Below are 72,089 nucleotides of genomic sequence, written 5' to 3'. Positions count from 1 at the left end.
CTGAAACAAAATTTTTTGTGGTTAGGAAGTTAGAAGGGTTCAAAGTTCATCAGCAATTTTACATTTTTTCAACAAAATTCACAAAACCATTTTTTTAGAGACCACATCACATTTGAAGTGACTTTGAGAGGCCTAGGTGACAAAAAATACCCTAAAGTGACACCATTCTAAAAACTGCACCCCTCAAGGTACTCAAAACCACATCCAAGAAGTTTATTAACCCTTCAGGTGCTACACAGGAACTAAAGCAATGTGGAATGAAAAAAAGCAAAAAATAAAATGTTACCTAAAATGTTGCTCTACCCCAAATTTATTCACTTTTAGAAGAAATAACACAACAAAATGGACCCCAAAACTTGTTACCCACTTTCTTATGAACGCGTTAATACCCCACATGTGGTCAGAAACCTCCGTTTGGACAAATGGGAGGGCTTGGAACGAAAGTAGCAATATTTGAATTTTGGAAAGCAAATTTGGTTGAAATAGATTGCGAGCACCATGTTGCATTTAGATGTCCGCTAAGGTACCTAAACAGCAGAAACCCCTCACAAGTGATACCATTTTGGAAACTAGACCCCTTAAGGCTCCTATCTAGGGGTATAGTGAGCATTTTGGACCCACAGGTACTTCACAGATTTTGCTAACGTTACATTGTCATATTGAAAATTTTCATTTTTTTCACAAAAATGTTGATTTAGCATCAAATTTCTCACTTTTTCAAGAGGCAACAACAAAACATGGATCCCACAGGTTGTTATCCAATTTCTTGTGAGAGCAGGGATACCCCACATGTGGCCAAAAACCTCTGTTTGGATAAATGGGAGGGCTTGGAATGGAAGGAACACCATTTGAATTTTGGAAAAGTTGAAATAAATTGCGCACACCATGTCACATTAGCAGGGCCCCTTGGGTGCCTATACATCAGAAACCCCCCACAAGTGACCCCATTTTGGAAACTGGACCCCTCAAGGATTTTATTCAGGAGTATAGTAAGCATTTTGATTCCACAGGTACTTCACAAAAATGTTGCTGTAGCAACAAATTTCTCACTGTTAGGCTATGTGGCCATGATCCAGCGACACGTCGTCTAGTTCACAGTGTCAGCCTTCCTGCAGAGATGTGTGTTGTCCACGGGAGAACGCAGCTGCCCATGCCCACGATTTGGGTTCAGGCTGCTGTGGACTTTAGTTCTATTCTACGTGCAGAGAACACTCTCGTCTCCGCAGCATAAATTGACATGCTGAGGCTCGGGAAGCTGCACCACAGGTCAATGTATGCTGCGGAGAAAAGAAGCACATTGGGAATGGGATTTCTAAAAATCCTTCCACTGTGCTTCTACTGCACAATGCAGCGTTATGGACGCAGGAAAAACACTCTGCACCCAAAACGCTGCAAACCCTGATTGTGGGCACACAGCCTAAAATGCTACAATGGATGAATGGATAGATGACAAACATTTATAACATCCCACCCCCCTGCATATTCTAAGCTGGCGCTCTTCAGTGACTTTCATGTGGCACTAAAGGGTGCCTAGCCTTGTATTTAGCCCAAAAAGAAAAAAAAATAATTAAAATAAATGATGTGGGGTCCCCCCTATTTTTGATAGCCAGCTAGGGTAAAGCAGACAGCTGTAGCCTGCAAACCACAGCTGACAGCTTCACCTTGGCTGGTGATCAATTTGGAGGGCTCCCCAAGCTGTTTTTTTAAAAAAATTTTTTAGAATAATTAAAAAACAAACGTGGGGTCCCCCCAAATTAGATCACCAGCCAAGGTGAAGCTGACAGCTGGGGTCTGGTATTCTCAGGGTGGGAAGAGCCATGGTTATTGGACTCTTCCCAGCCTAAAAATAGCAGGCCGCAGCCGCCCCAGAAGTGGCGCATCCATTAGATGCGCCAATCCTGGCGCTTCGCCCCAGCTCATCCCGCGCCCTGGTGCGGTAGCAGACGGGGTAATAAATGGGGTTGATACCAGATGTGTAATGTCACCTGGCATCAAGCCCAGCAATTAGTGATGTCACGGCGTCTATTTGATACCAGACATAACTAATTGACAGTATTACAAAAAAAATTGACAACAAAAAAAAATTTATTTGAAAAAACACTCCCCAACCATCCCTCTTTGACCAATTTATTGAAAAGAAAAAAAAAATCTCCTGTAAGCCATTTTGGAAGTCCCACGATCTTCTAGAATATGGGGGGCACGTTCAGGGAACGTGTCCCCCATTTTCTAGGAGTGCAGACCTTCCATTTGAGGAGAGTGGGTGCAAAGAATCTGCACCCACCCTCCCCGGGTCACAGCTGCAGACTCTGTGCAGCAGCAGCAGCCAGCGTCTGAGTCAGACACAGGAAGCTGTCAGCCGCGCTCTGCACATGTGACCGGCACTGCTGTGAAGGAGCCGGAGGAGGGGGCCGCGGGGGATCAGCACTCCCACAGGTACGGGGGACACCGGGGAACACCGGGGTGGGAGTAGGGGGTGACCTGGCAGGGCCTGGGGAGCAGTATTCTGTCGCATGTGTGATGGCACATGCGACAGAATTCAAAGGAACTGGGGAAATGCGGGCGGTGTGCTGCTGTGCGCGCCGCCATTTTGGATTTTCGGGGGGGTTGGGGGTCGGCACTTCGGCGACCCCGGGGGACCGGGGGAGCAGATTTATCTCCCAGCTGACATGTTTGATCATGCCAGATGGGAGATAAATCATTGTTTACCGGCGCTGTGATTTACTATTACATGATCACCGGTATACGGTGTATACCGGTGATCATGTGAGCGGGGACCGGAAAAACCGGCCCGAATCATGATCTCCAGGGTCTCAGCTACCCCCGGTAGCTGAAACCCCGGAGATTTTCTGACGCTGGGGGGCGCTATTTACCTTTTTCTGACCGCTGTTTATAGACGGCGGATCAGAATAAGGACCTGATTCTGCCGCCGTTTATCTCCGTAAGGCGGTCGTAATGGGGTTAAAACCTTACAATAAACACTGTATCCATAAAGAAAAGAAAAACCTTTAATAGTAGAAACAACTGAGACATGATTAAATGACAGCTGTGACTGGGCGACTAACCTGCAAAAATATATAAATTGTTTAGAAATAATCGTAAAAACAGAAAAGGTGATAGTCACAAAATAAAAATATATTGTTCGAATAAATCGCCATTAAAAACAAAACAACACAAATTAAATCGCACATCCCATGAAATTTAATATTCCCTATTCAGGTATAAACAGCAAACTAAAAATGGGAAATCCTGAACTCCAAGGGTTAAACCAAACTTACGTCACTATTGGGGAAAGATACATTCCATTCTTATCTCTGATTTTATCAATTCAGTAAAAATTTCTCCTTACTTATCTTTGACTTGCATGTATTGGATAGCTGAGTAAACAAATATACTATTTATACTTATTCAAATGTGTTAGTCATTTATACCACAGAACACCTCCCACCGGGGATGGGTGGAGAGCTTTGAACAAAGAGCCATTGCGAGGGGTGTGGCTTATGAGGTGTACTGCCATCAGTGGGTGTAGCAAGACGGCTGCCACAGGAAGTTCCAGGCACCTGACTTCCAGGTGTAGCATCCATGTTGTGACTCCCTGGGTGTATTGGGAGTGGCTGGAACTACGTAGTAAACCAGGGATACTTTTAGTGCCTGTAAACCAATTTGCATTCCAACATAAAAAGAGATACTTGATTAATACCAGATATAATGACTTCTAAAGGAAAACAATGAGGCACAGCTAGAGAAAAACATTTAGTGATTCTACAAACAGCAACACACAGTGAATAGGATCTTTTTCCTCCAGTATACTCTCACTGGAGATTAATCTGAACTTCAGTACATGGGTTGCAGCCTGCCATCTAGTGGTAGTCCAACGATTTTACACAAGTTTTTGCAATCTTTTATATTTTTTCCCGCTTTTTTTTGTAACTAGGGCGACAGCGTTCTCAGCTCCTACTGAAAACAACATATTTACTTTTTGAACAGAGTATACAGTGCTCTAATTGGACCGGCCGTTCCAACGGAGTTCTTTCTCGCCTCGTCCGCGTTTGTAATGCACAGACAGTGACTCGCGTCTAATACGCAGGAGAATCCGCTAACTCCAACACCCTTAACTTAACTAAAGTGAGATCCTTTCCCGCCTCGTTATGAAGACCTACCCCCTCATAACAGTGGCTCACGTTTAAAACGCAGGGGAATACGCTAATTCCACTTTAAGTTAACAGAACCCTTCCCGCCTCGTTTATTATCTATCCAACATTTAATATTTAATATTTAACAAACAGTGGCTGTGTCATCCGCAACACAGGGGAATCGCTAGTTCTCATACTTCTGTTCAAAAACAAACAATTTAAAAATACTGAAAAACGCATGAACCCGTTAGTTTTTGTTCCAATCCAAACCAAACAACACTTGTCTTTCTTACAGATCACTACATCTCCACCGTTTGCTTTACTATACAAAGGCTACAGCGACCTCCTGTATATTAGCCCACTGACCCCTCCTTTTTCCTCACTCCAAAGAGCTGCGCTGTCTTGACCCCCGGTCTCTGCCTGTTCACTCCTTGACCCCCCCTTGCTTCTCAGCTAAAAGACGGCAGAGACGTAGCTGTGTAATTTGATCTCCGCTCTGTTTCAAGCAGCCAGTGGACATATGGCCCCCACCTTTTTGCTTCCTCTGAGTGTAAAGCTGGGTTTACACACTGAGACTTTCTAGCGATCCAACCTGCGATCTCAACCTAGCCGGGATCGCTACAAAGTCTCTGGTGAGCTGCCAAACAGGCAGACCTGGCCAACGACCTAACAGCGATCCGGACCTGCAGAGCGACTAGCTGGTCGTTGGGGACGTGTCAAAAAAGCAGGTGAACTTCACCCGACTTCATTTAATGTCGCGCGGCTCTGTCTGTGTGCCGTGTAAATAAATAAATAATTAAAAAATCCGCCGTGCGGTCCCCCCCTATTTTAATACCAGCCAGATAAAGCCATACGGCTGCAGGCTGGTATTCTCAGGATGGGGAGCCCCCCAGCCTAACAATATCAGTCAGCAGCCGCCCAGAATTGCCGCATTCATTATATGCGACAGTTCTGGGACTGTACCCGGCTCTTCCCGATTTGCCCTGGTGCGTTGGCAAATCGGGGTAGTAAGGAGTTATTGGCAGTCCATAGGTGCCAATAAGTCCTAGATTAATCATGTCAGGCGTCTCCCCGAGATTCCTTCCATGATTAATCTGTAAATTACAGTAAATAAACACACACACCCGAAAAATCCTTTATTAGAAATTAAAAACACAAACACATTCCCTCATTACCAATTTATTACCCACAACAAAGCCCTCCATGTCCAGCGTAATCCACGGTCCTCAAGCGTCGCATCCAGCTCTGCTGCATGCAGGTGACAGGAGCAGCCGAAGACACAGCCGCTCCTGTCACCTCCACGCAGCTAATGAAGAGAGCCGTGTGATCGGCTGAGCTGTCACTGAGGTTACCTGGATCCAGCGGTGGATGCAGCGGTGGCCGCGATTGACCTCAGTGACAGCTCAGCCGATCACATGGCTCTCTTCATTAGCTGCGTGGAGGTGACAGGAGCGGCTGTGTCTTCTGCTGCTCCTGTCACCTGCATGCAGCAGAGCTGGATGCGACGTTGGAGGACCGTGGATTACGCCGGACATGGAGGGCTTTGTTGTGGGTAATAAATTGGTAATGAGGGAATTTGTTAGTGTTTTTTATTTCTAATAAACGATTTTTCGGGTGTGTGTTTTTTAACTGTAATTTACAGATTAATCATGGAAGGTATCTTGGGGTGACGCCTGAAATGATTAATCTAGGACTTATTGTCAGCTATGGGCTGCCAATAACTCCTTATTACCCCGATTTGCCAACGCACTAGGGCAAATCGGGAAGAGCCGGGTACAGTCCCAGAACTGTCGCATCTAATGTATGCGGCAATTCTGGGCGGCTGCTGACTGATATTGTTAGGCTGGGGGGCTCCCCATAACGTGGAGCTCCCCATCCTGAGAATACCAGCCTGCAGCCGTATGGCTTTATCTCGCTGGTATTAAAATAGGGGGGACCGCACGCCGGATTTTTTAATTATTTATTTATTTTACTGCACAGTATAGACACGCCCACCGGCTGCTGTGATTGGGTGCAGTGACACAGCTGTCACTCAGCGTGTGGGCGTGTCTCACTGCAACCAATCATATTTGCCGGTGGGCGGGGAAAAGCAGGGAATACGAGATTGTTTAATGAGCGGCCGGCTTTTTCAAAAAAGGAAAAGCCGCTGGAGCAGTGTGAACGCCGTGCAGCGCCGGTGATCGGGGATCGGGGAGTATGAGAGAGGGGGGGACACTTCAGTCACTCGGGGGATTAGCGGTTACCGGTGAATCCTTCACAGGTGACCGCTAATCAGGACGCTACACAGACAGAGCCGCGGAGTCGCTGTAAAGTCCCCTTTACACACTGAGACTTTCTAGCGATCATGCTGCACAGCGGGAAACAAAAGACCAAAGAATGGTCCTGAACGATTTGTAGCGATCACAACTTCACAGCAGGGGCCAGGTCGCTGATGTGTTTCAGACTAGGGAGGACAAAGAGCACCGCATATACGTAAGGGGCACACCAACCACAATATAAATAGTAATATACAAAAAAGCTTTATTCAACACATGGAATTTAAAAACACTAAAAAAACATGAAGAACAACACACTCAGAGCCGGGCTAAGCCCAAGTGTAACCATGGCCATGGTGAACAGTGGACAAGATCACAGTGATCATATTAAACATATATGATAATATATACATCAAAGAATGAAAACCTGTGGAAAACCACAATAGGTAGAAACTATCTATTGTGGTTTTCCACAGGTTTTTATTCTTTGATGTATATATTATCATATATGTTTAATATGATCACTGTGATCTTGTCCACTGTTCACCATGGCCATGGTTACACTTGGGCTTAGCCCGGCTCTGAGTGTGTTGTTCTTCATGTTTTTTTAGTGTTTTTAAATTCCATGTGTTGAATAAAGCTTTTTTGTATATTACTATTTATATTGTGGTTGGTGTGCCCCTTACGTATATGCGGTGCTCTTTCTCCTCCCTAGTCTTCTGCTCTGTACATCGCATTAGGGTGCACCCACTCTCATTTTGATCGGTGGTGCGCTCCTAAAACATATTACTATTGGCTGATGTGTTTCACACACTGCAATGTCGCTGGGGAGGTCGCTGTAACGTCACAAAACCGGTGACGTTACAGCGATGTTGTTTGCGATGTTGCAGTGTGTAAAGCCACCTTAAGAATGTAAGGATGTAGCTGCTTCTGCTCCCCCCTCTCGCTTTCTTTGTTCTCAATAGAAAGACTGTCATGGATGTCCCTGGGCTCTACCAGACCCCCGCAGTCTGCCTCTTCGCTCTCAGTGAAGAAGAAAAAAACTGCAGGCAGTGGGTGATTGTTAACTTCCCCCCCTGCTTTCTTTATGTAAGAGACTGCAGGCACAGCGCGTAATACAACTCCCGCTCTCTGTCCCATGTAAGCAGCCAGTGAGGGACTGCCCCCCCTTCTTTTTCACAGAACAAAGACAGCAGCTGCATCCCTAGCCTCCGTGAACAATAACAGACAATTAACTCTCCGAGAACCAGAGTAATCACAAGCCTGATTAACCATACACTATATACAAATCAACAGCTATTTAAAAAGCCCCCCATAAATACAGACAGTCAGATCCTTTAACACCTACGCCTAGCCCCTATGGGGACTGGGTCCTTCTAGATCACCGGCGAGTGACAGTCACACCGTTAGGTCTCCGGTGCACTACCATTCTCCGGACTAGTGACCACCCCCTTTCACCAGGTGTCTCTCGAACCACAGGTAAAACAGCACACACAATGTATATGATGCTCACCGCGCAACAGAGGGTGATCAAGTATTCGATATCGAGCAACACCTGGATACTTGTGGAGTAGCCCCCAGACGTCCGGAAAATGGAAGATCTGACTCACCCTTCTCGGTGGCCCCACGTTGGGCGCCAACTGTCAAGGTTAAAAATGACGATGATGATGAGACTCAAAGGATCTCTCGGGATCTGGCTGCTGTTTCTAATTAAAATGTCATGAGTGCACTTCGAGACTAAATAACTGGACAGCAAGTCAGTTACATCTATCTCCATGACTGGCTCTCACCAAGGTGATCTTTATTATTTGAAAAAACTCTAGACCGAGCAGTAAAGGGGTGTAAACAAACGTTTTAGTCCAATCAAGTATGGCAGGGCAGGGCTTCATGACGTAGAGAGATCTACACATCCTCCTTGGATTGGTCAGTTCAGACTCCAGGAATTTCCTTTGTCCATCTGTCTTGGGTGCAAAACAGGAAATGGCAGCCATCTTCAAACTATATATACTGTGTCTAAGGAAAATACACTGAATATGCAATATACATACAGTTAGGTCCAGAAATATTTGGACAGTGACACAATTTTCGCGAGTTGGGCTCTGCATGCCACCACATTGGATTTGAAATGAAACCTCTACAACAGAATTCAAGTGCAGATTGTAACGTTTAATTTGAAGGTTTGAACAAAAATATCTGATAGAAATTGTAGGAATTGTACACATTTCTTTACAAACACTCCACATTTTAGGAGGTCAAAAGTAATTGGACAAATAAACCAAACCCCAAAAAAATATTTTTATTTTCAATATTTTGTTGCGAATCCTTTGGAGGCAATCACTGCCTTAAGTCTGGAACCCATAGACATCACCAAACGCTGGGTTTCCTCCTTCTTAATGCTTTGCCAGGCCTTTACAGCCGCAGCCTTCAGGTCTTGCTTGTTTGTGGGTCTTTCCGTCTTAAGTCTGGATTTGAGCAAGTGAAATGCATGCTCAAATGGGTTAAGATCTGGTGATTGACTTGGCCATTGCAGAATGTTCCACTTTTTTGCACTCATGAACTCCTGGGTAGCTTTGGCTGTATGCTTGGGGTCATTGTCCATCTGTACTATGAAGCGCCGTCCGATCAACTTTGCGGCATTTGGCTGAATTTGGGCTGAAAGTATATCCCGGTACACTTCAGAATTCATCCGGCTACTCTTGTCTGCTGTTATGTCATCAATAAACACAAGTGACCCAGTGCCATTGAAAGCCATGCATGCCCATGCCATCACGTTGCCTCCTCCATGTTTTACAGAGGATGTGGTGTGCCTTGGATCATGTGCCGTTCCCTTTCTTCTCCAAACTTTTTTCTTCCCATCATTCTGGTACAGGTTGATCTTGGTCTCATCTGTCCATAGAATACTTTTCCAGAACTGAGCTGGCTTCATGAGGTGTTTTTCAGCAAATTTAACTCTGGCCTGTCTATTTTTGGAATTGATGAATGGTTTGCATCTAGATGTGAACCCTTTGTATTTACTTTCATGGAGTCTTCTCTTTACTGTTGACTTAGAGACAGATACACCTACTTCACTGAGAGTGTTCTGGACTTCAGTTGATGTTGTGAACAGGTTCTTCTTCACCAAAGAAAGTATGCGGCGATCATCCACCACTGTTGTCATCCGTGGACGCCCAGGCCTTTTTGAGTTCCCAAGCTCACCAGTCAATTCCTTTTTTCTCAGAATGTACCCGACTGTTGATTTTGCTACTCCAAGCATGTCTGCTATCTCTCTGATGGATTTTTTCTTTTTTTTCAGCCTCAGGATGTTCTGCTTCACCTCAATTGAGAGTTCCTTAGACCGCATGTTGTCTGGTCACAGCAACAGCTTCCAAATGCAAAACCACACACCTGTAATCAACCCCAGACCTTTTAACTACTTCATTGATTACAGGTTAACGAGGGAGACGCCTTCAGAGTTAATTGCAGCCCTTAGAGTCCCTTGTCCAATTTCTTTTGGTCCCTTGAAAAAGAGGAGGCTATGCATTACAGAGCTATGATTCCTAAACCCTTTCTCCGATTTGGATGTGAAAACTCTCATATTGCAGCTGGGAGTGGGCACTTTCAGCCCATATTATATATATAATTGTATTTCTGAACATGTTTTTGTAAACAGCTAAAATAACAAAACTTGTGTCACTGTCCAAATATTTCTGGACCTAACTGTATATACATGTTAGTAAGAAACAAAAGCATTCACAAATATGTGTGTTAGTTCACATCTACTGAACTATATAACTGAGTCTATGAAATGGCTGAATTAAGTATTTTTGGATACTCAATTCTTTATCCTCAACACCTGCATGTGCGGTGATGATGCGTGCGGTAGTGCCTGCATGTGCGGTGATGATGCGTGCGGTAGTGCGTGCGGTAGTGCCTGCGTGTGCGGTGATGATGGGGACTGTAGTGCCTGCGTGTGCGGTGATGATGGGGGCTGTAGTGCCTGCATGTGCAGTGATGATGCGTGCGGTAGTGCCTGCATGTGCGGTGATGATGCGTGCGGTAGTGCCTGCATGTGCAGTGATGATGCGTGCGGTAGTGCCTGCGTGTGCGGTGATGATGGGGACTGTAGTGCCTGCGTGTGCGGTGATGATGGGGGCTGTAGTGCCTGCGTGTGCGGTGATGATGGGGGCTGTAGTGACTGCGTGTGCGGTGATGATGGGAGCTGTAGTGCCTGCGTGTGCGGTGATGATGCGTGTGGTAGTGCCTGCATGTGCGGTGATGATGCGTGCGGTAGTGCCTGCGTGTGTGGTGATGATGGGGGCTGTAGTGCCTGCGTGTGCGGTGATGATGGGGGCTGTAGTGACTGCGTGTGCGGTGATGATGGGAGCTGTAGTGCCTGCGTGTGCGGTGATGATGCGTGTGGTAGTGCCTGCATGTGCGGTGATGATGCGTGCGGTAGTGCCTGCGTGTGTGGTGATGATGGGGGCTGTAGTGCCTGCGTGTGCGGTGATGATGGGAGCTGTAGTGCCTGCGTGTGCGGTGATGATGCGTGTGGTAGTGCCTGCATGTGCGGTGATGATGCGTGCGGTAGTGCCTGCGTGTGCAGTGATGATGCGTGCGGTAGTGCCTGCGTGTGCGGTGATGATGGGGACTGTAGTGCCTGCGTGTGCGGTGATGATGGGGGCTGTAGTGCCTGCGTGTGCGGTGATGATGGGGGCTGTAGTGACTGCGTGTGCGGTGATGATGGGAGCTGTAGTGCCTGCGTGTGCGGTGATGATGCGTGTGGTAGTGCCTGCATGTGCGGTGATGATGCGTGCGGTAGTGCCTGCGTGTGTGGTGATGATGGGGGCTGTAGTACCTGAATGTGCGGTAATGGTGGGGACAGTAGTGCCGGTGTTTGTGCGGTGATGAAGGAGTCTCTCTCTCTCTCTCTCAGTATAAAAAGAAAAAACGGATCCATCGCATCAGTTTTTACACAATCTGAGATGTATCCGTTGCATCAAGCACAAACCGGATTGTGCCTGATTGCAAAAAACTGATGTGTGAAAGCAGCCTTACTCCTCTCATCCTTACCATCTTTTCCCCCATATAAAATAAAATTATAAGCATTTACAGAATACTAGCTGTAGCACCCGGCGTTGCCCAGGATAGTAACTGTCTCTGTCTCTCTCCCAGTCTCTGTCTGTTTGTCGCTGTCTGTCTCTCTGTGTCTTTCTTTATCTGTCTGTGTCTATATCTCTGTCTGTATTTGTATCAGTCTGTCTCCATCTCTGTGTCTGTCTGTCTCTCTCTATCTCTGTGTCTGTCTCTATATGTGTGTCTGTCTCTCTCTTTCCCAGTCTGTCTCTTTTCCCATCTGTCTCTTTTCCCATCTGTCTCTTTCCAGGGCTGTCTCTTTCCCCGTCTGTCTCTTTCCAGGTCTGTCTCTTTCCCCATCTGTCTCTTTGCTCGTCTCTCTTTCCAGGGCTGTCTCTTTGCCCGTCTGGCTCTTTCCCGTCTGTCTGTCTCTTTCTGTCTCTCTCTCTCTATCCGTCTCACCACCGACATCATATTACTCACACATAAGCTTCTTATACTAACAGTTTATTTTGTTCCTATAGCAACCACTGACAGTTGCTATTAATAGCCTGCAGCTCCCAGCTCCATTCAGTTTAATGGAGGCAGAATTTTGGAGAGTAACTAAACATAGTGTATGACTTTCCCTGAGTCACATGGAGCGTCTGTGCAAAATTTCATGATTGTAAATGCGATGGTGCAAATTCCTTTAGCGGACACACACACAAACACACACTGAGCTTTATATATTAGATGAGATATTGAAAGTTTGAAGCCAAGTCATAATTCATGACTATTGGTAAATATACTTCTTCATGTAATAAAACATTATTGAAAACAAAAAATGAATCTGTTCCCTGATTCTGTCATTTGACAGATGATGACGGATCTGGCGCCCATAGGCTTCCATTGTAAAAAAAAACGGACGGCGCCAGATGCGTCGCTTTCCGTTTTTTCTCCGGTCCTAAAAAAACGTTCTTTTGGACGTTGCTTCCGACGGTCGTACAGACAATTTTTGCCAGATCTGTCGCACGACGGATGAAACGTGAGGCCATGCGTCGCAATCCGGCGCTAATACAAGACTATGAGAAAAAAAAATGGATCAGGCGACTGATCCGTTTTTTCCCAATTCGCCGGATTGCACCTGATGACAAAAAACTGATGTGTGAGTCTATTGTTTCATTTACAGCGTGCAGAATTGATTCCTGACACCGGCATGTGCGGCTGTATTCAATCACATTATGTGAACACATTTCTTTTCCAGGTGCGGTTATCTGAAAGTATGTGACGCCCTGGCCTATCAGGTCGTCACAGGGTATTGTGCAATCTGCCCTTCTGCACAGTATCCACCCTCCTTGGTTACGAGTCCCTGATCTTTGGTGTTGCTAAGAACTTAGCTAATTAAAACCCTAGGAACACTCTGCACCACACCCACCAGACGCACCATTGGGGGGCCTGAAGGGAATAGGGCCGCCCACTTGGGGGGTTGGTTGAAAGGGTCAGGAGTGTGAAGAGCAGTGAGTGAGTTGGGAGGTGACTCTCGATAGGAGAGGTCAGGAGCTGGGCTTCTCAGTACTAGGTAGCAGACGTTGGTCTTGACCTGGTAGGAGCTTGAACCCCGGTCGCAGGGGATTGTGACAAGGGGGAACGGAACTGCCGAGGAGATCAGCTGGCGGCCTTGTGCCATCTCCGGGCAGGGGCCAGGGCACGACGGGGTACGTTGACCCTAGGCTGGGAAGTAGCTTCAAGCGTCCTGGTAATTCACCCGGCGAGGACGGATCCTTCAAGATCCCTTCTCCACCCACTCCAAAATCGGGGTACTAGCGCAACGAGGGGATAGGACTTTCCAATACATGGTCCAGAAAATCTCAAGCGTGAACCCTGAGAGCAAGCTCACTCCGTTAGCCATACGGCTAAGTGAGACCTGACTAGTTCTATATTACAGGGGCCAATCAGTAAAGACAGTGCCAAGGAAAAGGTCACAGGCTAACAAGCAACACCAACGGGTACGGGACCCAGGCGTACTCCCTCCCTGCGGCAGCGGTGCTCAGAACTTTGGTTTACAAGTTGTTGGTGTCAGCGTTATTGGACTGAGTGAGTACGAAGTGACCCTTACCTCCCCAACGGGATCCTTAGTCACTGTCACCAAGCCCCGGGGCATTCCCCCTACCCACGGAGGGGTTAAACACTTGGCTGCCATCCAATCGCCACCAGGTGCTCCCAGTGGCAGCGGAGGTACTCCACCTTACCACACGCCGTTAGTGGCGTCACGGACTTTACACACACCACCCCCTCTGTAAATATCCCCCTTTTCGTTTTGAGTGGCCGCACGACCCCCGGGTCCGGAGACCCCTCGAGCCACCGCGGACCCGGATTCGAGCAGCGGACCGGCTGCTGACACGGGGGCGGTGCAAGTACATATTTCTGTGTTTATTTTGCAGGAATGCTTAATTATATGGACTCATTTAATTACTCAATATTTGAATACGGTCCATGTATTCTTTTACAGCTTGGGTGTGTTTTTGCCCACAATATCCTGGACTCTGGAGTTCTATAACTATCAGGCTGAACTTCATATTTAAGACTTATGCCGGCGTCACACGGTACGATATATCGGGCGATATGTCGTCGGGGTCACGGATTCTGTGACGCACATCCGACATCGTTTGATATATCGTAGCGTGTGACAGCTACGAGCGACGGTGAACGAGCAAAAATACTCACCTTATCGTTGCTCGTTGACACGTCGCTCATTTTCAAAATGTCGGTCCTCCTTCTGTGCGCCTCTTGTTCATCGTTCTTGAGGCAGCACACATCGCTCTGTGTGACACCCCGGGAACGACGAACACAGCTTACCTGCAGCCGCCGGCAATGCGGAACAAAGGAGGTGGGTGGGATGTTACGTCCCGCTCATCTCCGCCCCTCCGCTTCTATTGGCTGGCCGCTGTGTGATGTCGCTGTGATGCCAAACGTCCCTCCCCTTCAGGATGTGGATGTTCACCACCCAAAGCGAGGTCGCTCAGTAGGTAAGTACGTATGACGGGGGTAAACGATTTTGTGTGCCACGGGCAACTAATTGCCCGTGACGCACAAACGACGAGGGCGGGTGCGATCGCTCGTGCGATCGCATTATAGATCGTCCTATGTGACGCCGGCATAAGTATATATTGGAGGTATACTGTTATGTTTGGAATTGCTTTTCTGGATCTTTGCCTACAGTAGCACAGCGCATGCGCGGGACCACGGGCGCCCAGGGGCGGCGTCCTGAGGTTTGAAATTCAGCGTTCGGGGGCGGCGTAAATCGGCAGGAGGACAGCAACGTACATCAGGCAGCCCGCCCCCATGGAAGATTTAAGAAATTGTATACGAAAAGGTACAAGTTTATAAAGTATTTATTTTGGAATAAAAGGGGCCACAAAAACTATAGAAAGCTTCCTAGAATGCAGCCCAGGAGCTGCAGAGGGGGAAACTTTTAGGTTTATAGCTAAATTTCTGATGACAGGTTCACTTTAAGGAAGTGAGAGAGCCGAATTCAGGTCAGTTGTGCTGTATTCAGTGAAAAGCTGACAGGGGAGGCTTGCAGCTCCCCGGAGAAAGTGGTAGCCGGGGTTTGAGCCCTGGACTACCGGACTAGGTGGCTGTGAGGGCCACAGGTGACGGAGATTCGGCAACGGGGAACCTGAGGCGACCGGGACAGGGTTGTAGCCCGCCGGTGCTGGGAGAGGGACCCGAGCTGGAGGCCGTTCAAACGGACTAGTCCAGACAGGAAAGAGACAGACAGAGAGTGTGGAAAGAAGGGCCCTGGCTGTACATCTGGGTGTGGGACCCGAAGACAGCCGCCAAAGGTTGACCGGTCATTTGGCAAGTTGGTTTACAAAGGACTCTGTGTTTTCTGACCACACACATCAGCCTAATTTCATCCAACACCAGGACATCCGAACTGAGTTTCCTGCTCCCTGCAATCCCTGCCACCACCACAACTCCCAATTGGGCCCCGAGACTACAACTCCCCTACCCGTGGAGGGGATCCCACCTTGCTGCCCCACACCATCAGTCCCAGGCACGGTCCCCAGAGGCAGCGGCGGTGCCACAATCTCATCACCGCAACCCACGGGTGGCGTCACAGACAATCCCCCTTTACATATTCCCCTTTTGTTGTGGAGCCTGGGATCACAGGCCGGGTCACGCCACCGTGATACCTCTAAAAGCGACCCCATTGGCCCAGCTCTGAGTACCCCCTATCCCTGGGCGACACAAATACATCAATTGGATCACATTTGATCGCATAACCATAGGACCTTTACCTGTGGAATATTGGTTTTTCCACCTCTATTGAGAGTCCTCTCAAGGACATATTGTTTCATCAGCAGGGGTATTTGCCCCTTACCTCTGGTCGTTGAATGCAATTGTAGTGTCCCCGAAACCATCAGGGTGCTACAAGATTCTGCATCCCCACAAGGATGCAGGGCCCATCCCCCTAGGCCCCGGAATACCAGTGCCGATAACAACAAAAACCCAGGTAATCCCAGTTTTTCCCCCAAACAATCCCCCATACAATGGTGTAAGGCTATGGTCGGACCAATGGATGGCCGCCTAGAGGTGGAGCCACTCCAGTGCACTAGTTGACCAGGTGGGAGGGGCGGACTGTGGACAGTTACAGTAGAGAGTAGAGTGTGACGGAGTGTGGAGGTGCACAAAAGACACGAGCTGTCCCGGGTTCACAGTGACCAGGTTCCCAGGAGAGTAGTTGCTGGTGGAGTTCGGTGGAGTACTCCCGGAACTACGCACCGACGGGATACAGGACCCTAGGACAGGAGAGAGCTCCACGCCGACCTGGTAACATCTGCACAGCGAGGGGACCATCAAGGACCTCGCTGACCCCTAAAAATCCGAAGACTCAGTAGCAAAGGGAGAACCGGGGACAGGACCAGAGACTCCATCCCCACAGGGTTCACGCTACCGATAGGCGGACAGAAGTGGACAAACCACTAGACGGGGCCCCCCAGTTGCTTTACGCCACGGGGACAGCATTTACTAGAGACAGGTGCAGGGGAAGAAGGTACCAGAGTACTGAACTGGCACTGGGATGAAGGGAACCTGGAGGTGAAACCAGCCGGCCTCGGGTAACCAGCTACCACCAACCATCAGTGAGTAAACCAGTTGCACTAAACCTCTGTGTGGACTACCTTCTTCCTCCGGCCATTATATCACCCATCTTCTGGGGCACAGCCCTGCTTGCTGAGGGACTACCATCCAGGCCGCAATTAACACCAGCCCCAGTAGTGATATTCTGCAGCGGTGGCTCCATATATGTATATAGCCGCAACACCGCAAGTGGCGTCACGTATAAACATTAACCTAAATCCCATGTAAATAATTCCCCTTTTCAAAAAGCAGCCAGGGCATGGAACCGGGCAACGGTCACCAAAGTGACATTCCCTAACTGTACCCTGCCCGGAACCGAGTACCCCATATCCCTGGGCGACCATATCCCATCCCTGGGATAACCAAAGGACCTTTTACCTGTGGAATATTGGTTTTTACAAGTGCCCTGGTCTTTCTGCGCTCAGTTCCAGAAGCCGCTCACGGTAAGCTCTCTACAGCGACCGGTCTCCTTGCTCGCCACTATTGTTCTGAGGTGTCTATTCCTGTTTCTGTGTCTAACCCCTCCCCGGCCCAGAATGCACAGGGAAGCTTTCCCCAAACAGGACTTGAACTCCCCCTTCTGGCCTCAGTTAGGAAGTGTTGTGTGTAAGTGTGATACCTGACATGGAGAGTTCCCTGCTGTCTCCAGGCATTGCATTGCCCCCGCCCAGAGAGGAGGACAATGCCACTGTGTCTCCCATGACCACTGGGGTGCCACATTAGCAACAAGTGTGAAGAAGTGAGTGGCTTCCCTAGGATCTCCTAGGGGACTATAAGGATTAAGCAGTCTGATCGATCATTCAATTCTGTAGATTAGAGCTGCACAGCTCTGACCAGCAGAAGTGCTGCTCTCCTGTTACAGCCGCTGCTTTGCCATCTGTAATAGGCACTACGTCATGATAACGACAGGACTCATAACATGACAACAATCGGCTCCCCGTGATCGTGTCATGTGGCCTACGATGGTCGTGGAGAAAGGCGCGTTCCCTGCTGTGGCGATTTATCACATTTTGACAGGACGATTAAAGGGGTCAACAGGCGTGGGTGGATCGTGGTTCCACCTGTGCCTGCGAGGCACACATGTCTGCTGTTCAAATCAGCAGACATGTGCAGGGATCACTGCTGGCAGGCGGCGTTGATCACCCCTTCATGATTTAGGACGTACGGGTATGTCCTCAGTCATGAAGGGGTTAAAACTAGGGATGATCGAATATCCGACGAATAGGTCGCAGCTATGCGAATATTCGATGTGCAATGTAAGTCTATGGGAGGCACGAATAAGGTTTCCCATAGACTTACATTGCGCATCGAACATTCGCGAATAGTCGAATAGCGGCGACCTACTTAATTGAGTAACCAAATGGGGCTTGTAAAAAAATATAAGTTTAGTTTAGGAATCAGTATTTCTCTCAAACCCGATCTGTTGGTACTGTTGTGTTTACTAATCCTGATTGTCAGGTACAAGCACTGAGGAATGGCCCCGGATCCAGTCTTATATAGGGATGGGTTGGGAAATATGACTTGATGTACTCTCATGGCAGTGCCTGCTTAATGCTGATGGTCTTTGGAAACCGGCCGCCCCATACACATATCATGCTGATAACATGGCCTATAAGACAAGCGGAAAGGAATATTGGGGAAGAGAATAGAGGGGCCTCTAGATGTCCTGGGCTGCGGAGGGGTTTTATTCTGCACTCTGGTATGTGTATAGCTCGAAATGTAGCTCCTGCTGAACATATACAGAGGAATAAATATACATTTATTTTCTGCTTGGTGACAGGTGCAGATGACAGTCCCAAAGCAGAAGTGACAATTTCTTTACAGCTCCAGACCACCAGGGATCATATCACTCATTCTATTACTGCTCCAGACCACCAGGGATCTTATCATTCATTCTATTACTGCTCCAGACCACCAGGGACCTCATCATTCATTCTATTACTGCTGCAGACCACCAGGGATCTTATCATTCATCCTATTACTGCTGCAGACCACCAGGGACCTTATCATTCATTCTATTACTGCTGCAGACCACCAGGGATCTTATCATTCATTCTATTACTGCTGCAGACCACCAGGGATCTTATCATTCATTCTATTACTGCTGCAGACCACCAGGGATCTTATCATTCATTCTATTACTGCTGCAGACCACCAGGGACCTTATCATTCATTCTATTACTGCTCCAGACCACCAGGGATCTTATCATTCATCCTATTACTGCTGCAGACCACCAGGGATCTCATCATTCATTCTATTACTGCTGCAGACCACCAGGGATCTCATCATTCATTCTATTACTGCTGCAGACCACCAGGGATCTTATCATTCATTCTATTACTGCTGCAGACCACCAGGGACCTTATCATTCATTCTATTACTGCTGCAGACCACCAGGGACCTCATCATTCATTCTATCACTGCTGCAGACCACCAGGGATCTCACCATTCATTCTATCACTGCTGCAGACCACCAGGGACCTCATCATTCATTCTATTACTGCTGCAGACCACCAGGGACCTTATCATTCATTCTATTACTGCTGCAGACCACCAGGGATCGTATTATTCATTCTATTACAGCTCCAGACTACCAGGGATCTTATCATTCATTCTAGTACTGCTGCAGACCACCAGGGATCTCATCATTCATTCTATCACTGCTGCAGACCACCAGGGATCTCATCATTCATTCTATTACTACTGCAGACCACCAGGGATCCTATCATTCATTCTATTACTGCTGCAGACCACCAGGGACCTCATCATTCATTCTATTACTGCTGTAGACCACCAGAGATCTTATCATTCATTCTATTACTTCTGCAGACCACCAGGGACCTTATCATTCATTCTATTACTGCTGCAGACCACCAGGGACCTTATCATTCATTCTATTACTGCTGCAGACCACCAGGGATCTTATCATTCATTCTATTACTGCTGCAGACCACCAGGGACCTCATCATTCATTCTATTACTGCTGTAGACCACCAGAGATCTTATCATTCATTCTATTACTTCTGCAGACCACCAGGGACCTTATCATTCATTCTATTACTGCTGCAGACCACCAGGGACCTTATCATTCATTCTATTACTGCTGCAGACCACCAGGGATCTCATCATTCATTCTATTACTGCTGCAGACCACCAGGGATCTCATCATTCATTCTATTACTGCTGCAGACCACCAGGGACCTCATCATTCATTCTATTACTGCTGCAGACCACCAGGGACCTTATCATTCATTCTATTACTGCTGCAGACCACCAGGGATCCTATCATTCATTCTATTACTGATGCAGACCACCAGGGATCTCATCATTCATTCTATTACTGCTGCAGACCACCAGGGACCTTATCATTCATTCTATTACTGCTGTAGACCACCAGGGACCTCATCATTCATTCTAGTACTGCTGTAGACCACCAGGGATCTTATCATTCATTCTATTACTGCTGCAGACCACCAGGGACCTTATCATTCATTCTATTACTGCTGCAGACCACCAGGGATCGTATCATTAATTTTATTACTGCTGCAGACCACCAGGGACCTTATCATTCATTCTATTACTACTGCAGACCACCAGGGATCTTATCATTCATTCTATTACTGCTGCAGACCACCAGGGACCTTATCATTCATTCTATTACTGCTGCAGACCACCAGAGATCTTATCATTCATTCTATCACTGCTGCAGACCACCAGGGACCTCATCATTTATTCTATTACTGCTGCAGACCACCAGGGATCGTATTATTCATTCTATTACTGCTGCAGACCACCAGGGATCATATCATTCATTCTATTACTGCTGCAGACCACCAGGGATCTTATCATTCATTCTATTACTGCTGTAGACCACCAGGGACCTTATCATTCATTCTATTACTACTGCAGACCACCAGGGATCATATCATTCATTCTATTACTGCTGCAAACCACCAGGGATTGTATCATTCATTCTATTACTGCTGCAGACCACCAGGGATCTTATCATTCATTCTATTACTGCTGCAGACCACCAGGGATCGTATTATTCATTCTATTACTGCTGAAGACCACCAGGGATCTTATCATTCATTCTATCACTGCTGCAGACCACCAGGGATCTCACCATTCATTCTATAACTAATGCAGACCACCCGGGATCTTATCATTCATTATATTACTGCTGCAGACCACCAGAGATCTTATCATTCATTCTATTACTGCTGCAGACCACCAGGGATCTCATCATTCATTCTATCACTGCTGCAGACCACCAGAGATCTTATCATTCATTCTATTACTGCTGCAGACCACCAGGGACCTTATCATTCATTCTATTACTACTGCAGACCACCAGGGATCTTATGATTAATTCTATTACTGCTGCAGACCACCAGAGATCTTATCATTCATTCTAATACTGCTGCAGACCACCAGGGATCTTATCATTCATTCTATTACTGCTGCAGACCCCCAGGGACCTTATCATTCATTCTATTACTGCTGCAGACCACCAGGGACCTTATCAATCATTCTATTACTGCTGCAGACCACCAGGGATCTTATCATTCATTCTATTACTGCTGCAGACCACCAGGGATCTTATCATTCATTCTATTACTGCTGCAGACCACCAGGGATCTCATCATTCATTCTATTACTGCTGCAGACCACCAGGGATCTTATCATTCATTCTAATACTGCTGCAGACCACCAGGGATCTTATCATTCATTCTAATACTGCTGCAGACCACCAGGGATCTTATCATTCATTCTATTACTGCTGCAGACCCCCAGGGATCTTATCATTCATTCTAATACTGCTGCAGACCACCAGGGATCTTATCATTCATTCTATTACTGCTGCAGACCACCAGGGACCTTATTATTCATTCTATTACTGCTGCAGACCACCAGGGATCTTATCATTCATTCTATTACTGCTGTAGACCACCAGGGATCATATCATTCATTCTATCACTGCTGCAGACTACCAGGAATAATGTTGTTTGTGGTATACAGTGCCTACAAGTAGTCTTCAACCCCCTGCAGATTTAGCAGGTTTGATAAGATGCAAATAAGTTAGAGCCTGCAAACTTCAAACAAGAGCAGGATTTATTAACAGATGCATAAATCTTACAAACCAACAAGTTATGTTGCTCAGTTAAATTTTAATAAATTTTCAACATAAAAGTGTGGGTCAATTATTATTCAACCCCTAGGTTTAATATTTTGTGGAATAACCCTTGTTTGCAATTACAGCTAATAATCGTCTTTTATAAGACCTGATCAGGCCGGCACAGGTCTCTGGAGTTATCTTGGCCCACTCCTCCATGCAGATCTCCTTCAAGTTATCTAGGTTCTTTTGGTGTCTCATGTGGACTTTAATCTTGAGCTCCTTCCACAAGTTTTCAATTGGGTTAAGGTCAGGAGACTGACTAGGCCACTGCAACACCTTGATTTTTTCCCTCTTGAACCAGGCCTTGGTTTTCTTGGCTGTGTGCTTTGGATCGTTGTCTTGTTGGAAGATGAAATGACGACCCATCTTAAGATCCTTGATGGAGGAGCGGAGGTTCTTGGCCAAAATCTCCAGGTAGGCCGTGCTATCCATCTTCCCATGGATGTGGACCAGATGGCCAGGCCCCTTGGCTGAGAAACAGCCCCACAGCATGATGCTGCCACCACCATGCTTGACTGTAGGGATGGTATTCTTGGGGTCGTATGCAGTGCCATCCAGTCTCCAAACGTCACGTGTGTGGTTGGCACCAAAGATCTCGATCTTGGTCTCATCAGACCAGAGAACCTTGAACCAGTATGTCCTCCAAGTGATCATGAGCAAACTGTAGACGAGCCTTGACATGACGCTTTGAAAGTAAAGGTACCTTACGGGCTCGTCTGGAACGGAGACCATTGCGGTGGAGTACGTTACTTATGGTATTGACTGAAACCAATGTCCCCACTGCCATGAGATCTTCCCGGAGCTCCTTCCTTGTTGTCCTTGGGTTAGCCTTGACTCTTCGGACAAGCCTGGCCTCGGCACGGGTGGAAACTTTCAAAGGCTGTCCAGGCCGTGGAAGGCTAACAGTAGTTCCATAAGCCTTCCACTTCCGGATGATGCTCCCAACAGTGGAGACAGGTAGGCCCAACTCCTTGGAAAGGGTTTTGTACCCCTTGCCAGCCTTGTGACCCTCCACGATCTTGTCTCTGATGGCCTTGGAATGCTCCTTTGTCTTTCCCATGTTGACCAAGTATGAGTGATGTTCACAAGTTTGGGGAGGGTCTTAATTAGTCAGAAAAGGCTGGAAAAAGAGACAATTAATCCAAACATGTGAAGCTCATTGTTCTTTGTGCCTGAAATACTTCTTAATACTTTAGGGCAGGGGTCAGGAACCTTTTTGGCTAAGAGAGCCGTAAACGCCACATAATTTGAAATATAATTCCGCGAGAGCCGTACAATATGTTTAAAGGGCTATTGACAGATCAATCGCTCCAATGTTCACTTAGTACAGCAAGGAATGCTCCTCCCTGCTGTATAAAGCCACAACTGGACTGAAACAATGGTAATTAGCAGTAAAAAAATCAAATAAATAACTTACATTGTGAACTTGCGATGCATGACATCAGTCCAGCAGTCTGGCTTCTTCTTTTTCCTGCGCATGACTGGAAGCTGCCATTCTTCCCACCTGATGTTGAGAGAATGCCAGCTTTGAGGCATTCGCAGAAGAAAGAAGCTGGAATATTGGACATGTCACACAACGCATTGTCAGTTATGTCAATTATCTATTTTATTATTTTACAGCGAATTATTGTTTAGGTCCAGCGGTGGCTTAGTGCAGCAGAGAGGAACACTCCTTTGTGTACTAAGTGACAAACACACACAACTCTGCTACATACAGACAAACACACACAACTCTGCTACATACAGACAAACACACACAACTCTGCTACAAACAGACACACACAACTCTGCTACAAACAGACAAACACACACAACTCTGATACATACAGACAAACACACACAACTCTGCTACAAACAGACAAACACACACAACTCTGATACATACAGACAAACACACACAACTCTGCTACATACAGACAAACACACACAACTCTGCTACATACAGACAAACACACACAACTCTGCTACATACAAACACACACAACTCTGCTACATACAGACAAACACACACAACTCTGCTACATACAGACAAACACACACAACTCTGCTACATACAGACAAACACACACAACTCTGCTACAAACAGACACACACAACTCTGCTACAATCAGACAAACACACACAACTCTGCTACAAACAGACAAACACACACAACTCTGCTACATACAGACAAACACACACAACTCTGCTACAAACAGACAAACACACACAACTCTGCTACATACAAACACACACAACTCTGCTACATACAGACAAACACACACAACTCGGCTACATACAGACAAACACACACAACTCTGCTACATACAGACAAACACACACAACTCTGCTACATACAAACACACACAACTCTGCTACATACAGACAAACACACACAACTCTGCTACATACAGACAAACACACACAACTCTGCTACATACAAACACACACAACTCTGCTACATACAGACAAACACACACAACTCTGCTACAAACAGACACACACAACTCTGCTACAATCAGACAAACACACACAACTCTGCTACAAACAGACAAACACACACAACTCTGCTACATACAGACAAACACACACAACTCTGCTACATACAGACAAACACACACAACTCTGCTACATACAAACACACACAACTCTGCTACATACAGACAAACACACACAACTCTGCTACATACAGACAAACACACACAACTCTGCTACATACAAACACACACAACTCTGCTACATACAAACACACACAACTCTGCTACATACAATCACACACAACTCTGCTATAAACAGACACACACAACTCTGCTACAATCAGACAAACACACACAACTCTGCTACAAACAGACAAACACACACAACTCTGCTACATACAGACAAACACACACAACTCTGCTACATACAGACAAACACACACAACTCTGCTACATACAAACACACACAACTCTGCTACATACAGACAAACACACACAACTCTGCTACAAACAGACACACACAACTCTGCTACAATCAGACAAACACACACAACTCTGCTACAAACAGACAAACACACACAACTTTGATACATACAGACAAACACACACAACTCTGCTACATACAGACAAACACACACAACTCTGCTACATACAGACAAACACACACAACTCTGCTACATACAAACACACACAACTCTGCTACATACAGACAAACACACACAACTCTGCTACATACAGACAAACACACACATCTCTGCTACATACAAACACACACAACTCTGCTACATACAGACAAACACACACAACTCTGCTACATACAGACAAACACATACAACTCTGCTACATACAGAGAAACACACACAACTCTGCTACATACAAACACACACAACTCTGCTACATACAGACAAACACACACAACTCTGCTACAAACAGACACACACAACTCTGCTACATACAAACACACACAACTCTGCTACATACAGACAAACACACACAACTCTGCTACATACAGACAAACACATACAACTCTGCTACATACAGAGAAACACACACAACTCTGCTACATACAAACACACACAACTCTGCTACATACAGACAAACACACACAACTCTGCTACAAACAGACACACACAACTCTGCTACAATCAGACAAACACACACAACTCTGCTACATACAGAGAAACACACACAACTCTGCTACATACAAACACACACAACTCTGCTACATACAGACAAACACACACAACTCTGCTACAAACAGACACACACAACTCTGCTACAATCAGACAAACACACACAACTCTGCTACATACAGACAAACACACACAACTCTGCTACATACAGACAAATACAGACAAACACACACAACTCTGCTACATACAAACACACACAACTCTGCTACATACAGACAAACACACACAACTCTGCTACATACAGACAAACACACACAACTCTGCTACATACAAACACACACAACTCTGCTACATACAGACAAACACATACAACTCTGCTACATACAAACACACACAACTCTGCTACATACAAACACACACAACTCTGCTACATACAAACACACACAACTCTGCTACATACAGACAAACACACACAACTCTGCTACATACAGACAAACACATACAACTCTGCTACATACAGACAAACACATACAACTCTGCTACATACAGACAAACACATACAACTCTGCTACATACAGACAAACACATACAACTCTGCTACATACAGACAAATACACACAACTCTGCTGCTCTGTGGGGCCTTCACCCGCGGCTCGGCGGGTACAGCACCCGCGGCATCGGCGGGGTCAGCACCCGCGGCATCGGCGGGGCCAGCACCCGCGGAATCGGCGGGGGGGGGGGATTGGCAGGGCATACATCTGGGGGGTTAGAAGCAGCTCACCGGGGCCCATAATGGGGAGGCGGGGAGGGCATTTACCCGATTAGGTCACGGTGGAGAGGGGGCCCACACAGCGCCGGACAGAAGCTCGCCTCCTTCATCTGTGGGACTGAGAAGGCGGTAGCTCCGCCCACAGATGAAATTCAAAACAGGATGTCTGCGCGCCTTAAAGTGACGGCGCCGCAGATTGCTGCCGAGGACTGCGGTCCCCGGAACTCGGCCGGGGGCAGCAGAACTATAAAGGCGAGTGGGCCCCGGCCAAGGGACAGGAGAACTGACGAGGCCGAGTGGGCCCCCCCGGCTCTCCAGGGCCCCGGCATTTGCCCGGGTTTGCCGGGTGCTGACGCCGGCCCTGGACGCAGGTGCGTGCTTGCAGACGGCGCGGCTATGCAGGGAGTTATGGGAAATGTAGTCCATGCTCCCTGCCGCTCACCACTGCCGCCAATGCTTATCAGGCCATCAAAGAACTACCAATATCAGCGTGCACCGCGGCCTGATGGAGCGCGGTGCATGCATCCTTCCCATAGACAGGTAGGAGCCCTGTCTGCGAGCCAGATACGGCCATCAAAAGAGCCATATCTGGCTCGCGAGCCATAGGTTTCCGACCCCTGCTTTAGGGGAACCAAACAGAATTCTTGTGGTTTGAGGGGTTGAATAATAAATGACCCTCTGAATAAACTTTTCTCAATTTAAAAAAAAAAAATAAAAAAAGAAATAACATTCTTTTTTGCTGCATTTCACACTTCCAGGCTGATCTACAGTCCAAATGTCACAATGCCAAGTTAATTCCGAATGTGTAAACCTGCTAAATCTGCAGGGGGTTGAATACTACTTGTAGGCACTGTACATGGCTTTTACTCTGTTTCTTCTGTAATGCTGTACCTTAACCCCTTAACGACCGCGGGCCGTAAAATTACGTCCTAAATGACATAATCTTACTGCCCGCGGTCCTCCGGCGGCAGCATGCCGCGATCGGCACACATCTCAGCTGATTTTCACAGCTGAGATGTGTGCCTGCTAGGCACGAGCAGAATCGTTATCTGCTCGTGCCGATTAACCCCTTATATGGCGCTGTCAATACATGACAGCGCCATTATAAGCGCAATCGCGGTAAAGTTTTTACTTACCGCCGAAACCGGAAGTCACGTGACGCGATCACGTGACTCCCGATAGTTGTCATGGTAGTACAGGGTCATGTGATGACTCCTGTACTACACATGAATTGGTTTCACTTTCGCTGTGCCCGGGGCACAGCAAAAGAGAAAGACAGCGTATCTGCTGTTTACAGCCTTCCAGCTGTGATCAGCAGATACTGCAGAGCGATCGGAATGCTGATCGCAATAGCCCCCTAGGGGGACTAGTAAAATAAAAAAAAAAAGTAAAAAAATAAGTTTTAAAAAATTAAAAAAAAACAAAAAAACCTAAAAGTTCAAATCACCCCCCATTCGCCCCATTGAAAATTAAAGGGTTAAAAAAATAAAAAATATACACACATTTGGTATCGCCGCGTTCAGAAACGCCCGATCTATCAAAATATAAAATCAATTAATCTGATCAGTAAACGGCGTAGCGGCAAAAAAATTCCAAACGCCAAAACGACGTTTTTTTGTCGCCACAACTTTTGCGCAAAATGCAATAAGAGGCGATCAAAACGTAGCATCTGCGCAAAAATGGTACCGTTAAAAACGTCAGCTCGAGACGCAAAAAATAAGCCGTCATTGAGCCTAAGATCCCGAAAAATGAGAACGCTACGGGTCACGGAATATGGCGTAAAACGTGCGCCACTTTTTTCGGACAAACTTCCGATTTTTTTTTAACCCCTTATATAAAAGTAAACCTATACATGTTTGGTGTCTACGAACTCGCACTGACCTGAGGCATCACACCCACACATCAGTTTTACCATATAGTGAACACAGTGAATAAAATATCTCAAAAACCATAGTGCTATCGCACTTTTTTTGCAATTTTTCAGCATTTGGAATTTTTTTGCCATTTTCTAGTACACAATATGGTAAAACTGATGGTTTCATTTAAAAGTACAGCTCGTTCCGCAAAAAATGAGCCCTCACATGACCATATTGACTGAAAAATAAAAAAGTTACGTCTCTCAGAAAAAGAATGGCGAAAAAAAAAAACGGAAAGCGAAAAATCGGCCGGTCGTGAAAGGGTTAAAGGGGGATGAAATTAGTATATAAGTAACATAATATTCCTCCTTAGATCTGTGAGATAAAGATGAAGATAAAGACGATCTCCACCTGATCTTCTCTTTACCAACGACAGATAAACAGGAGGGTTTTCTGTGTCCCCATAACTTCCAATAGTGGTGGTCATATGATAGCACTTCTATTTCTCTCCTCTGGATGTCGGGTCACAACAATCAGTCATTGCTCTATATGTGTGATTCGCTCTCGGCTTTCTCTTCTGCGGGTGGAGCTTTTGAGATAAATATCAGAAGCCACTAACTGATGTTAACATATTAACTAGGTCGTGTAAGGATACAGTCAGGGCTGACAGCATGGCGGGAGTGCGGGTTGCAGTAGTCACAGGGGGCAATAAGGGGGTTGGTTTGGCTGTGGTCAGGGCCCTGTGTAAGCAGTTCCAGGGAGACGTGTATCTGACAGCCAGGAACCCCAAACTGGGAGAAGAAGCTGTTAGGACCCTGAATATTGAGGGCTTGTCCCCGCTCTTCCATCAGCTGGACATTACTGACGTGACCGGCATCCGGGCCCTGCGGGATTTCCTGATGGAAAAGTATGGCGGCCTGGACGTGCTGGTCAATAACGCTGGAATCGCATTTAGAGGTAAAGTTACTCCTATTGGAGCAGAAAACCATTATAATGCATACGACGTATAACAAATGCTGTCAGTATATACCATATTTTTCATTTTATAAGATGCACCACAAATATATAGAAAGAAAAAAGGGGTCCGTCTTATAATCCGGTGGTGTCTTACTGAAGGGGGCAGCAGCGTTGGTGGAGTGGGGTCACAAGAGTCAGCGGCGTTGGTGGTGGTGGTGGAGGGCGATGCTGCGGAAGGTGCGACAGGTGTCCCGGATGCTCGCTGTGGGCACTAGTCGACTACGTTCGGGTGTCCGTCTGCAGAAAACGTATATACACGAAAATAGTACAAAACAGTGCACACGCTAACGTAGTGTGCTCCATTACATTACATGACATTGCTCCATTACAGTCAATAGCCCTGTCGCCGCATGCGTCCGAAACACACTTTGGGGGAGGGGTGGTTCGGACGGATGACCTGTGAACGTAAGGCAAAATGCAGTGTGAAAGGAGCCTTAAAAGGAACCTGTCACCACTTTTTTGGTGTATAAGCTGCGGCCACCACCAGTGGGGCTCTTATATACAGCTTTCTAACATGCTGTATATAAGAGCCCAGGCCGGGGGTATAACATAAAAAACACTTTATAATACTCACCTAATAGTCGCTCTGCAGTGGATGAGGGCCTAATGGGCGTCTCCGTTGTCCGGTGCCGGCGCCGCCTCTTTCGGCCATCTTTGTTCTCCTTCTTCTCTAGCCGAGGTGCATGACGGGTCCGACGTCATACACACTCGCCAGCATTCAGGTCCTGAGCAGGGCAGATAAAAGTATAGTACTGCGCCTGCGCAGGACCGGCGAGTGTGTATGACGTAGGACGCGTCATGCACACAGGCTTCAGAAAGAGGACGAAGATGGCTGAAAAGGGAGGCGCCCGCACCGGAGAACGGAGACGCCCATGACACCCTCATCCACCACAGAGCGACCGTTAGGTGAGTATTATAAAGTGTTTTTTTATGTTCTCACAGCGACCTGGGCTCTTATATACAGCATGTTAGAATGCTGTATATAAGAGCCCGGTGGTGGTGGCCACAGCTTATAGGCCATAAAAGTGGTGACAGGTTCCCTTTAAAGATGTGTGATAGTTGGGTGCCACAAGCTTCAGGTCTGATTCTTCCCTGTTCTTGCTGATTATACATACAGACCATAGAAGAAAGAATTGGGGTCCTTGGAGAGGGACAGTCCATTCCAGTTTGCTCTTGTCTTGATGATTTAGGAAATATTTGCACAATGATGTAGACCCAACACGTACTGCTGTGTATCAAACCGAAGGTGCCAAAGCGATAAACACAGGGACCCCAGGACGTCTTCTCTCAGGTGGTTAGCAGTGTGGTGGTCATGGTGAGGAATATTATGGGATCCAAGGCACCAAAACTCCTTTCAGTTATCCAAAAATTCTTTATTTAGCCCCAACTGTGAGGTAACGACCACCGATGTCGCTGTGGAGAAGGTCCACTGCAAAATGAACCCGAAAATGTTACTATGGGACATGTAGTTCCACAAGTCTTGGTATTGTATTTATGGATCAAGTTCTCTTTAGGCCTCCGCCACACATCTGTGAAAACCACGTCCGTGTAAAACGGGACATTTTTCGGGTCCGTTTTCCGTTTTTTAGGTCCGTTTTTATGGTATGTGTGGCCTGCGTGTGTATCCCGTATGCTAGCCGTATGTGCGTGTGGAATGTCCGTGTGTGTGTGAGTGAAATAACTGGCATGTGTGTGTGTTGTCCGTGTGAAATGTACGTGTGTGATGCAAAATGTCGTTACTACATGTCAAAGTAAAATATATCTTTGTACCGTGTTAGCCAGTAGAGATAAAAAAATTGTTTAAAAGAACAGAGAGTCCTCAGTGGTTGATACCTTTTAATGGCTAACTGAAAAGATGGTAATAATTGCAAGCTTTCGAGACTACTCAGGTCTCTTCATCAGGCATGGTATAACACAAAATCTGAAGAGTCACGTATTTATACACAACAGGACTTAGAATAGTGCAGTAAAAATTTTTTACTGCACTATTCTAAGTCCTGTTGTGTATAAATACGTGACTCTTCAGATTTTGTGTTATACCATGCCTGATGAAGAGACCTGAGTAGTCTCGAAAGCTTGCAATTATTACCATCTTTTCAGTTAGCCATTAAAAGGTATCAACCACTGAGGACTCTCTGTTCTTTTAAACAATTTTTTTGTTACTACATGTCGGAAGACAGAGTAGCGGGATGAGAATGAACTCGGGTGAACTTCACCCGACTTCATTCTCATGCCGCGGCTCTGTCTTTGTGCCGTGTACTGATTAGCGGTCACCTGTGAAGGATTCACCGGTGACCGCTAAACCCCCGAGTGACTGAAGTGTCCCCCCCTCTCTCATACTCACCGTTCCCCGATCACCGGCGCTGCACGGCGTTCACACTGTTCCGGCGGGTTTTTCTAATTTGAAAAAGCCGGCCGCTCATTAAACAATCTCGTATTCCCTGCTTTCCCCGCCCACCGGCGCCTGTGATTGGTTGCAGTCACACACGCCCACCACGCTGAGTGACAGCTGTCTCACTGCACCCAATCACAGCAGCCGGTGGGCGTGTCTATACTGTGCAGTGAAATAAATAAATAAATAATTAAAAAAAACGGCGTGCGGTCCCCCCCATTTTAATACCAGCCAGATAAAGCCATACGGCTGAAGGCTGGTATTCTCAGGATGGGGAGCTCCACGTTATGGGGAGCCCCCCACCCTAACAATATCAGTCAGCAGCCGCCCAGAATTGCCACCTACATTATATGCGACAGTTCTGGGGCTGTACCCGGCTCTTCCCGATTTACCCTGGTGCGTTGGCAAATCGGGGTAATAAGGAGTTATTGGCAGCCCATAGCTGCCAATAAGTCCTAGATTAATCATGCCAGGCGTCTCCCCGAGATTCCTTCCATGATTAATCTGTAAGTGACAGTAAAAAAACACACACACCCGAAAAATCCTTTATTAGAAATAAAAAACACAAACAAATTCCCTCATTACCAATTTATTAACCCCGACAAACCCTCCATGTCCGGCGTAATCCACGGACCTCCAGCGTCGCGTCCAGCTCTGCTGCATGGAGGTGACAGGAGCAGCAGAATACACCGCCGCTCCGGTCACCTCCACGCAGCTAATGAGATGAGTAGCGCGATCAGCTGCTGTCACTGAGGTTACCCGCGGCCACCGCTGGATCCAGCGGTGGCCGCGAGTTACCTGACTGACAGCAGCTGATCGCGCTACTCATCTCATTAGCTGCGTGGAGGTGACCGGAGCGGCGGTGTATTCTGCTGCTCCTGTCACCTCCATGCATCAGAGCTGGACGCGACGCTGGAGGTCCGTGGATTACGCCGGACATGGAGGGTTTGTCGGGGTTAATAAATTGGTAATGAGGGAATTTGTTTGTGTTTTTTATTTCTAATAAAGGATTTTTCGGGTGTGTGTGTTTTTTTACTGTCACTTACAGATTAATCATGGAAGGAATCTCGGGGAGACTCCTGACATGATTAATCTACGACTTATTGGCAGCTATGGGCTGCCAATAACTCCTTATTACCCCGATTTGCCAACGCACCAGGGTAAATCGGGAAGAGCCGGGTACAGCCCCAGAACTGTCGCATATAATGTATGCGGCAATTCTGGGCGGCTGCTGACTGATATTGTTAGGGTGGGGGGCTCCCCATAACGTGGAGCTCCCCATCCTGAGAATACCAGCCTTCAGCCGTATGGCTTTATCTGGTTGGTATTAAAATGGGGGGGGACCGCACGGCGGTTTTTTTAATTATTTATTTATTTATTTCACTGCACAGTATAGACACGCCCACCGGCTGCTGTGATTGGGTGCAGTGAGACAGCTGTCACTCAGCGTGGTGGGTGTGTGTGACTGCAACCAATTACAGGCGCCGGTGGGCGGGGAAAGCAGGGAATACGAGATTGATTAATGGGCGGCCGGCTTTTTCAAAATAGTAAAAGCCGCCGGAGTTATTATAACAGCCGTGCAGCGCCGCGCCGGAGATCGGGGAACGGTAAGTATGAGAGGGGGGGGGGGAACTGACCGACAGACAGCTAGAGGGACAGATAAGACAGAGAGACCGACCGACAGACATAGAGACCGACCGACGGGCTGAGGGAGAGAACGAAACAGAAAAAGAAAAAAGACAGACATCACATGAAAAAAGCACAAAACGTACAGGGAGCAAACAGAGATGCGTCCGTGTCACTCGGACGTGCGCACAGACCCATTGACTTTCATTGGGTCCGTGCTGCGTGTTGCATGCAGAAAACGGACATGCTGGTGTGTCGCCCTGGGCAAGCCAGGGGACACAGGTCACAACACCACCACACCCCACACTCCAGGTAGGCACATCACAGCTAACCACAAATCCTTGTTGCCTTCCTCCAGAGGTTGATGATGCACACCAGGGGGTGGGCCAGGCGGTTGGCTCCGCCCACCGAGGAGCTCACAACACTGGAGGCAGGAAGAAACCAGGCAGATTAGCCCAGGCAGGGCAAGTGTGAGGAGCTAAGTAGAGGAGTTAAGAAAGTGAAAGTGAAAGTAGAAAAGGAGGAAAAGCAAGTAAAGTGACAGAAGAGAAAGACAGCCTGAAGGGTCCAGCTTTGTGAGGGCCAGAACAGCAAGGTCAGCAACGGCGGTGACTGTCTGGAGGGGGACCGTTTGGAAGTTCCTGGAAGGACCCCGTTGGCTGTGTGCCCGGTGGTCTGGAGCAGTGTTCCGAAGGACAGTCAGCACCAGGGCAGGGGCCTCTCGGACCCCGGCAAGGCTAGGAGTCGCCAGATTTGCCAAATCCGTCAGTGACGGGGACGCAGCTCCCCCAACAACCAAGTCCCGAGTGAAGGCAACAGCCCAACCTGAACCGGGGAGACACCGCCACCGCCAGGGCACCAGTTTCCCCAGGGCCAGTGCCTGCGGGCAAAGTGTAGAGCTCCTCCGGCCCAGATTGCAGCCGGGGAGCGGGTAACCGGAGGGAATCCACCGATACCACAAGTCAAACAAAGGTGCAAGGAAGAGGGACTCCCATACTGAGCAGCGGTGGTGCAATCACCACAACCGTGGGTGGCGTCACGAACTATAACAATCCCCACATCCAACCACAAACACCCCCCTTTCACTCACGGGCGAGGAGTGTCACTCGAGAAACCCCGGGATCCGGCCCACAGCTCGAGCCACCAGGAGCAGCTGCCGGACCCGAGCAGAAGGGGTGAGCGCGGTGTGCTGACACCCTCCTCCCCGCCCGCGACAACTTGGCGTCACGAACAGGATCTTACCGCTCTGCCATCTGGTAGAGGTGCGCCTTGTTACCGCCGGAGGTATCCGGCAGGAAAATTTCAGAAGCCGCCATCTTTGGCGCGAAAAGTTCCCGCTCGAGCGTCTTCTCGAGCAGTAGAGGCGCGAAGGCCAAAACCCCGCCCCGAGAGAGGAGGGGCCGGAAAGAGCTAAGGGGGACGCGATGGCGGCTGAACGCATGTAGCTGCGGCTATAGAAGCAGGGACGCCAGGACCTTGCGAGAATACCGTTCCTGGAAGCAAACAGTGAAGACACCATGTGGATGCCGTCCCGCGACACCGTACCCCCCGCGCCTGGAACCGCGGCGTGGGTGGAGATCCGGACCGCGCAGCTCTATCAACGGCTGCAGGTGAAGATGCAGCTCCTCATGGAGGAGTGGGAGGCCGACATGGCGGACGTTGTAGCCACCGTGCGGAGACGCGAGGAGGAGGCGGAGAAAGGGAGGGTGAGTGACCCACGTCCCGATGCCCTTGCAGGGCCGGTCATCGCGGCTGTGGGGCCCGGTCCAAGCCCTCTCCCCCCGTTGCCTCCCTCGCCACCCGTCTCGGAGGCCGTGACCCCGCCACTAGGCCCGCTACCACCGCAACCCGGTAGCGATACCCAGCCCGTCCGCCCCAGCGGACCGACCTGTAGCCGGAGCCCGTAACAAACCGGAGGCATTACCTTGGAAGGCCCCGAAGATTGTGCCAGAGACAGTCCCCGAGCAGCTTCCCGAGCCGGAGCCGATGACCCGCTCCGAGCCGAAGGCCCAAGTGCGGAAAGCCCCTGTGCCCATCCCCCACACCTCGGCTGAGGTGGCGCCGGGTTGTCGCTGCAAGGCAGCGCCCAAGGCCATGACACCGCGGGATACGCTACCCACCTTCCTGACAGTGGGTAACGTGCTGGATGTCCCGCGGGGCTCAACCCGTGCGCCGGAGCTGGCAGCAGCGCCATACTGGGACGGGGAGCCGACAAAGCTGGGCCTCGAGATTGCGGAGAGGGAGAGAAGGAAAGCCGAGCTGGTGGCCCGAGCCATTCGGGAAAAAGAAAACCTGCGGCAAGCGACCTTCCGTGTCCGAGGCCCGTTCTACGAGGGGCAGGTGAGGCGATTTGATATCCGCCGGGGCTACGGATTCATATACGAACCGGGCCTGGAGGCCAAGGTGTTTGTGGCCCGGCGGGACGTGAATGCCCATCTGCCCGAGGAGCATCCTGGCCGCAATCTTATACCGGGGGACATGGTGCGTTACACCCGGCACTGCGGAGAGAGGGGGTGGTTTGCCCTGGATGTAAAGTTGAAGGGCAGCCCGGAGAGCAAGGTGAGCTCTGCACCCCCTCCCTCGGATGAAGCAGCAGAAGGACCGGAGTAGGGCAGCGGATGCCCGCAGCAGCAGTCCCCGTTGGGACCACCACAGAGTTTGTTTGTTTGAAAAAGTTTTGAAAAAGTTGTTGAAAGAATGATAAGTGAAATGATAACGAGTACTTCACCTGATTTGTTTGTTGATTTGCAACCGGCTGGAGCCGGCACCGTTGTCCCCGTGGGGACCGTTTAAAGTTTATTTGCATGGGAACTATCCATGGACAAGCCCGTGAACTTGCAGGGCACCACAAACGTTAAGTGGCTTGTAAATATGTTGGGTACCGTTACCGTTTCCGCAATACCGTCTCCGGAGAGGCAGGTTAGAGGGAGGGCCCTCAGCAGAGCAGGCTAGGGCCCAGCCACCAAAGGAACCGGTGGCCACCCTCTGTAGGGGAAGGACAGATCCCGCTCGGGTAACTTGTGCTGGACTGTGGGTCAAGGGGTGCTGCCTGGGTTTTAGGGGCAGCATCAGGGCCAGGTTGCTTGGGTGGGAGAGAGCGGAAACCGTGACCGTATACCGTTGCAACGTTTAAGTAAATGTGCCTCCCGTCTTGGGAAGAGTTTTGATTAAAAATGTATTTATGTTTTGCTTAACCCTGTTATCCCCTTTTTACAGAAAAATAAAACCGGTGTAGGACGGCAGCCCGCGGACGGTCTGCATTTTGCTAAGGGGGAATGTGTCGCCCTGGGCAAGCCAGGGGACACAGGTCACAACACCACCACACCCCACACTCCAGGTAGGCACATCACAGCTAACCACAAATCCTTGTTGCCTTCCTCCAGAGGTTGATGATGCACACCAGGGGGTGGGCCAGGCGGTTGGCTCCGCCCACCGAGGAGCTCACAACACTGGAGGCAGGAAGAAACCAGGCAGATTAGCCCAGGCAGGGCAAGTGTGAGGAGCTAAGTAGAGGAGTTAAGAAAGTGAAAGTGAAAGTAGAAAAGGAGGAAAAGCAAGTAAAGTGACAGAAGAGAAAGACAGCCTGAAGGGTCCAGCTTTGTGAGGGCCAGAACAGCAAGGTCAGCAACGGCGGTGACTGTCTAGAGGGGGACCGTTTGGAAGTTCCTGGAAGGACCCCGTTGGCTGTGTGCCCGGTGGTCTGGAGCAGTGTTCCGAAGGACAGTCAGCACCAGGGCAGGGGCCTCTCGGACCCCGGCAAGGCTAGGAGTCGCCAGATTTGCCAAATCCGTCAGTGACGGGGACGCAGCTCCCCCAACAACCAAGTCCCGAGTGAAGGCAACAGCCCAACCTGAACCGGGGAGACACCGCCACCGCCAGGGCACCAGTTTCCCCAGGGCCAGCGCCTGCGGGCAAAGTGTAGAGCTCCTCCGGCCCAGATTGCAGCCGGGGAGCGGGTAACCGGAGGGAATCCACCGATACCACAAGTCAAACAAAGGTGCAAGGAAGAGGGACCCCCATACTGAGCAGCGGTGGTGCAATCACCACAACCGTGGGTGGCGTCACGAACTATAACAATCCCCACATCCAACCACAAACACCCCCCTTTCACTCACGGGCGAGGAGTGTCGCTCGAGAAACCCCGGGATCCGGCCCACAGCTCGAGCCACCAGGAGCAGCTGCCGGACCCGAGCAGAAGGGGTGAGCGCGGTGTGCTGACACCCTCCTCCCCGCCCGCGACACTGGCGTGAGACACGGACCAAAAAACGCATCACGGAGACGGACTCACGGACATAACCAAAAACGCAATTGTAACCGCTGAGATATAGTAACATTGGTGCACGTTTGGCCGTGTCTCCAGTATACACGGAAATGGACCAAACACGCACGTGTTTCACGGATGTGTGTTTCAGGCCTTAAGAATAGCCAGTGTGCTGGACAGGCCTGGATTACCACATGCCTCCACCTGCGGGTGTGTCCGGTCTGAATGAAGACACTGTTTGGTCACATGGTCTCTGGTTGCTTGGAGGACTTCACTTCCTGAAGGCAATTCTGGAAGGAGTCCATGTGGATTAGTAGAGTCGGCTGCAGTTTCCCCTGATGTCACTGGGTAGGAAGCCAGGTGTATGTGCAGCGCACAGGGAAGGGGGTACTCGGTCCCATGCGGTCACAAATGGGAATGTCACTCTGGTGGCTGTTGCCCGGTCCCATGCTCTGGGCCCCTTTTGTTAATGGGGGGTTATTTATAGGGGAGATAAGAGTTTTTGTCATGTGACACCACCTGCGGGTTGTGGTTAAGGATGGAGAACCGCCGCTGCTGAATGTGGGTACTCCCAGAGCTGGTGGTAGTGGCAGCTGTGATTGTAGGCCCTCCGCAGGTAGGGTTGTGCCTGGGAGATATAACGGGGGCAATAACGGAGACCACACCGAGTTGTCTTAACAGTCTCTACTCACTTGGACCCAGGGGTGCTGGTTCAGGTCCCAGGAGGACCAGTGCCAATGTAAGTGACCCAGGTTGCTCTGTCCCCGACACTCTTAGTTGATTGGGTCGCCGTATCGTGGAGCGTTTGGGGGCCCCGACTGTCCCTTTTGGAGTACAGTCTCCTTCTCCGTACGGCGGGCAGTGCGGACCCTGTGGGGAGGTAAGTGTCCGAACTCCGATCCTAGTTTACTGCTGATGCCCTCGGATTATGTGGTTCGGTGAAGTCCGTGAAGGTGTCCTCATCGGGCAGGTATTTGCCAAACAGTCTAAAACTTGTGCTTGACCTAGGGCCCTGTGCCCCGTTCGTGCTCCGGTCCCAGCGGTATCTCCGGTACCCGTCCTCGCGACCTCTTTCCTGTGCCCCCTGGGGTCACTGTTACACGGACCCAGCTCAGGCACGTCCGCACACCTCTCCTGTGTGCTACCCGACTCTCATCTCACTGCTGACTGACCCCTCCTACCAGGCTGGCTATACCCAGGGACTCATTCCCATGGTGACCATCCCCTTACATGGTTAACCCTCTATGCCCAGTGTGGAGTGGAGAACTAGGATTTTGGTAGTATTTTGGTGGAATCGGCACTGGTACTCCAGGTCCCAGGGGGTAGGTCCTGCATCCCCAAGAAGATGCAGTTTCCTGTAGTGCCCTTAGGGTCTCAGGGGCGCTACATATGGAACCTGTGGTCACTCTGTACTTAGGGAGCAGGAGTGACTGTCGTCCGTGGCTGAGAGCAGGTCACAGTTCCCGGTTGGTGATCTCAGAGAGGCAGTCTTCCTAGTAATCTATGGGAGCCCTGCTCAAGCACCTGAAAAACTGATGGAAATCTTTGCAGAAGGTAACAGCCTGTGTTGAGAGACTGGCAGAAGCCAGACAGAGAGATTGTGTGAGGAAGCTGCCTGGCTTCCATGAAGAAACCTCGTGGACAGGTGTGTGGACTCACTTTAGTGAATGTGTGGAGAGACTGCTAAATCTCCTGAGAGGAACGGACTGAGAATCTGTGCATTAATCCTGACCAGGTCAGTGTGATCACTGGGTGAGTCCACAGTTAAACGGACTGTAATACCGTGTATGTTCCTTTTAAGCCGGAAGAGGTTTTTGTGTTTAAGTTGCAAGTGTGGTATATGTGGCTTTAAAATAAACCAACTGGACTTTTAAATGGAGAAGTGTTCCTGTGTGCCTCAGTTAAAGCAGCCAAGTGAGTGTCTCCAAATACATTCAGTGAGCGCAGCCTCATACAACATACAAAGAAAATATCTAAATAGCAAAGTTTCGGCCAACGCAGAGCCTTTGTCAAGCCAATAAAAATTGCATGGGGTTGTAATGGTGTCAAGAAGCTTCAGATAGGGCCCTAATTTATGTTTTTGCTATGGGGTAATCTATGTATGTTTATAAAGTTGAGGAGTCAATAGCAACAATATAAATTTGTCCTATATTGCTAATTAACGGAGATCAGAATTAGCATGAGTTGGGTTCTTCTTTCCCATGGGCTCTCTTTATGCATATGACACGCTTGCACCGGGGACGTAGGGCACTCGTTACTGGGCCGGTCCTTTCGTCTTGGGTGGGATGTCGCTGCGGCAAGGCCCGGTACCCTGGTGTCATTATAAAAGGGGATTATTATTTACAAGGGATGATGACAGTTATTCGTAACGCTGCGGGATGGGGCCTCTGGGGCAGATGGTGACGCAGCTTGGTTAGTATAGTTCTCCACAGGTAGAACTGGGCCCCAGGGCGGATGGGAGTAGTAGTAGGTGATGACGGGGGTGCAGGGCCGCAGGTGAATAACAGAGCGACACATGGATGCCGTTTCAAGGTTTTTACTCACTGTAACAGATTCCAAGGTAACACGAGGTCAGTGACCGCCTTTGGAGTGCTGGGTTCAACTCCAGTTGATCCCAGGTAGTTCGGAGGTCAAGACGGGTGTGTGACGCCCTGGGCAAGCCAGGGGTCACAGGTCATAACACCACCACACCCTACACCCCAGTTAGGAATACCTAGGCTACCAAAATCCTTGTTGCCTTCCTCCAGGGGCTGATGTTCACACCAGGGGGTGGGCCAGGCGGTTGGCTCCGCCCACCGAGGAGTTCACAGCCCTGGAGGCGGGAGGAACCAGGCAGAACAGTTAGGGAGGTGAAGGAGTAAACAGTAGAGTGGAGTGGGGAAAGCGAAGTGAAGTGGAAGGAAGTAGTAGTGAAGCTAAGGAGAAAAGCTGAAGTGACAGTAGTAAAGCCTGAAGTTGGTCCGGCTGTGTGCCCCGGACAGTGACATCAAGGTCAGCAGACGGCGGTGATAGTCTGGAGGGGGACTGCTCGGAGGTTGCTGGAAGGACCACGGACGGGTAGTGGCCCGGCGGTCTGGAGCAGTATACGAAGAACAGTCAGCACCAGGGCAGGGGCCTTTCGGATCCCGGCAAGGCTAGGAGTCGCCATAATTTGCCAAATCCGTCAGTGAAGGGGACGTCTGTCCCAATTGAAGGCAACAGTCCGACCGTTACAGGGAGACACAGCCACCGCCAAGGCACCAGTTTCCCAGGGCCAGCGCCTGCGGGCAAAGTAGGGCTCCTCCGGCCCATATCCAAGCCGGGGAGCGGGTTACCAGTGGGAACCCATCGCAACCATCATCAACTTAGGTGCAGGACAGAGGGACCGTCACCGTCACCTACTGGGGAAAGCAAGTGCAGCCGTCCGTGGGAACCGTCTTTCCAGCCGTGTGTTTTACCGAAAACTGTGTCAACGTCTCAGGCTGAGTGAGTACCACAGTGCCGCAAGGCACAGCGCTGCCCCCGCGTCCCTGCGCCCACCAAGCCCTGCATCACCCACCTAATCACTGGGCCCCGGGATCACCAACCCCTACCCACGGAGGGGCAACACAACAACTGGCTGCTCCATACCATCCTTCCCGGGATCCCTATACAGAGCAGCGGTGGTGTCAACACATCACCACAACCGTGGGTGGCGTCACGGACAATAACCAATCCCCACACCCAAAATCCCCTTTCACTCACGGGCGAGGAGCGCCGCTAGAGTCCCCGGGATCCGGCCCATCGCTCGAGCCACCGAGCGGCAGCAGGCCGCAGCAGCCGCGGCAGCCGGACCCGAGCAGCAGTGGGAGAGCGCGGCGTCCCCTCCTCCGCCCGCGACAACTTGGCGTCACGAACAGGATCGAACCCATCCAGTTACCTGGAGGAAGTGCGCCTTGTTCTGGACTGTCAGCGGTGTTCCGCTGCAAAAATTGTGAAAGTCGCCATCTTTGCCGCCATTTTGGGCGCGAAAATCTCCCGCCCAGCGCCTTCTTCCCCAAGCGGTGGGCGCGAAAAAGAGGCTCCGCCCCCTGAGAACGCGGGCGGAAGTGAAGCTCCGGAGGACCGTAAGCGAAAGGAAAACTTTAAAAGTTGCTGGAAGGACTGCTCCCGAGTACCAAGGGGGAGCAGGAGGAAGGAACCGCAGTTCATGTGACCAGGACTGTAAAGGCAGGGACGCCAGGACTTTGCCTAATTCCATTCCTGGACAAGCAGTAGCCGCAACCCCGATGACATCTTACCCGGCTCCGGCAGTCCGCCCAGCCGCCACGGTGATGACGTCGGCTCCGGCAGTCCGCCCGGCCGCAACGGAGGTGGCACCCGATTGGAAGTCTGCCCCAGATGTGGCGCCAGCCGCTCCCAGGTACCCCGTCACGGCTGTGGAGCAGCCGGAGTGCACCTGCAGAGAGGTGGAGCAGGCCAGTGAGAGATGGAGCCCCCGGCAGTTAGCGAGGCCGGTTGTAGCCGGCGCCGAGGGCATCCAAGTGGGCCTGGCTTCTGAGCAGGAGGCAGAGCACGGAACCCGTTCTCCATACTGGGAGTGGCAGCAACGGCAGTGGTAGTGGAGCATGGACGGCTACCCACAAGTTAAAAAGTTGACTGTTTTATGGACTGTCACCCCTGTTGAATGCCCTCAAGTTCAGGAGGGGGCCATCTGCTCCGCAGGTGTGGGGTGGCAGAACGGTTTAAAGTTTTAGAAAACGTACCTCCCGATGTGGGAAGATGTATGATTGCAATGTGTTTATTTTTCCTTTTTCCAGTTTTAATAAATGTTGGTGGCCAGACGGCCCGAGGACGGGACGTGTTTTACCAAGGGGGTGTGTGACGCCCTGGCAAAGCCAGGTTGTCACAGAAAGAGTTAATCCTCCTTGGTAATCTGATCTCACACCGGTGCAGCAGGACAAACCACAGCCCCCAGTGTAAGAGAAAAGCAGAGCAGAAGGGAGGGGCTGGAGCAGAGTGTTTGGAGAGACAGAGAGAAGAGAAGCCTGGAGTTGTAGCTCCCAGGCTGATGGTGAAGCGTGCTCCGAGAGGGCCGGGACAGGCTGTGAGTGAGGAAGGGGCCAGAGGTAGCCGGGCAGGGTAGTGGCCCCCCGGTACCTGGGTGACCCGGATCACTGCAGGGGAGTGTATTCCCCGTTCCCGGCTGAGGAGAAGGAGGAAGAGAGTGGAGAGAAAGGCACCTGGCTGCAGGGAAAGAACAACAAGGGCTGCTGCACCGTGTGTGGGACACTAACACCCCCGTACCGAAGGCTGCGGACACCGGCAATTCCTAGTTTACCAGTGACTCGGTGGGACATACCTGTGAGTACGCCCGTGCCCTCGGGCACCGCACCGCAGCACTGCGCCCTGCTCCCTGCTTACCCCATCACCGGGCCCCGGGACAACCAACCCCCTACCCACGGAGGGGAGATATAACAACCAAGCTGCTCCCTGTCACCGCTCCCGGGATCCCCATAAAGAGCAGTGGTGGTGTCAACAAATCACCACAACCGTGGGTGGCGTCACGGACAATCTCCCTTAACAAAACCCCCTTTTTCTGTGGAGCCTGGGATCACAGACCGGGTCACGCTACCGTGATACCCACAGGAGTGACCCCGTGGCCCGGATCTGAGTACCCCCTGGTCCCCGGGCGACACAGGTGCACCCTTCTTACGTTCCTTCCCTGGTCGTCTTCCTGCACTGACTTCTCTCCCACCTGTCCCGCACCTACGCACACAGTGCCCTGAGCCAGTGTCCGTGGACCTTTCAGGGTGGCTTGAAGCTCTGTCCCTTGGCCCTCTATGGTCACCTTCCAGCGGATTCATGTATGGAGTTGGCTTCGGTATCCTTAGTCTCCGGTTTAGATGAGCACATTAGTTCTTCTGCTCTAGCCTAGGGACCGGATCCTCGTTTGCGACAAAGTCCCTCCACTCTAATATGCTGTATGTGCAATGAGACCACGGGGGTATGGCGCAATCCCCTTGGGCTCTAGGACCCCTTCTGTCTTGTGCCTGGGCCGAGGTGCACCAGCTCCAGACCACAGATCTTCACTCGTCCACTGCTCCTTCACGACTTTCTTTCTACCGTCTGCCCCCAGTCACTAGACTCCACCCTTCAGGTTGGCTTTGGGGACGGTGCTAACTACTATAGAAGTTTAGTTGTACTAGGCCCTAAACACGGTCTAATGGAGTGTTGCTAATTGAGTGTTTGTGTTTTGTGTCTATTCGTGGTAGACTTCTTCCTTACCCAAGATGGGGCACCACACATAATCTTGGCCTTTCCTTCCTTCTTATCTCGTTGTCCTATTTTTTTTTTTTCCTCTATATTTTAAATCTTGCTCTTTTCGAGTGGTCATTTACCTTTTCCAACATCCTAATGTCTTCTTCTTCTATGACACGCGTTCAGAAACTTAGTTTTTTTCCCCTGAAGAGTTATTTTACAGCATTTTGATTTGAGATTACCTAGTTTGCGGTGTGTGAACATGGCGTTTTTTCCAGCAGATTACACATGTAATCCTCCTGAAAAAGCGTTCCATAAAATATGAAAACTACATTGCTGTGCACACGTTCCATCTTATGTTACTTCTTTTAACCACTTCAGTGTTCGGAAACCTGACACGGTTAAAGGGAATGTCCACTACTAAGACAACCCCTTCTGATACCACATGTTTCCCCCAGATAAAATAATAAAGCCCTATACTCGCCTCCCGAACCTGCGCCGTTCCAGCAGTGCCACGGCTCTCAGTACTATGACTCACGTGTGGCTGTGACATTACACGAGCCTCATGTCCAATCAGCACTGGCTTCTTTCTCCCTGCCTTCGGACTAAACAAGCGATTTAACAGGAAGTGGCGGGTGTAACTCCCACACCGACGTCCTCGCACTGTCCTGCCCCCTCCCCCAGCGGGGATGTCGGCTCTCTCACCCATCTGGCCGTCCTGCGATGGTTACTCCATCCTCGGCCCATGCTGCTGTCTCCCGGAGCCTATACACCTCCTGCAGGCTTCCTGGATCTGTTCTAAGGGCACACAAGTAGCCATGCCCCCTTTCTTAAAGGGCCAGAGTCCCCTAACCCGGAAGTGCCTCTCAGATCATCTGAGAGGCTGCAGGTACTTAAGGAACCTCTTCCCTATGGGAGGTGCCTGGGCAATGTGTTAGTTTAGTTGCTAGTTCTCAGGTCCTCAGTGCTGCTGCTGCTACTGACTTTGTGCTGTCACGCTATATTGTTGCTTTGTTGCTATTGCTGACCTGTACCTCTGTAACAGTGTGCCCCTATCTGCTGCTGTGACCATATACACCAGATTTCTACTATACAAGCTGTCACAAGCGTCCATACTGATCGCTGCTGCCACCCATCCATCCTGGACGGTTCCATTACTCTGCGTGCTGGTACTGCCGTTTCTACCAGAGACTATACTGTGTTCGTTGTGCCAGCTGCTGGAGTACCGCAGATCTCCTGGAGCCGCCCTCTGCCGGCTACTTACCAGCACTTGTACCTGCTGCCACCTGCGTTTGCAGTAGAGAAGACTCGGTGACAAGTCCAGTTCTCTCCCCCAGGCAAGTGAACAGTACCTTCAGTCCAGCGGACCCACTAAGGCCCGTTTCACACGTCAGTGAAAAATACTGACGTTCTTCACTGACGTGTAAAACACGCACATGTCCCTCCGTGTTCCGTGATTCACGGCACACGTGGGTTGTCCATGTGCAATCCGTGATCCGTGATTGCATATGGACATTACTCACCTGCCTTCGTTCCTGCTGTCCATGGTGCTGAAGTCTCCAGCTCTGCAGCGTCCGCCCACCGCTCTCAGCAGCTACTTCCTGGTCGGCAGTTCTTGCTTTCATGAATATTCATGAGCCAGGCAGGAGCTGCAGAAAGCAGAGGCTGCAAAGTGAATTGCAGGCAAGGTAAGTTGAAAATTTTTAATATTTAATATATCCGTGATTTTCTTGTACGTGTTTCACTGATCACACACGGATCACACCATAGTGGTCCGTGGGTCATCAGTGATGCCAGACAAAAACTGACATGTCTCCATGCAGAATCACGGCCAAGGGTGCACGCTGCACGGAGACACGTTCAGTGAAAAATCACTGATGTGTGAGCAGACCCATTGATTATAATGGGTCTGCGTATGTCAGTGATTCTGGTACGTAGAAAAAAAACCACAAACGTACCAGAATCACTGACGTGTAAAGGGGGCCTAATACAGTGCTTTCCTCTTAAGCATAAGAGCGGGTAGAAGGAAGTTGGCGCTGATTGAACACAGGGCTCGTGTGACGTCACAACCCTATTGGAGCAATGGCACCATGAGCCGCGGCACAGCTAGAACAGCACAGGTACAGGACGGGTGAGTATAGGCTCTATTACTTTACCTGGAGGAAACCTGTGGAATCAGAAGAGGTTGTCCCAGTAGTGGACAACCCCATTAAAGAAGTGACATTCTCATTGTTCAGGCAGTTTATCCATGGAAGTTAAAGGGGCTTTACACGCAGTGATATCGCTAGCGATGTCGCTCGTGAAAGCACCCGCCCCCATCGTTCTTGCGTCACGGGCAAATCGCTGCCCGTGGCGCACAATATCGCTGTTACTCGTCACACAGCACTTACCTTCCTAGCGACATCAAGGGGAGGTTCGTGCGGCGTCACAGCAACGTCACACAGCAGGCGGCCAATAGAAGCGGAGGGGCGGAGACCAGCCGCATAAACGACACTCCCACCTCGTTGCCGGCAGGACGCAGGTACGTTGTTGTTCGTCGTTCCCGTGGTGTCACACGTAGCGATGTGTGCGGCCTCAGGAACGACCAACAACCTGCATCCTGAAGCAGCAACGATATTTTGGAAATGAACGACGTGTCAATGATCAATGATAAGGTGAGTATTTTTGATTGTTAGCGGTCGTTCGTACGTGTCACACGCAACAACGTCGCTAACGAGAACGGATGTGCATAACGAATTCCGTGACCCCCAACGACATCTCGTTAGCGATGTCGTTGCGTGTAACGGGGCCTTTACTCTCTCTCTATACTTCACAGAATACAAGGAACACACTGCAATAGTGACCAGCAAATTCTTGAATCGGATTTGGCTGGGAAAACCAGGCAGCTGCGCCAGCATCTAGATCAGACCTGGGTAAGAGGCAGTCCGCGGGCCACATCCGGCCCGCCTACTGTCTGTGACCAGCCCGCCCGTCTTCAGCCGGTGCAGTGGAGCCAAGCTTAATGCGTGTCGGGCAGGGAGCGATCCTGCAGCTCTGCACAGTCAGTGCAGGCAGCGGAACGTAGGAATCTCTCCTCTGTTCCCTTCCAGCACTCTCTGTGACACACGCGCGCGCTCTGATGTGGTCAGTAGTACTGTGCGGCGTGTATCATTTCAAAAGTTCCCGCCGGGCCGGAGAAGAAGCGGCACAGCGGGGGCCTTCACGGAGAGAAGAAGCGGCAGGGGGCCCCTCGGAGAACAGCATCGGCGCAGCCAGGGCCCGCACAAGAGAAGGAGCAGCTCAGTGGGGGGCCTGTACGGAGGTGCTGAGGACGGGGACAATAAGAAGGGAGAGGTAAGTAGTGACTAATAAGCTGAGGAGGGGACAATGGGGGAGGGGGGGACTGGTGACTAATACTGGGGGTGTAGTGGTGTAGTTTTACAGGTGTAGTATATGGTGTTGTGTATATAGTGGTGTAGTATATAGTGGTGTAGTACATGGGGTGTAGTGATGTAGCTTTATTACAGGTGTAGTATATAGTGGTGTAGTATATGGGGGTGTAGTGATGTAGTATATTACAGGTGTATTATATGGGGCTGTAGTATATTACAGGTGTATATAGGGGTGTAGTGATGTAGTATATTACAGTTGTATTAGATGGGGATGTAGTGATGTAGTATATTACAGGTGTACAGTCATATGAAAAAGTTTGGGCACCCCTATTAATGTTAACCTTTTTTCTTTAGAACAATTTGGGTTTTTGCTATTTCAGTTTCATATATCTAATAACTGATGGACTGAGTAATATTTCTGGATTGAAATGAGGTTTATTGTACTAACAGAAAATGTGCAATCTGCATTTAAACAAAATTTGACCGGTGCAAAAGTATGGGCACCTCAACATAAAAGTGACATTCATATTTTGTAGATCCTCCTTTTGCAAAAATCACAGCCTCTAGTCGCTTCCTGTAGCTTTTAATGAGTTCCTGGATCCTGGATGAAGGTATATTTGACCACTCCTGTTTACAAAACAATTCCAGTTCAGTTAAGTTTGATGGTCGCCGAGCATGGACAGCCGCTTCAAATCATCCCACAGATGTTCAATGATATTCAGGTCTGGGGACTGGGATGGCCATTCCAGAACATTGTAATTGTTCCTCTGCATGCATGAATGCCTGAGTAGATTTGGAGCGGTGTTTTGGATCATTGTCTTGCTGAAATATCCATCCCCTGCGTAACTTCAACTTCGTCACTGATTCTTGCACATTATTGTCAAGAATCTGCTGATACTGAGTTGAATCCATGCGACCCTCAACCCCTTTAACAAGATTTCCGGTGCCAGCATTGGCCACACAGCCCCAAAGCATGATGGAACCTCCACCAAATTTTACTGTGGGTAGCAAGTGCTTTTCTTGGAATGCCGTGTTTTTTTTGCCTCCATGCATAACGCCTTTTTGTATTACCAAATAACTCAATCTTTGTTTCATCAGTCCACAGGACCTTCTTCCAAAATGTAACCGACTTGTCCAAATGTGCTTTTGCATACCTCAGGCGACTCTGTTTGTGGCGTGCTTGCAGAAACGGCTTCTTCCGCATCACTCTCCCATACAGCTTCTCTTAGTGCAACGTGCGCTGTATTGGTGACCGATGCACATTGACACCATCTGCAGCAAGATGATGCTGCAGGTCTTTGGAGGTGGTCTGTGGATTGTCCTTGACTGTTCTCACCATTCTTCTTCTCTGCCTTTCTGATATTTTTCTTGGCCTGCCACTTCTGGGCTTAACAAGAACTGTACCTGTGTTCTTCCATTTCCTTACTATGTTCCTCACAGTGGAAACTGACAGTTTAAATCTCTGAGACAACTTTTTTGTATCCTTCCCCTGAACAATTATGTTGAATAGTCTTTGTTTTCAGATCATTTGAGAGTTGTTTTGAGGAGCCCATGATGCCACTCTTCATAGGAGGTTCAAATAGGAGAACAACTTGCAAGTGTCCACCTTAAATACCTTTTCTCATGACTGGATACACCTGCCTATAAAGTACAAAGCTCAATGAGGTTAGAAAACCAATTTAGTGTGTTTAGTAAGTAAAAAGTAGTTAGGAGTGTTCAAATCAAGAAATTGATAAGGGTGCCCATACTTTTGCACCGGTCAAATTTTGTTTAAATGCGGATTGCACATTTTCTGTTAGTACAATAAACCTCATTTCAATCCAGAAATGTTACTCAGTCCATCAGTTATTAGATATATGAAACTGAAATAGCTCTTGCAAAGACCCAAATTGTTATAAAGAAAAAAGGTTAACAATAATAGGGGTGCCCAAACTTTTTCATATGACTGTAAGGGATCTGATGTTGTAGTAGATTGCATTTTTTTATTTATTAGTTTTTTTGACATTGCTTTTTCATAAGCCTGCTTAATTATCACCGCAGGGTAACCCCGTTCACTTAGTCGCGTGTTGTCAATGTCAGTTATGCTTATGGTTAACATTAATAGGGGTGCCCAAACTTTTTCATATGACTGTATATAGGGGTGTAGTGATGTAGTTTATTACAGGTGTAGTATATAGGGGTGTAGTGATGTAGTTTATTACAGGTGTAGTATATGGGGGTGTAGTGATGTAGTGTATTACAGGTGTAGTATATGGGGGTGTAGTATATTACAGGTGTATATGGGCGGTGTAGTATATTACAGGTGTAGTATAGGGGGTTGTAGTGATGTAGTATATTACAGGTGTAGTATATAGGGGTGTAGTGATGTAGTATATTACAAGTGTAGTATATAGGGATATAGTGATGTAGTGTATTACAGGTGTAGTATATAGGGATATAGTGATGTATATTACAGGTGTAGTATATAGGGGTGTAGTGATGTAGTATATTACAGGTGTAGTGATGTATATTACAGGTGTAGTATATGGGGAGGTGTAGTATATTACAGGTGTAGTATATAGGGGTGAGTGCTTATTCTTTTTTCTATCTTTATACACAGTGGAATTTTTGTTGGCTTTTTGAATGAGCACCACGTAGCTGTGTTGGTTATTTCAGTCTAAGTCCTTCTGGGCAACCTATATAGGTTGCAACAGCAAAACGCTAAATATGAATCTCGACTAACAGCATTATCCTGAGTAGTGCCCTGTGCATTTCCTTCTCAATCCTATTTATATAGGGGTGTAGTATATTACAGGTGTAGTATAAGGGGGTGTAGTGATGTAGTATATTCCAGGTGTAGTATGTGGGGGTGTAGTGATGTAGTATATTACAGGTGTAGTATATGGGGAGGTGTAGTATATGGGGAGGTGTAGTATATTACAGGTGTTGTATATGGGGGTATAGTGATGTAGTCTATTACAGGTGTTGTATATGGGGGTGTAGTGATGTAGTATATTACAGGTGTAGTATATGGGGGTGTAGGGATGTAGTATATTACAGGTGTAGTATATGGGGGTGTAGTAATGTAGTATATTACAGGTGTTGTATATGGGGGTATAGTGATGTAGTATATTACAGGTGTAGTATATGGGGGTGTAGTAATGTAGTATATTACAGGTGTAGTATATGGGGGTATAGTGATGTAGTATATTACAGGTGTAGTATATGGGGGTGTAGTAATGTAGTATATTACAGGTGTAGTATATGGGGGTATAGTGATGTAGTATATTACAGGTGTAGTATATGGGGGTGTAGGGGTGTAGTATATTACAGGTGTAGTATATGGGGAGGTGTAGTATATAGGGGTATAGTTTATTACAGGTGTAGTATATGGGGGTGTAGTATATTACAGGTGTACATGGGGGGTGTAGTATATTACAGGTGTAGTATAGGGGGGTGTAGTGATATAGTATATTACAGATGTATATGGAGGGGGTGTAGTATATTACAGGTGTATATGGACGGGGTGTAGTGATGTAGTTTATTACAAGTGTAGTATATGGAGGGGGTGTAGTGATGTATATTACAGGTGCAGTATATAGGAGTGTAGTGATGTATATTACAGGTATATATAGGGGTGTAGTGATGTATATTACAGGTGTAGTATATAGGGGTGTAGTGATGTATATTACAGGTGTAGTATATAGGGGTGTAGTATATTACAGGTGTAGTATATAGGGGTGTAGTGGTGTAATATATTACAGGTGTAGTATATTACAGGTGTAGTATATGGAGGGGGTGTAGTGATGTAGAATATTAGGTAGAATGGAGTTAATTATATTAGTCCGGCCCTCTAAAACCATCCCAAGTTCTGCTTCAAAAAACTCTTGGGGAAAAAAAGATCAGTATAAACAAAGCTCTTTAGTCTTTTTTTCTTTTAAATATTTTTATTAATTTAACAAAAAGTAATACGAATATAAACAGACATGTTATGAAAATATACATTGCTGATTTGAGTAAACTCACATGTCAATATTCTAGGTTATAGAATGTTACTTTTAAATGTAACCACTACATACTAAACTACTATAACAATAAAATACATCAACTTTTAATCTGTCTTCTTTACTCATTGGATTGGAAATCACCAAATTACAACATATCGATCAATCATAACCACAAGGATATTTTAGAAACATAAATTATTAAATATATAACTGGGATAGGGGAAAAAAAAACAAAAAAAACAGGTTTAAATAGAGTTGCTTCATTAGGTTATTCCAGCTTTCCCAATTTTTTTGGTATTTTGGGTATCGATTATTAAAAGTGGCGAAACTTCTCTCATAATTATTATGAAGCATTGGTATATCTGTCTTTTTCCATTTAGCCGCTATATGAATTTTGACAATTAAAAAAAAATGTGAATAACTAGGTATTTGTCTAAATCTAATGAAAGAAGAGCCATTTGAGGTGTAATAGTGATACTATTTCCAAGAATTTGATTCATTAAAAGGTTAACCTCCCTCCAGAGACATCTCAATTTGGGAAGAGACCAAAATATGTGAAAAATATGTGAAAATATGTAAATTACATCCTCTCCAGCATATAGTCTTTTTCCATGCTGCCATCTGTGGCTCCATTTGGATTCTCCATCGGCAGATTTGAAAGGAAGTATCAAAGCTATAGGGACCAACACCGAATTAGATGATCCCTAAAATACGTCAGATGGCGGTGGTATCCAATATTCCGTAGAGCATTGGTACGTTGGTGATAAAACTCAACATGTAATACGTTTCTACATCTTTCCTCATCAGTCGCTGACACAACTCCATTCGGAATCCAAGCAGAAGTGATTCTGAAAACCAATTTTTTTGCTACAAGGGACGTTTGCAGTGAACTGCTGCCACTTATAAGGCCAAACGGTAAGTTCTCGGGGATCAGATGTGGTATGTTACGTTCTAGTCTAATATATAAAGCTCAGTGTATGTGTGTGTGTATGTCCGCTAAAGGAATCCGCACCGTCGCATTTACAATCACGAAATTTTGCACAGACACCCCATGTGACTCAGGGAACGTCATAGACTATATTTTGATGGGAAAATTTAACCCCGCGCTTTTACAGTTACACTCAAAAAAACCTGCCATTAAACTGAATGGAGGTGTGAGCTATAGGCTATTAATAGCAACTGTCAGCTATTAATAGCAACTGTCAGTGGTTGCTATAGGAACAAAATAAACTGTTAGTATAAGAAGCTTATGTTTGAGGAAATAAGATGTGTCAGTGGTGAGACGGATAGAGAAAAACAAAGAGACACAGACAGAGAGAGGGAGACAGGAAAAGAGAGGACAGACAGATAGGGAAGGGAGAGAGAAACAGACAGTCAAAGAGACAGACAGAGGCAGACAGACCCATCAGACAGGGAAAGAGACAGGCAAACAGGACAAGAAGCAGAGACACAGACAGAGACAGACAGACGGGGAAAGCAACAGACAGACGGACGGACGGGGAAAACGACAGACAGACGGACGGACGGGGAAAGCGACAGACAGACAGACGGACGGGGAAAGAGACAGACAGACAGACGGGGAAAGAGACAGACAGACGGGGAAAGAGACAGACAGACGGGGAAAGAGACAGACAGACGGGGAAAGAGACAGACAGACGGGGAAAGAGACAGACAGACGGCGAAAGAGACAGACAGACGGGGAAAGAGACAGACGGGGAAAGAGACAGACAGACGGGGAAAGAGACAGACAGATGGGGAAAGAGACAGACAGACAGATGGGGAAAGAGACAGACAGACGGGGAAAGACGGACGGACGGGGAAAGACGGACGGACGGGGAAAGAGACAGACAGACGACGAAAGAGACAGACAGACGACGAAAGAGACAGACAGACGACGAAAGAGACAGACAGACGGGGAAAGAGACAGACAGACGGGGAAAGAGACAGACAGACGGGGAAAGAGACAGACAGACGGGGAAAGAGACAGACAGACGGGGAAAGAGACAGACAGACGGGGAAAGAGACAGACAGACGGGGAATGAGACAGACGGGGAAAGAGACAGACAGATGGGGAAAGAGACAGACAGACAGATGGGGAAAGAGACAGACAGACGGGGAAAGACGGACGTACGGGGAAAGAGACAGACAGACGACGAAAGAGACAGACAGACGGGGAAAGAGACAGACAGACGGGGAAAGAGACAGACAGACAGGGAAAGAGACAGGCAGACAGACGGGGAAAGACAGACAGACTGGGAAAGAGACAGGCAGACAGACGGGGAAAGAGACAGACAGACGGGGAAAGAGACAGACAGACGGGGAAAGAGACAGACAGACGGGGAAAGAGACAGACAGACGGGGAAAGAGACAGACAGACGGGGAAAGAGACAGGCAGACGGGGAAAGAGACAGACAGACGGGGAAAGAGACAGGCAGACGGGGAAAGAGACAGACAGACGGGGAAAGAGACAGACAGACGGCGAAAGAGACAGACAGACGGGGAAAGAGACAGACGGGGAAAGAGACAGACAGACGGGGAAAGAGACAGACAGATGGGGAAAGAGACAGACAGATGGGGAAAGAGACAGACAGACGGGGAAAGACGGACGGACGGGGAAAGAGACAGACAGACGACGAAAGAGACAGACAGACGGGGAAAGAGACAGACAGACGGGGAAAGAGACAGACAGACGGGGAAAGAGACAGACAGACAGGGAAAGAGACAGGCAGACAGACGGGGAAAGAGACAGACGGGGAAAGACAGACAGACTGGGAAAGAGACAGGCAGACAGACGGGGAAAGAGACACACAGACGGGGAAAGAGACAGACAGACGGGGAAAGAGACAGACAGACGGGGAAAGAGACAGACAGACGGCGAAAGAGACAGACGGGGAAAGAGACAGACAGACGGGGAAAGAGACAGACAGATGGGGAAAGAGACAGACAGACAGATGGGGAAAGAGACAGACAGACGGGGAAAGACGGACGGACGGGGAAAGAGACAGACAGATGACGAAAGAGACAGACAGACGGGGAAAGAGACAGACAGACGGGGAAAGAGACAGACAGACGGGGAAAGACAGACAGACGAGGAGAGAGACAGACGGGGAAAGACAGACAGGCAGACAGATGGGGAAAGAGACAGACAAACAGACGGGGAAAGAGACAGACAGACGGGGAAAGAGACAGACAGACGGGGAAAGAGACAGACAGACAGACGGGGAAAGAGACAGACAGACAGATGGGGAAAGAGAAAGACAGACAGGTGGGGAAAGAGACAGACAGATGGGGAAGGAGACAGACAGACGGGGAAAGAGACAGACAGACGGGGAAAGAGACAGACAGACGGGGAAAGAGACAGACAGACGGGGAAAGAGACAGACAGACGGCGAAAGAGACAGACAGAAGTGGAAAGAGACAGACGGGGAAAGAGACAGACAGACGGGGAAAGAGACAGACAGATGGGGAAAGAGACAGACAGACAGATGGGGAAAGAGACAGACAGATGGGGAAAGAGACAGACAGACGGGGAAAGACAGACGGACGGGGAAAGAGACAGACAGACGACGAAAGAGACAGACAGACGGGGAAAGAGACAGACAGACGGGGAAAGAGACAGACAGACGGGGAAAGAGACAGACAGACAGGGAAAGAGACAGGCAGACAGACGGGGAAAGAGACAGACGGGGAAAGACAGACAGACTGGGAAAGAGACAGGCAGACAGACGGGGAAAGAGACACACAGACGGGGAAAGAGACAGACAGACGGGGAAAGAGACAGACAGACGGGGAAAGAGACAGACAGACGGCGAAAGAGACAGACGGGGAAAGAGACAGACAGACGGGGAAAGAGACAGACAGATGGGGAAAGAGACAGACAGACAGATGGGGAAAGAGACAGACAGACGGGGAAAGACGGACGGACGGGGAAAGAGACAGACAGATGACGAAAGAGACAGACAGACGGGGAAAGAGACAGACAGACGGGGAAAGAGACAGACAGACGGGGAAAGACAGACAGACGAGGAGAGAGACAGACGGGGAAAGACAGACAGGCAGACAGATGGGGAAAGAGACAGACAAACAGACGGGGAAAGAGACAGACAGACGGGGAAAGAGACAGACAGACAGACGGGGAAAGAGACAGACAGACAGATGGGGAAAGAGAAAGACAGACAGGTGGGGAAAGAGACAGACAGATGGGGAAGGAGACAGACAGACGGGGAAAGAGACAGACAGACGGGGAAAGAGACAGACAGACGGGGAAAGAGACAGACAGACGGGGAAAGAGACAGACAGACGGCGAAAGAGACAGACAGAAGTGGAAAGAGACAGACGGGGAAAGAGACAGACAGACGGGGAAAGAGACAGACAGATGGGGAAAGAGACAGACAGACAGATGGGGAAAGAGACAGACAGACGGGGAAAGACGGACGGACGGGGAAAGAGACAGACAGACGACGAAAGAGACAGACAGACGGGGAAAGAGACAGACAGACGGGGAAAGAGACAGGCAGACAGGGAAAGAGACAGGCAGACAGACGGGGAAAGAGACAGACGGGGAAAGACAGACAGACGGGGAAAGAGACAGACAGACTGCGAAAGAGACAGACAGACGGGGAAAGAGACAGACGGGGAAAGAGACAGACAGACGGGGAAAGAGACAGACAGATGGGGAAAGAGACAGACAGACAGATGGGGAAAGAGACAGACAGACGGGGAAAGACGGACGGACGGGGAAAGAGACAGACAGACGACGAAAGAGACAGACAGACGGGGAAAGAGACAGACAGACGGGGAAAGAGACAGACAGACAGGGAAAGAGACAGGCAGACAGACGGGGAAAGAGACAAACGGGGAAAGACAGACAGACTGGGAAAGAGACAGGCAGACAGACGGGGAAAGAGACAGACGGGGAAAGACAGACAGACGAGGAGAGAGACAGACGGGGAAAGACAGACAGGCAGACAGACGCGGAAAGAGACAGACAGACAGGGAAAGAGAAAGACAGACAGATTGGGAAAGAGAAAGACAGACGGCCGGACGGGGAAAGCGACGGACGGACGGGGAAAGAGACAGACGGGGAAAGAGAAAGACAGACGGGGAAAGAGACAGACGGGGAAAGACAGACAGACTAGGAGAGAGACAGACGGGGAAAGACAGACAGGCAGACAGATGGGGAAAGAGACAGACAGACGGGGAAAGAGACAGACAGACGGGGAAAGAGACAGACAGACGGGGAAAGAGACAGACAGACGGGGAAAGAGACAGACAGACGGCGAAAGAGACAGACAGAAGTGGAAAGAGACAGACGGGGAAAGAGACAGACAGACGGGGAAAGAGACAGACAGATGGGGAAAGAGACAGACAGACAGATGGGGAAAGAGACAGACAGATGGGGAAAGAGACAGACAGACGGGGAAAGACGGACGGACGGGGAAAGAGACAGACAGACGACGAAAGAGACAGACAGACGGGGAAAGAGACAGACAGACGGGGAAAGAGACAGACAGACGGGGAAAGAGACAGACAGACAGGGAAAGAGACAGGCAGACAGACGGGGAAAGAGACAGACGGGGAAAGACAGACAGACTGGGAAAGAGACAGGCAGACAGACGGGGAAAGAGACACACAGACGGGGAAAGAGACAGACAGACGGGGAAAGAGACAGACAGACGGGGAAAGAGACAGACAGACGGCGAAAGAGACAGACGGGGAAAGAGACAGACAGACGGGGAAAGAGACAGACAGATGGGGAAAGAGACAGACAGACAGATGGGGAAAGAGACAGACAGACGGGGAAAGACGGACGGACGGGGAAAGAGACAGACAGATGACGAAAGAGACAGACAGACGGGGAAAGAGACAGACAGACGGGGAAAGAGACAGACAGACGGGGAAAGACAGACAGACGAGGAGAGAGACAGACGGGGAAAGACAGACAGGCAGACAGATGGGGAAAGAGACAGACAAACAGACGGGGAAAGAGACAGACAGACGGGGAAAGAGACAGACAGACAGACGGGGAAAGAGACAGACAGACAGATGGGGAAAGAGAAAGACAGACAGGTGGGGAAAGAGACAGACAGATGGGGAAGGAGACAGACAGACGGGGAAAGAGACAGACAGACGGGGAAAGAGACAGACAGACGGGGAAAGAGACAGACAGACGGGGAAAGAGACAGACAGACGGCGAAAGAGACAGACAGAAGTGGAAAGAGACAGACGGGGAAAGAGACAGACAGACGGGGAAAGAGACAGACAGATGGGGAAAGAGACAGACAGACAGATGGGGAAAGAGACAGACAGACGGGGAAAGACGGACGGACGGGGAAAGAGACAGACAGACGACGAAAGAGACAGACAGACGGGGAAAGAGACAGACAGACGGGGAAAGAGACAGACAGACAGGGAAAGAGACAGGCAGACAGACGGGGAAAGAGACAGACGGGGAAAGACAGACAGACGGGGAAAGAGACAGACAGACTGCGAAAGAGACAGACAGACGGGGAAAGAGACAGACGGGGAAAGAGACAGACAGACGGGGAAAGAGACAGACAGATGGGGAAAGAGACAGACAGACAGATGGGGAAAGAGACAGACAGACGGGGAAAGACGGACGGACGGGGAAAGAGACAGACAGACGACGAAAGAGACAGACAGACGGGGAAAGAGACAGACAGACGGGGAAAGAGACAGACAGACAGGGAAAGAGACAGGCAGACAGACGGGGAAAGAGACAAACGGGGAAAGACAGACAGACTGGGAAAGAGACAGGCAGACAGACGGGGAAAGAGACAGACGGGGAAAGACAGACAGACGAGGAGAGAGACAGACGGGGAAAGACAGACAGGCAGACAGACGCGGAAAGAGACAGACAGACAGGGAAAGAGAAAGACAGACAGATTGGGAAAGAGAAAGACAGACGGCCGGACGGGGAAAGCGACGGACGGACGGGGAAAGAGACAGACGGGGAAAGAGAAAGACAGACGGGGAAAGAGACAGACGGGGAAAGACAGACAGACTAGGAGAGAGACAGACGGGGAAAGACAGACAGGCAGACAGATGGGGAAAGAGACAGACAAACAGACGGGGAAAGAGACAGACAGACGGGGAAAGAGACAGACAGACGGGGAAAGAGACAGACAGACAGGGAAAGAGACAGACAGACAGGGAAAGAGACAGACAGACAGACGGGGAAAGAGACAGACAGACAGATGGGGAAAGAGACAGACAGATGGGGAAAGAGACAGACAGACGGGGAAAGAGACAGACAGACAGACGGGGAAAGAGACAGACAGACAGATGGGGAAAGAGAAAGACAGACAGATGGGGAAAGAGACAGACAGATGGGGAAAGAGACAGACAGACGGGGAAAGAGACAGACAGACGGGGAAAGAGACAGACAGACAGACGGGGAAAGAGACAGACAGAAAGACAGACAGACAGGGAAAGAGACAGACGGAAAGACAGACAGACGGGGAAAGAGACAGACGGAAAGACAGACAGACGGGGAAAGACAGACAGACAGATGGGGAAAGACAGACAGACGGAGAAAGAGACAGACAGGCGGAGAAAGAGACAGACAGACAGACGGAGAAAGAGACAGACAGACCGACGGGGAAAGAGACAGACCGACGGGGAAAGAGACAGACAGACGGGGAAAGAGACAGACAGACGGGGAAAGAGACAGACAGACGGGGAAAGAGACAGACAGATGGGGAAAGAGACAGACAGACGGGGAAAGAGACAGACAGACGGGGAAAGAGACAGACAGACGGGGAAAGAGACAGACGGAGAAAGAGACAGACAGAACGACGGGGAAAGAGACAGACAGACGGGGAAAGAGAGACAGACAGACGGGGAAAGAGAGACAGACAGACGGGGAAAGACAGACAGACGGGGAAAGACAGACAGACAGACGGGGAAAGACAGACAGACAGACGGGGAAAGACAGAAAGACGGGGAAAGACAGACAGGCAGACAGACGGGGAAAGACAGACAGACAGACGGGGAAAGACAGACAGGCAGACAGACGGGGAAAGACAGACAGGCAGACAGACGGGGAAAGACAGACAGACAGACGGGTAAAGCCAGACAGACAGACGGGGAAAGCCAGACAGACAGACGGGTAAAGCCAGACAGACAGACGGGTAAAGCCAGACAGACAGACGGGTAAAACCAGACAGACAGACAGACAGGGAAAGACAGACAGACAGACGGAAAGACAGACAGACAGACAGGGAAAGCCAGACAGACAGACGGGGAAAGCCAGACAGACAGACGGGGAAAGAGACAGACAGACGGGGAAAGAGACAGACAGACGGGGAAAGAGACAGACAGACGGGGAAAGAGACAGACAGACGGGGAAAGAGACAGACAGACGGGGAAAGAGACAGACGGAGAAAAAGACAGACAGAACGACGGGGAAAGAGACAGACAGACGGGGAAAGAGAGACAGACAGACGGGGAAAGAGAGACAGACAGACGGGGAAAGACAGACAGACGGGGAAAGACAGACAGACAGACGGGGAAAGACAGAAAGACGGGGAAAGACAGACAGGCAGACAGACGGGGAAAGACAGAAAGACGGGGAAAGACAGACAGGCAGACAGACGGGGAAAGACAGACAGACAGACGGGGAAAGACAGACAGGCAGACAGACGGGGAAAGACAGACAGGCAGACAGACGGGGAAAGACAGACAGACAGACTGGGAAAGACAGACAGGCAGACAGACAGACAGACGGGGAAAGCCAGACAGACAGACAGACAGACGGGGAAAGCCAGACAGACAGACGGGGAAAGCCAGACAGACAGACGGGTAAAGCCAGACAGACAGACGGGTAAAGCCAGACAGACAGACAGACAGGGAAAGACAGACAGACAGACAGACAGGGAAAGACAGACAGACAGACAGGGAAAGCCAGACAGACAGACGGGGAAAGCCAGACAGACAGACGGGGAAAGCCAGACAGACAGACGGGGAAAGAGACAGACGGAGATGGGAGACAGTTACTATCTTGGGCAACTCCCGAATACTACAGCTAGTATCCATTATAATGCCATCCGATTTTAATGGTTTATGAATAGATGTACAATAGCGAGAAAATAATGCTGCATTCTCTAGAAAAAGCTGGAGGCTTCCCGATCAGCAGTGATTGTCTGATTGTTGGGGGATGCAGGCACTAGACAGGGGAAACCCAGAATATATTTTATTTCATGTAGCTATACCATCCTGCATCCTCTCTGTGTGTTCTACAAGATGTGTGTGTCATGGCTCGGTTTGGAGATTTGTCCCAGTGACCTGTGGTTTCGTTGTTGGTTCCTCTATCTGCTGGGCCTTTTCCTCCCAGTCCAAAGTTTGATGGTCCTACTTCAAAAGTTGCCAACTGGTAAGAGTTTAGAAACTTTGTTAATTCCCTATATAGTTCCCAAAAACATTATTTTTGGGAGAGGGGCTCAATTACGGGTTAGCTTTTGGCATAGTTTTTGCTCCAGATTGGGTAAGAAGCTGGTAGAGCAGTATTTGAGATGTTTTGTTTTCTCGAATCATGAAGTATCAGTGGAGTTTCTGCCTCTTACCAAGTTTGTTCTAATTAACCATATCTGTATGGCTACTACGACCTACTTTTTTTCTGCATGGGGTTCATCAAGTTTTACGAACTTTGATGAGTACAGTCGTCTGTGCTATATTAGGAGAGATTTTTTTTTTTTCCCTCTGATCGATTCTGGTCTGGAAGGAACTTAAAAAGGTTCTTTTGGTATCTCGTAAACGGGCCAAAGAAGGTGTTAACTGCAGGCGTAGGAAGGCTCCTGTCTTTATGGTGGGGGATTTTGTTTGTTTTTCCTTTTAAAGAATCCACGCTTAAAGGTCACAGTTAGGAAGTATACACATAAGGAAGTATACACATAAGGAAGTATAAGTATACACATAAGGAAGTATACAACCTAATAACACACCTAGTGTGTTATTAGGTTGATTTTCATGTAATAGGTCACTGGTTAGAATCAAGGACCAACAATGAAGAAGATATCGCAAGTAAAGAGAAACCAGTTCATCGATAGAGGTCTCTTGGCCAAGAAAATTGGCAAACTGCATCATGACCATGAGGCCATGACCATTTTAAAAAAAGAAAATGAAGTCTGTCCATCCATTCAAAAGCCAAGAGGTGATGTCCAGGCAAAATATCGGCGTCAGCAAGTTGGCTCATCACAAGATCTATCAGTTTTGGCCCGACAAACCCGGCAGTGGAGGCTGCTCGTATGCTTCATAAGAGTGAAATCACAGGTCTCCATGCAAGGGCTGTGAGACACATGTTACACAAATCTGGAATGGTGGCCAGAAAAAGGTGTAAAAGCCTCTACTTCAATATAGTCATAAGAAGCGTCGGCTCGAATTTACAAAACAGTTTGAAAAGTGGAAGATTGGAAACGGGTGATTTGGAGCGATGAGACAAAAGTCAATAGACGGCTCTGATGGGGGGAAATGGGTTTTGAAGATACAAGGGGAAAAAAGGGCTAATGGATACAGAGAATGAAGGAACTGTCAAGATTGGTGGAGGAAGCCTGATGATATGGGGATGTTTCACAGCCAAAAGCGTTGAATACTTTTACCAGGATCGATGGTGGTTTCAACGCTGGGCTATATGTGAGTATCCTACAAGATGAGTTTCTTCGTACACTAGAGTATTATGGGTATGAAAAGGACATAGTGTTCCAGCAGGACAACGACCAAAGAAATACTGGAAGATTAGCGAAGAAATAGTTCAACGACAATGAGGTAGAGGAGCTGGATTGGCCGCACAGTCCCCAGAACACTTGTGGGAAGAGGTGAAGAAAAAGCTGTATACATATCCAAGTGAACCAACTAGTATACACCAACATTGGGAACATTGGGAACGTGTAAAAGATACCTAGGATCAGGTTTTGGTCAAGACCATGTTGAAAGTCAAAGGTGGATATACAAAATAATAACAAAATTATAAAAATTAAGATTTAGAATTTTAGAAGCAAAACAGTAATAATGCAGTGACATGACTAGAATCTGCATAACTAATCATATGCTAAATAGATGCAAATAAAATTTATGTGTGAGATAGCCAAGATGATTGTTTATAAAATGATGGTAGTCTCCCGTTTGAAGCTGTAGTGGATGGGGAGATTTGGAAAGCCAAACATTGTTACCCTTTTGCTCGTCAGTGTAATTGAGGTGGATTTCGAAGGGAATCAGGCATATGAGAGAGAGCAAGTTCTTTGTTTCAGGCAAGTTAGACACTGTACAGCATCGTAAGAGGAAAGGTTATGGTCCTAAATATAACTTCCGGATTTATTTGGAGGATCTTCATGCGGATCACCTGGTTAAGAAGTTATGTCCGTGATATCAGAAAGTAGGGGCTTCTGCTGGTCCAGTGGCCCCTCGAAGAAGTTGGGGTACAGTCTTGGTTCGATTTCAGGATTTGGTCTGATGACCTGTGTTTTTTTGGTTGATTCCTCTGTCTGCTGGGCTATTGATATTTCTTCCCTGTTCAAATGCTGATGGTTCCTATGGTCTTTGTTTTCCTTTCTGATTTGCTTCTCTACAGGTGTCTCTTATTTTCCCGTTATTGTTTGCCCTATCACATTATGAACCCTTACTATACTTCCCTCCTGGCTATAGATCATTGTGGACTTCTTCCTGGGAGTTCCAGATCTTCAACTTAGGGCAATGATGGCAAACCTCTCACAGTCCGAGTGCCCAAACTGCAGCCCAAAACCATTTTTTTTTTTTTGCGAAGCGCCAACATGGCAATCTAACCAATTCTATTATGTAAATCATTGATTTTAACCTTACCTTTGCAGTTTTCTCTTCAGCAGGGGGCATCACGTTCTTGCATGCTTACCACACATTGAAGCTCCGCCACTCCCACTGCCCTTTCCAGATACAGCAGTTGAATGATCTTTATGGAAAAAAATGCAGAAAATTAGACAGCCAGATTTTAGCAAGGAATGCAATCCCATTCTACCCTGAAACCTACATTTCAAAGTCTGAACATCTCTAAATCCCATAAAGACAGACGGGTTGCTCCCGTCCCCCTTTATTATGTATTAACATCCCCCTTCCTGGACCACTTCCTGGTAAATATGTCCCCCATCCTGATATATATTTCCTACATTCTGGTATATTTGTCCCTATTTTGGCCCCATCCTGGTAAATGTTCTCCATCCTGGTAAATGTTCTCCATCCTGGTAAATGTCCTCCATCCTGGTAAATGGCCCCCATACTGGTAAATGGCCCCCATCCTGGTAAATGGCTCCCATCCTGGTAAATAATATTCCCTATCCTGGTAAATGTCCTCCATCCTGGTAAATATTCCCTATCCTGGCATGTCCCTCATCCTGGTAAATGCACCCCATCCTGGTAAATGTTCTCCATCTTGGTAAATGTTCTCCATCCTGGTAAATGTTCTCCATCCTGGTAAATGTTCTCCATCTTGGTAAATGTTCTCCATCTTGGTAAATGTTCTCCATCCTGGTAAATGTCCTCTATCTTGGTAAATGTTCTCCATCCTGGTAAATGTACTCCATCCTGGTAAATGTACCCCATCCTGGCATGCCCCCCCTTCCCCATCATTGCATGCCCCCCCCCATCTTGGTATGTGCCCCATCCTTGTATAGCCGCACACACTTTAAAAAAAAAAAAAAAAAAAAAAAGCTATACTCACCTTCCAACACTCGCTCCACCGCTGCACGCTGCTGGGCCCTCAGTTCCCGCGCGGCTCACAAAATGTCCTTATACCGGCGCCAGTTAATGACGCTGACAATGTCTCCTAGGCTACAGGCCTGTGGCCTAGGTGAAGAGTGTTGGAGTGACGAGCAATTTCTCCTCTGCTCTGACACAACTCTGAACTGCTAGAGCGACCGCGGCAGCAGTGCAAAACGGCTGGATGAGGCGACAGCGGGTGTGCCGACAGAGAGGGCTCTGTGTGCCCTGTCTGGCACGCGTGCCATAGGTTTGCCATCACTGTCTTAGGGTATGGGCACACAATGAGTATTTGGTTTCAGAAGTTTTTGCACTATTTCTGCATCTCGACCAGAAAAAAGCAATGCAAAAACACGCATTTGTGGTGCGTTTAACGTTTTTTTTTATGTGTTTTTCAAATTGTAAAAATTCTGCAAAAACGGTGAAAGAGTTGACATGCTATAGATTTAGTGCCCAAATCTGCAAGGAGAAAATACTCAATGTGTGTACTATACCTCAGGATTCTCACTGACATGGTTAGCATCAGGATTTGCTTCCAGTTTTGTGACCAATCTGCACTCAAAAAATGCAATAAAAGCGCATCGTGTCTACACAGCCTTAGGCAAGTTTCACATATCCGGCTTTTCGCCGGTTTGACGGATGCGGCGCATGCCAGTACAGTATGATACAGTACAATGGCAGCGCCGCAACCTCTGGGTCACATGCTCCGGTCACATGAGAGCATGTGACCGGAGCTTGTTGCGCTGCCACTGTACTGTATACACTCTACTGGTGTGCGCCGCATCCGTCAAACCGGCGAAAAGCCGGATATGTGAAACTAGCCTTAGGGGTTTACCTTTTATAGTAAAGACCAGTTACCTATCTGCTGTGAGCTGGGGTGCTCTCGATGGCTGTTTAGGGAGCCAGGTCCGAGGTGGTGTTGATGGTTGTGTGGCAAGACTATCGTTCTGTACAGGGAACAGTTGGGTACGGCCGCGCCTTCCACTTTTCCGTTATCCATGTGTGTGAGTGATTTATGTTCATAACAGCACAACCATAGTTTCATTGTCATTGTCAAGAACTGAAGCACAGTTTTTGGAAATTATCCGGTATTGTCCGATTTCCCCGAGGACTATCAGTCAGTGCTAACATCTCCATGTCTTTCCTTGTAGGAAGACTGGTTAATATCTCCAGTATTTTTAGCCACACGACCCTTCCAAAATGCAGCCCTGAACTTCAGGAGAGATTCCGCAGTGACACGATCACAGAGGACGAGCTGGTGAAACTGATGGAACAGTTTGTGGAAGATGCCAAGAATGGAGTCCAAGAAGAAAAGGGCTGGCCAACCTTCGCTTATGGGGTGTCCAAAATCGGGGTTACTGTATTGTCTAGGATTCAAGCACGACAACTAAAGGAGACCAGGAAAAGAGAGGGCATTATTGTCAACTCCTGCTGCCCGGGGTGGGTGAGGACCGGAATGACAGGTCCTGATGCCACCAAGTCCCCAGATGAAGGGGCCATAACCCCAGTGTATTTGGCTCTTCTTCCGACCTCAGTGGATTCACCCTATGGGGAATTAGTCAGTGATAAGAAAATTTTGACTTGGTAACCCCAGATAAAGGCACTGTTATCAAAGCCTGTGCTATTACAATCAGGGCTAAAATTTTGAAAAAATAATGCATGTTATTAGTGGCTTTTTTCCCCTTGCATTTATGTCTCCAATATTGTTCTTTGCTTTGAGAAGGGTTTTTGCTTTTTTGCCGTGGGGTGGGGGTAACGAAAAGAATCAAATATTGTTTCATTAATCTTATTTTTTTTTTTTTTTTGCATGAACAGTGACTAGGGCCGTATTCAGACTGTTCAGACCCGTAGAAGTGCTTGCCATAGCGTGAAACAGCCGTTGTCAATCTGCACCCCGCACAATCCTGTAGCAGGCATGTTTTATGGTGATTTTTAATTAAAGTGTTTGATGGATAGTCAGTGTCGCTGTTCTTACTTTTTTGGACTTCTACATATCTTCAAACATTAGCAAAGCACCACTCAATCCCAAACATGGAGGATGAGTCCACTATATACGACAAGTGCAGCTCAATAAATTAGAATATCATCAAAAAGTTAATTTATTTCAGTAATTCAATGCAAAAAGTGAAACACATATATTATATAGAGTCATTACACATAGAGGGATCTATTTCTATATAATATATAGTCATTATAGACACAGTGATCTATTCCTATATACACTGTGTGCAGAATTATTAGGCAAATGAGTGTTTTGATCACATGATATTTTTTATACATGTCGTCCTACTCCGAGCTGTATAGGCTGAGAGCCAACTACCAATTAAGTAAATCAGGTGATGTGCATCTCTGTAATGAGGAGGGGTGCGGTGTAATGACACAACACCCTATATAAGGGGTGCTTAATTATTAGGCAACTTCCTTTCCTTTGGCAAAATGGGTCAGAAGAGAGATTTGACGGGCTCTGAAAAGTCCAAAATTGTGAGATGTCTTGCAGAGGGATGCAGCAGTCTTGAAATTGCCAAACGTTTGCAGCATGATCACCGAACAATCAAGGGTTTCATGGCAAATAGCCAAAAGGGTCGCAAGAAACATGTTGGGCAAAAAAAGGCGCAATATAACTGCCCATGATATGAGGAAAATCAAGTGTGAAGCTGCCAAGATGCCATTTGCCACCATTTTAGCCTATTTCAGAGCTACAACGTTACTGGAGTATCAAAAAGCACAAGGTGTGCCATACTCAGGGACATGGCCAAGGTAAGTAAGGCTGAAAAACGACCACCTCTGACCAAGAAACATAAGATAAAACGTCAAGACTGGGCCAAGAAATATCTTAAGACTGATTTTTCAAAGGTTTTATGGACTGATGTAATGAGAGTGACTCTTGATGGGCCAGATGGATGGGCCAGAGGCTGGATCAGTAAAGGGCAGAGAGCTCCACTCAGACGCCAGCAAGGTGGAGGTGGGGTACTGGTATGGGCTGGTATCATCAAAGATGAACTTGTGGGACCTTTTCAAGTTGAGGATGGAGTGAAGCTCAACTCCCAGACCTACTGCCAGTTTCTGGAAGACTTCTTCAAGCAGTGGTACAGAAAGAAGTCGATATCATTCAAGAAAAACATGATTTTCATGCAGGACAATGCTCCATCACATGCATCCAACTACTCCACAGCGTGGCTGGCCAGTAAAGGTCTAAAAGATGTAAAAATAAGGACATGGCCCCCTTGTTCACCTGATCTGAACCCCATAGAGAACCTGTGGTCCCTCATAAAATGTGAGATATAAAATGTGAGGGAAAACCGTACACCTCTCGGAACAGTGTCTGGAGGCTGTGGAGGCTGCTGCACACAATGGTGATCGTAAACAGATCAAGCAACTGACAGAATCTATGGATGGTCGGCTGCTGAATGTCATCATAAAGAAAGGTGGCTATATTGGTCACAAATTTTTTGGGGTTTTGTTTTTGCATGTCAGAAATGTTTATTTCTAAATTTTGTGCAGTTATGTTGGTTTACCTGGTGAAAATAAACAAGTGAGATGGGAATATATTTGGTTTTATTAAGTTGCCTAATAATTCTGCACAGTAATACTTACCTGCACAAACAGATATCGTCCTAAGATAGCCAAATCTAAAAAAAACCCACTCCAACTGCCAAAAATATTAAGCTTTGATATTTGAGTCTTTTGGGTTTATTGAGAACATAGTTGTTGATCACAAATAAAAAAATATCCTCTAAAATACAACTTGCCTAATAATTCTGCACTGTGTGTGTGTATGTATGTATGTATGTATGTATGCATGTATGTGTGTATATATATATATATATATATATATATATATATAAAAATTATAATATAGATAGGTGTTGTTGTGTGTAGTTGCCAAGTGTTTGTGTAGGGCGCTGTAAATGTTCTGGGTGTTGTCTGGGTGTGCGGGGGAGGGGGGGGTGAGAGCGGTGTTTGTGTGTTGCGTTGTGTGTGTTGCGTTGTTTGTGGAGCGCTGTGTGTCTGCAGCATTGTGTGTATGTTTTGCAGTTTGTGTGGGTGTGTGTGTGTTTTGGGGGAGGTATGTTTTGTGCAGTGTGTGTGAGTTAGAGGAGTAGTCCTGGGGAGAGAGGAGGATAATAGGAGGAGTAGTCCTGGGGGGAGAGCAGGATAATAGGAGGAGTAGTCCTGGGGAGAGAGGAGGATAGTAGGAGGAGTAGTCGGGAGTCGGGATAAGCTAGTAAGCATGGTACACATCGGGTAACTATACAAAGCGACAGAGCTGGTTCACTTTTTGTTTGTTGGTCTCCTGCTGTGCAGCACGCATCGGCGTGTTTGACAGCGGGAGAACAACGATCTTAATGGTCAGGGAAGCGGCATACGCTGGTAACCAAGGTACACAATCGGGTAAGTAAGCAAAGTGGTTTTCATGGTTACCCGATGTGTACCATGTTTACCAGCGTACGCCGGCACGATCCCAGCAGCGGTATGTCTCAGCTGGGTTGCCGGTGTGGGCTTCTGGGGGTGTGAATCAGTCACCTGGGAGTCGGGGCTCCGTGTGGGTTTGGGGAATGGGGGCGGGGCCAGGCCGAGCGTCTAATGTGGGGGGCGGGGCCTGGTCGAGCGGCTAATCCATGCAGGGGCGGGGGTCGGGTAACTATGTAAAGCGGTTTCCATAGTTACCCGATGTGTACCATGGTTACCAGCGTACGCCGGCTCCGGCACACGTGTGTCGGGAGCTGGGGTAAGCTAGTAACTATGTTACACATCGGGTAACTAAGAAAAGCGGTTTCTATAGTTACCCGATGTGTACCATGGTTACCAGCCTACGCCGGCTCCACGTGTGCCGGGAGCCAGGGTAAGCTAGTGGTTTCACACATCTGGCGCGCTCCCGTACACCATGTACAGTACAGTGGCTGCGCCGCAACTTCTTGGTCACATGCTCCGGTCACATGACAACACGTGATCGGAGCTTGTCGCGCGGCCACTGTACTGTACACAGTGCATGGGAGCGTGCCAGATCTGAGAAAGTGGAGAAAAGGTAAGTAACTATTCAAAGCGACAGTGCTGACGTGTGCCGGGAGCCGGGGTAAGCTAGTAACCATGTTACACATCGGGTAACTAAGGAAAGGGGTTTCTATAGTTACCCGATGTGTACCATGGTTACCAGCAAACGCCGGCTCCGGCACACGTGTGCCGGGAGCCGGGGTAAGCTAGTGATTTCACACATTCGGCCTTTTCTCCACTTTGTCTTGTTGGTGTGGGCTTCCGGGGTGCAGCACTCACCTGGAAGTCGGGGCTCTGTGTGGGTTCGGGTAATGCGTGCGGGGGGCGGGGCCTGGCTGATCGGCCAATCCGTGTGGGGGGGCGGTTGTCACTGTACTGAGGTCATTTTCGTTACAGATAGACAGACAGAATAAGGCAATTATATATATATATATATATATATATATATATATATATATATATATATATATATATATAAAAGAGAGAGAGGTTTTTTTCCTATCTGGTTCCTGCAGTGTGAACATGCCTTTGATGTTCAGATTAAATTAGGAGGTTTACAGCTGGGCGCAGTACAGACTTATTGATTGCTCCCTGTGTTATTATTTGCACACTCTGATTTAACGACCTTTGATAAGTTGGAGGTTTCTTGCTCTATGTCCTCTTGAACATTATATCTCAGAGTGATGGAAGTGTGTGCTGGTAACATCACCGAGGAAGTGTGGGCATGAGATTAAATGGCAACTTGTCAACTATTCCTGAAGAGACGGCAGCCAAATCTTAATTTCCATCTTGATTCATGCCTCATTTTCAAGGAGGAATTTAGGAAAAACAAGCTTAACCAAGCAGACTGGCTAAACGACAACAGATCTGTATGAGTCAAGAAACAGAATCCAGAAGGCATTATACATAATGTGCACTGCAAGAATGCTGAGAAATTAAATACAGATATCACCCTATCTCTGTGATACATGAGAATCACAAAGGACTTGTAACAGGGGTGGTACTGACAGACCTGGGGTTCCTAAGCTGGGGCCCTTACGCTCACCCTCATCCCGGAGGTACTCTTGAAGGTAGGGAGGTCTGGATCCCCGACCTGGCCCTGTCTCCTGTCCGAGCTATGTTCATGTTGCAGGCGGGCGACAGGCCACGGCAGGAGCTACTCGAGACACTCGGATCCGGGCGGTTGCTGTGGCTTGAGTGGCAGCTGGACCCTGGCTCGCGCAGCCTTCCGTCGCCCACAAGTGAAAAAGGGGGGTTATTTACAAGGGAGAGTTTGTCAGTGGCGCCACCCGTGGGTTGCGGTGATTGTTGGTGACACCGCCGTTGCCTTGGTATGGGTGCCTGGGACTGGGGCAGCAGGATGGTATTGTGACGCCCTGGCAAAACCAGGCAGTCACAAAAGAGTCCATCCTCCTTGTAACCACTAAAAACCCACACTCAGGTACAACACACAGCCATTAAAGCCTAGGCACCCCCTCATGATAATAAGGACACATCAGGTGGATGAGAACGCCCACCTAGGGGTCCTGTGGTGTCAGGGGCGGGAACACGTCAGTTAGTTGAGTTTTGGAGTTGAGTCGAGTTGGAGTAATGTGAAGTGGTGTGTAGTAGTCGGAGCAGACAGTGAAGTGTAGTCAGGGGTAGGGGCCCTTCGACTACCCGGCTAGGTGGCAGACAGTGAACAGGGCCACAGGCGACGGAGATCCGGTCGCGGGAGCCCTTAAGTGGACCCGTGCAAGGTTGTAGCCCACCGGTGCCGACAGCGGGAATCTGGTCCGGAGGCTGTGTACAGACGGGGTGCCTGGACCCTAGGACGAGGAAGGTTGCATGCCCCTTGTTAATCAACCAGCAGAAGGACAAGGTTTCAGGCCTTGCCTTCTAGAAGCCCAGAGAGCGAAACGGAAGCCCAATGCGGGGGATAGGGTGTCCGTCAGAACCCAGAGAAATCCCACGGGTCACTTTTCGCGGGCCCCAGCTCCCAAACACACACAGCACCGGGAGTGGACTTCCCCATTCCATACGGAGTCGTCCGACAGAAGAGACAAATACAGAGTACTTGTCGCGGGCGGAGGGGACGCGCTCGCCACGCTCGGGTCCAAAGCTTCTGCTGCTGCTCGGTGGCTCGAGCGGTGGACCGGATCCGGGGACTCGAGCAGCGCTCTTCGCCCGTGAGTGAAAAGGGGGTGGTTTGGATAGGGAGATTGTTTGTGACGCCACCCACGGGACGTGGTGATGATGGCACCACCGCTGCTGATAACGGGGATCCCGGGAGAGATGGTAGGGTGCAGCTGGGATGTTGTCCCCTCCGTGGGTAGGGGGTTTTGGTGATCCCGGGGCCCGGTGGTGTAACGGGGAGGCCGGATGGCTGGGGTGCAGGGACTGCGCGGCGCGGTGCCAGGCGGCACTGGTGTACTCACTCAGACAATCACTGACAAAGTCTCTGGTAAACCAAAACGGCCGGATGGACGGGTCCCGCAGCCGGCTGCAGTGTTGTTGTTGTGCTCTCCCCGGACGGCTGATGGTGGCTGTCTTTCCCTGCACCTTTTAGAATGTTCTGACTCCTGTGGTTGCCCACCGGTAGTCCGCTCCCCGGCGTATAGGTGCCGTAGGAGCCCGTTTTGCCCGCAGGCGCTGGCCCTTGGATCTCTAGCCTGTGGCGGTGGCTGTATATCCTCTCTGGGTGGATGGTTGCCTTCAATCGGGACTTGGTTGTTAGGGAACCCCGGGGTTTCCTGTTACATTCGGATTTGACTATTGACGGCGGCTCCAAGCCTGGTCAGGGTTCGATGGCCCTGCCTGTGTGCTTAGCTTCACTCCGTTCCCCGGTCCGGTACCGGTGGGCCGACGCCCGACCCCGGTCCTTACGGCTCTGCGGAGTTCCACCAACTCCTGCAGACGGCCACCACCGTCTGCCAACCTTGCTGTCAGTGCCTGGGCTCCTACCCAGACACCTCAAGTGTTCACTCCTCACACTTTCACCTCCAAGACTAATCTGACACTTTTCCCGCTTCCAGGCCTGTGAACTCCTCGGTGGGTGGGGCCAACCGCCTGGCTCCGCCCCACTTGGTGTGGACATCAGACCCAACAAGGATTTTTGGTTGGCTGTTGTAACTGCCTAGGGTGGGGGTGTGTATGTTGGTATGTATGTGACTACCTGGCTAGTCCAGGGCGTCACATACAGGAGGAAGGGACACCTGTTTACTAAACCCGGGTGTGGGACCCGAATACACCCTCCAATGGCAGCCGGTCACTGGCAATTTGGTTTACCACTGGACCTGTGTGTGATTACTGAACTGTGAGTACACCATTGACCCCCGGTCCAACCCGGCGCACCACCTCCAACAGCCATTACTCCCGTGTATCGACCACGGGCCCCGGGACTACACCTCCTCTACCCATGGAGGGGATCCCACCTTGCTGCCCTGCTCCATCAGCCCCGGGCGCCCCATCACCAGCCAGGTGCCACCATCCCTCACCGCAACCCACGGGTGGCGTCACCGACACAACAAATCCCCTGTTCACATCCCCT

The 72,089-nt window shown here is 48.8% G+C and overlaps 1 protein-coding gene across 1 annotated transcript; it reads left to right on the top strand.

The window, feature by feature from the left end:
* The first annotated feature begins 28,599 nt into the window (after positions 1-28,599).
* LOC142282208 (carbonyl reductase [NADPH] 1-like) lies at positions 28,600-65,527 on the top strand. Its single transcript, XM_075332947.1, has 3 exons — positions 28,600-28,912; positions 51,635-51,742; positions 64,720-65,527. Exons 1-3 carry the CDS (start codon positions 28,627-28,629, stop codon positions 65,154-65,156), a joined length of 831 nt encoding a protein of 276 aa, XP_075189062.1. The 5' UTR covers positions 28,600-28,626; the 3' UTR covers positions 65,157-65,527.
* The last annotated feature ends 6,562 nt before the right edge of the window (positions 65,528-72,089 follow it).

The sequence above is a fragment of the Anomaloglossus baeobatrachus genome, chromosome 2 (assembly GCF_048569485.1).
Source record: "Anomaloglossus baeobatrachus isolate aAnoBae1 chromosome 2, aAnoBae1.hap1, whole genome shotgun sequence".
In the NCBI taxonomy this organism is placed as follows: domain Eukaryota; kingdom Metazoa; phylum Chordata; class Amphibia; order Anura; family Aromobatidae; genus Anomaloglossus; species Anomaloglossus baeobatrachus.
Note: the sequence above shows the minus strand (reverse complement) of the source record. Positions and strands in the feature narration are given on the sequence as shown.

Bases quoted from the DNA above. Each gene is read 5' to 3' on its own strand.
- LOC142282208 (XM_075332947.1), top strand. From the start codon at position 28,627: ATGGCGGGAGTGCGGGTTGCAGTAGTCACAGGGGGCAATAAGGGGGTT. The intron at 28,913-51,634 runs GTAAAGTTACTC...TTTCCTCATCAG, and splicing joins CGCTGGAATCGCATTTAGAG to TCGCTGACACAACTCCATTC. The intron at 51,743-64,719 runs GTAAGTTCTCGG...CTTTCCTTGTAG, and splicing joins GCCACTTATAAGGCCAAACG to GAAGACTGGTTAATATCTCC.